Consider the following 72,089-nt stretch of genomic DNA (forward strand, 5'->3'; position numbering starts at 1 on the left):
GACCTCCATAGGATTCACAATCCATTTACAAAATATACAATTTGAAAGTTTATACAGACAAACTATAAAATCTCAGGAAAGCAAAAAAGCAAAATTGGTTCAGGTTGTTGTCCCTTTCGCCTATTGCATTTAGCAACATTCATCACCTAAACATGTTAGAATATAATTTGTCAGACTTACAGTCTGGTAGGTACAAATACCTCATACGGTTGTAGGCATTATATTGTACATGTCAACAAGTAATATAACATGCATACACTTATGAACATGTAGTCGTTGTTTCGATATTAACCCTACCTGCGAGCAAGCATATGACAATACATAGAGACAAGTCAAGACCAGTCGGAGGTTTATCATGCCATGTATTTTAGTACCCTAAATGACTAGCTGAATCCACTCCAAAGAGGATGGTGTAATAACCGAGAGAACTCCCCAAAGGGAAATTCCCAAAGATAAAAAAATATAATGATGCAACCTAACATTCTAAAGAAGTATTAAGATCTATCACCAAGGATAATTATTGGTAGGTATGTCTTTTAACTCCGATGACCGAAGACGCTGATTTATTATCACTCGATGAGCATATTTATGTACAACAATGTCATCAAAGCTTGTATCATCTGTTACCTCTCCAGATAGCCAATAAACGTAAATGAGTTAATAGGTCCTCTTTATCAAGGAGTTGTACCATTTATAACTTATGTCATAAGTGTGCATCAAGCTACCTCCTTGGGTAGGTTCCCAAGGTTTAGTGTATTCACTTAACCTATTCAACATGCTCTGGTTTATTCAAACCAATAGAGCATCTTGCCTGTGAAGATCCCCAGTTTTAAGTGTGCATGTGGTTTTTCCATAACTCGATGCATTGTCGCACCCTATGGCTTATCAGAAACCCCTTCTAGCTCATTATGAACATCAGTTGTACAAGAATACCTCATGTCTTATAGTATAGTGACAATAATACATATATCACCTTTATAACTATCTAAGATGTCACACTGGCTCCATCGAGCCATATGCTCCATTATGAGCAATCAAGTACATGCGTGCATGTCTTGTATGACTAATAGCATCGTGCAATATCATGCTTATTATGGACATTACTTCATATCGTGACAGTACATCATATGTCACCTAGATAACATGATACATTACATACATTTATGGCATTTCAACATACATCGAATATCAAGCAATAGTATTGCATAATTGCATTTGTCATACATAACATAATCAACATTTGATAATACATCATACTATGCATGTTCGCTTATGCATCTTGACGGGAACTGAGTCCCATTTTGGACCACTTTGCACTTAGCAGTATATGACATATTGAAAACATAACATAAACACGTCTTCAAACCATTCCTCGAGTTGACTTGCTTGAGTCATGGTCTTAATTGCCCTTACTCGAGCCAAAAATATCAAGGAACCCCTACTCAGGTGCCTAGGAGTCGGCACTGCTAGAAGCAGGGGTCGACTATGATGGCAAATAGTCATAAAGCATATAGGAGGGTCAACTCTTTGAGTACAAAGGGTCAATTGTCCATGTGTAGAGGGTTCAGACTACACAGAAGGGTCGACTCTCTAAATCCAAGAGTCGACTCTTCTGATGCAGAAGCACAAGAGGTTCAGCACGGGTCGACTCTTCAAAAAAAATGCTCGACTCCCTGTGAAACAGGGGTTTATAACCCTGTGAGGGTCAACTCTCTCTTTTAGAGAGTTGACTCTCAGGTTCTGTATAAAAGAGGGACGACTCTCAGTCTCAAGGCTACATGCTTACGAGGGGTTGACTCCCATTTGCATAGGTCGACCCTCAGGCTTCCTTGTGGCCTGAGTTAGCAGGGTCGACTCCTGTGACTGCAAAAACTTGAAAAGTTATGTTTCAGCCACACTTTTATGCCCCAAAACACGTTCTTTTTATGGCATTCTTCGTCTGGAAACTGTCAGTCCCAACTTATAGCATTTAAGCAAGAGAATACTACACTTTTATGAGAACTTCGGAACATTTCATGCATATAGATAACATATGTAAAACTTATGAAAAAGCATTGCATGAAATAACACAAAAAACATGCATGGGTTTCTCGCATTAATCCTACCTTAGAAACTAAGAAGGAAACAAAGAAAAATGCAGGACACAACAACAAGACGTCGTGGCTGTGTGGCGAGACCTCCAACCTCTAAACCGAGAGAAATGGGAAGTGGGAGGGTGAATCTCCTCTTGCCTGTTTCTAACTGAGAAGAGAGAAAAGAGAAAGGGAGACAATGGTCATCTGGCCACTGTTTTTCACAAAAAAGTGAGAGTGAGAGACAGAGAGGGTGTGCTCCCTTTTATAGGCAACCGAGGGAGAGGGAGGAAGGGAGAACTCAGTGAGGGAGGGGGTGTGAATGCAAGGGGGGCTTGAGTGAAGTAGGGAGGAGGTAGGAGTAGGGTGGCAACACTAGGTAGGGGGTGATGATGAGCAAAAATCGAGGGTTTCGCCCTCTGTCAGTTGGGTCAAACCCTAACTGCCCCCCCCCCCCCATGGGTCGACTCTTAGCATAGAGGGTTGATCCTCGGGCTGCAAGGCTGACATCCCACCACTCAACCAAAGGGTCAACTCTTTGTAGAGGGGTCAACTCTCTCTACAAAGGGTTGACCCTCAGGTTCCTACCAAGTTAGTTAGCCTCAGTTAGGCTGTGTTACGTGTACCGAAACCACATCCACATAAAGTTACAAGTGTGTGTATGTTTGAAGACTCGATCAAGGGTCCTGGTTCCACTAGAATCAATCTGATCCAACTTGTAACTCATCATTTAAACCCGATTATCTCTTTAAAATTTCAAAAAAATTATGGTTTTTACATATCAAATGATAGTACCTTCTTTGCAGGAGAATCAAAATCAAATGAACTCTTAATTCTACCTTGAGTTGGACTTTTATGTATTTGACAAGTGGACAATAATTCATTCTCTGATGTTGTCACTTTTAATTCATCTTCAACAAATGACACATGCTATATCTTTGTTCCATTCCCAACAATTGTCTTTATTATAAACAACATCTCACCTAATGATTAGTTTCTTAGAGACAAGATTATATAAATGATAACATTTTGTCTCACTATTATAACCAACAAAAATGCATTTCTCACTTTTTCTATCTAACTTTGACCATTTATAACCATCAACTAAGGCATAAGCAATTCATCCAAAAATACATAAATTACTTACATTGGGCCTTCTATTCTACCATGCCTCATAAGGTGTTCTATTTTGCATTGCTTTTATTGGGGATATATTGAAAAGATATGCAGATGTTGCTACCGCCTTTGCCCAAAACTCATTCAAAAGTTTTTTTTTCAACATATATCGTTTCATCTCAACAACTGTTCTATTTTTTCTCTCAGCAACTCTATTTTGCTGAGGCATTTTTCTCAAAGAAAATTGCTTGTGAATGCCATTTTTCTTTCAGAAAAGACTAAATTCATCAGATAAAAATTCATCTCCTCTATTCATACGAAGAATTTTAATCACATACCTATTTTTTTTTAATAAATACTTTAAATTTCTTAAATTTTTGAAAGACATCTAATTTCTATGCAAAAAAATATACCGAGTTCATACATATGCAATCATAAGTAAATAAAAAATATTTACTTTTATTCAATGACAATGTTTTCACTGACCTACAAATATCTGCATGAACAAGTTCAAGTGGTCTTCTCGCTCCACAGGCCTTTCCAACTGAACATGACAACTTATATTGTTTTTCATATATACAACCTTCATATACTTTGTTAGACACAAAAATAAATGGTAACCCATGTAACATATTTTTCTGACTTAACAACTTAAAGCCATTAAAATGCAAAGGTGCCACAACTTGGACTGATCATTAGCATTCACTATAAATGCACAACTATCAATATTCAAAATTTCAATAAGAAACATTTTGTTCTTAAGCATCTTAATTTTAGCAACAAGTAACCCGATTTTCTTGCTTTTAGTCTCACATATACCATCATAAAAATAAACCAGACAATCCATTTGGATTGATTGGCCTACACCTAATAAATTATGAGATAAACCAGGCACAAAGTAAACATCATGAAATAATTTCTCCTTACCCAACTTGGCTTTTACTTCCATCGTACCTTTGCCTTGTATTTTTATCTGATTATCATCTCTCAATCAACATGCAATTTCACTGATTCATCAAAGGTCCTTGAAAAATTCTCTTTTGGCTATCATATGATTGCTACAACCACTATTTTAAAACCATGTATTATTTTTGCAATAATTTGAATTAACATAATAAGAAATAAGTTAGACCCTCTTCTACAATATTTGCTTGTTGTTTAATTTTTTCAAAGCAATTTGCCTAAATATGTTCAAATTTTTATAGTGAAAGCATTGTTTTCCTTTATAGCTTTGCTTCTGATTGTCATTTACATCTTGTAATAGTTCAAACTACTCCTTCTATGACCACAAAAATTGCTTATGTAAGATCCTCCGCCATGACCTCTGAATCCATTCCTTTGTTTATGAGTAACATTACACACTTTCTCTTTGCTGGAGATTTTAATTTTGGAATAAAATTCATGCTCAAGTGCCTTGCCTTCTAACCTGGTCATATAAGTTTTATGTGCTAACAAAAAACCCATCAGAATAAGACATCAAATCTTTGGATTCTTCAATTGCAGTTACTACATGATCAAATTTAGTAATAAGACTTTTCAACACCTTTTCTATAATTTTTTGATCAGAAATAACTTCTTCAAAAGATCTTATTTGATTAATAATTACAAAAAGTTAAAAAAAGACTCCTCCTTTCATAGAAAATGTTTCAAATTCTCGATGAAGAATTTGCCATTTCACGGTAGTTACCTTCTTATCTTTTTGAAATTCCTGCTTTAGAGTTGTCCAAGCTTTTTTGGATGTTGTTGCATTGGCAATTCGTGGAAAATTTGCTTTGATAACAATTTGTTGCAATACTAGCAATGCTTTTGCATCCTTCTTGCGATTTTCCTGAGCTAATTTCTTCACTTCTGTATTCTCAACTAAATTTCATAGGTCTTGAGAGATAAAAAATGTTTTCATCTTAATGCTTCAGAATTCAAAATTTTCTCCATCGAAAATTGGCACCAAAGTTTATGAAAGATTAAGAGAGTTCATACCAATTTACATAATAGAGTATTAGATTTACCTCAACTTACTGTACCAAAGTTCAACTTGTGCTCCACGTGCACACCTCTGCTTTAGCAACAAACCTTCTTCAACACTCAACCAAGTCCAGCCAAGCTCTGATACCACAATCTGTTGGAAAAACCAACTTGAAAGCACAAGTTTTTTACACAATAAAAACAAAACAGAACAAACTTTGTTCACTTCTTTCACACATTACATTCCTAACTGATCAGATCGTGGAGCATCAACTTACATCCTTGTGGAACTCCTTGTAGTGATCACCCCCGAACAAAGATTTACATTAGCAACATCATCTCTTGTCATTTATGTTTTTTTCATGCTTTTGAAAATAAACGTTTTTATGACTCATGGTTTTAACTTTTAAGAGATTAAGTGAAGTTATGTTCACGAAAAAGATGCATATAGTCCTCGTCGTTGTCATGAATCCATATCCCAACTTCGTGGTTGGCCTTTCTTGCATAAAATTTCCTTTTAACTTTCTCTAGCAAAGTGCTTTGCCTTTATTTTTATATACAAGACTTTATTATAAATAACTTGTAGTTAGCTTGAGTTTAAAAAAATCAACCGCCCTATTTGTATATTTTTTTCAAAAGAAGTGATATCATCATTTTTAAGAGTATCTTATTCATTATTTATTAAAGTAACTAACTGGTTCTCAAATATCTTATTATTTTCCCTTTTCCCTGACGTCCATGATATTCCCCTTTCTTAAACCAGATCTAACTATTTAGTATCCTATGAAGAAAAAAAAATCCGTATCTGGCACAATACGGACATGAACCGCTAATGGAGATGAGTTTTTTTTTTTTTTATTTATACAAAGAAACCACCCTCAAGATCAGAGACCTAGGGCCCGTTTGTTTGTCACGGAAAGTAGGGCCTTTCCGTGAAAACACATCAATGGGTGTGCTTTTCCGCAAGCCCCACCGTGATCAAACAAACTGTGAACTCTTTTTCTTCGAGGAAAAGGATCCCAAAATACACGGGACCCCCCACTTTCAGCCTAAAGGGTTTCCGTGGGGGTGGCCTGATTTCGTTTCTGCGAAAAAGAAAGAGCGGGGTGCTCATGACAGGCAAACAAACCCTAGTAGTGCCGGCTCTGCCTGCTGTACTTACTATCGCTGTCCTAACAGCCTAAAACTCCTTGGGCTCAGTGGCGTAGCTAGGATTCATATGTGTGTGAGGGGCAAACAAAAGTGTAGCAAAAAAAAAATGGTGTGATAGTCGGGGGCAGCGGCCCCAATAATTTTTTTGAGATAAAATAAAAAAATAGCTACAATTATTAATAAAAATCTATTTCATATGGACAAATCAAACTATTTGCTGCTGTCAGGGCTGGGATAAAAAAATGGATAAAAATCTATTTCATATGAAATCAGGGCTGGGATAGGACTGGGCTTTTAAAAAAAAAAATTATTTTTTTACTGTTTCGGGAGGCAGTCCTATCCCATTTGAAGGCAACAGGCGTCCGTTTAAGTGGCCTCCGATGCCTCAGGAAACGATGGGGATGCATGAATGGCCGTCCTCCCTTCTTCGGTCTTCTTTCTGCTTCCTTTCCACCCTACTTCACCCTTCTCTTCGTCCCACAAAAACTTCCCCTCAATCTTCCCCGCAAGGGGTACCCCACGAAGAATCTTCAGAACCCATGTTGGTGGTTCCGATGGCAGCAATGACGTCGACACCAGGAAGCAAGTCGACCTCTCCGTCCTCCGTTTCACCCTCGGTCTGCTCCATTCTCCTCCTCTTCTTCCTATCATTCTTAGTTCAGATTGGTTTGATTGAACCACTCATTGGGTAAAGGCTTCTTGGTGCAGGAATTCCCTGGTTCGATGAGTCCTACTTGCCCAGATGGATAGGCTTTGCTTCTGCTTTCCTCCTTTTGCTGAATCATTTCCTGAGCTCCAATTCCGTCACTCCGGCCCAACTTGTAAGCGGGACTTCTTCGTGATTGGTGTTCGATAATGTGGTCGATTTTTTTTTCTCGCATTGACCGATGGTGGTGTTGGTTTTGTTTTGAAATTGGTGAATGTGGGAAGAGGTCAGAAGCTTTGGGGATCCTTTTGGCGTCGTTCTCAACCAGCCTGCCTTATCTTGGGAAGTTTCTTACGGTATGTTGGTGGTTGGTGGGTTTTCATGCTTCTCCTTCGTTTCGTTCGTTTGATATTGAAAATGAGTTGCTCCAAGTTCCTGAAATTTCATTCTTTTTCTTGTTGGTTTTGCCTATTGGATTATCTATTCAGTGGTAGGATTTTGTGTGCAAAGCATGAGGTGTTTAGAAGTTAATATTGTGAAGTAAAAAGAGGAAATGTTAGCTCCAAGGGGTTTGACTTAGTGGGAAGGGGCCTTGGCTGCTAGGCAGGTGGCCAGGTTCCATTCTCATTATAAAAGGGCAAGGGTATTGTTTCGGACCCCCCCCCATGTTTTTCACATTTTTGCTCTGATGTATATACCTCTTTGGCACTCTAGAGTGCCCCACAAGGCCTTACGGCCTAAGCACCCCGTGTATTCAGACCCTCTCTTCTTCTCTTGATGTACTTTGCTTTCAAGTATCTATAAAGAAGCTTTTTGCATCTCTCTCTCTTGTGCTTGTGCATACGCGTACTCTTGCTTCCGCTCGTGCGCGTGTGTTGTGCGTTGCTTTTGCGCTTAAAAAAGGCCTGCCTTTGGTGTGTGATTGCCCGAAGCTACGTCACGGGGGCCTTCGCTTCCCAGCTGACAAGTTGGTACCAGAGCCTTGTCGACGTTGGGAGTGACAATGGCGCCGAAGAAGATTGCCATGACTCCTTCAAGCAGTGTGGTTCCTGCTGAAGAGGACTTCATGGCTGATGATCGGGTGTCAGCCATCTCGCGCGATGTGGCGGAGCTGACTGGGTCAGTGACCAAAATGAAGAAGTTGGTTAATGGAACTTGTGTTGCTTTTAGAGATCTCAATGCAGAGATCAAGACAGCAGTAGAGGGAGTGGAAGACTCGGTGGAAAGTCTTGCCACTAAACTTAACTACTCGGTGGAGGACTTTTCTACCAGATTTAATGATTTGTTGGGTCGGTTCAACATCATGGCTGCTGAATTGGATGATGTTCGACGAAAGAATGAACAGTTAGAGCGGCAGTTGAGAACTGCCCCGGCTGGCGGTGTTGCGACATATGTGGAGAGACCACGTTACAGGCTACCTGAGCCCGCAAAGTATAAAGGCACGCGGGACTCAAAGGATCTCGAGAATTTTATTTACGAGATGGACCAATTTCTAGAAGCAGCGAGGATAGAAGAGGACGCAGATAGAATGCGCACCGCAACAATGTATTTTGCGGATGAAGCGACCCTTTGGTGGAGACGTCGCTTAGGTGATGTTCGACGGGGATTGGTTGCTATAACCTCATGGGAAGACCTCCAGAAGGAAATGCGAGACTACTTTTTACCTAAAAATCAAGAGAAAATGGCCCGCAAAAGGTTATTGGCATTGAAATAGACAGGGTTAGTACATGACTATGTCAAGGCATTTTCTTCGATAATGTTGGAAGTGGAGAGAATGGATGATGAGGATCGGTTGTTTTACTTTGGCAACGGGTTGCAAGAATGGGCAAACCAAGAACTTATCCGGCATGACCCCACAACACTAGCTGAGGCGCTTGCGGTTGCAGAGAAACTTGCCGAGCTAGATAGGAATGACCTTGCATTTCAAGGCAGACAGCAGGGAAATGAGCGCAACAGCCAAAGGGACAATCGAAGAAATGACCAAGGACAAAATGCTGGTCGGGGAAACCAACAGAATCATGGCCGTCAAGATGGCCAAAATAATAATCAGAATTGGAATAACTTTCAAGGTGGTAATTATCGTCGTCGCGACTGTCGCATCTGCCATGGGGATCATTGGCAGGATACATGTCCCAATAGAAACCGCGGTCAAGGGAATGGAGATAACCGCGCACCCCGAGTTGCGAATGCTGTTCAGGGTGAGGAAGAGGATCACCTTGCAGAAGCGCCAACAGTTGGCGCAATGCAGATGATGAATGCAGTAAAGGTCGCAACCAGTGTGGAACCGATGGTATGCAAAGAATTGATGTATTTGAAACTTTTGCTCAACGAAAGACTTACCAAGGCATTGGTAGACACGGGTGCCATGCACAATTTCATCTCACGTGAAGAAGCAGAACGATTGGGGATACAATGAGAACAAAAAGAAAGCCGCATGAAAGCGGTTAATTCAGAGGCTAAAGCCATCTATGGCGTTGCTCGGGATGTACCAGTGCGGATCCACAACTGGTCAGGAAGGATCGCGCTATCAGTCGCACCCATGGATGATTTTAAAGTCATTCTCGGGATGAAATTCTTGAGAAGCAACAAGGCAGTGCCGATGCCCCACCTCAACGTTGTCAACTTTGAGAGTGAGAGTCAGCCCTGCATGGTTACTGCGATGACAGAAAAGCCTTGTGAGCGTTTGGTGTCTGCGCTCCAGTTGAAGAGAGGCATGAAAAGTGGTGACGAGACTTTTCTTGTCACAATCCGTGCTACAGATGAGGTAGAAAAAGTCGCGGATGTCCCAGAGGCCTTAGCGCCAGTATTAAAGGAGTTCGGTGATGTTATGCCCGTCGAGATGCCGAAGAAGCTACCTCCGAGGCGCGAGGTAGATCATTAGATTGAATTAATACCGGGTGCACGACCACCCGCAATGGCTCCTTATCGCATGCCAATTCCTGAGCTGCAGGAATTACACAGACAATTGGATGATATGCTCGAAGCAGGAATCATCCAACCATCCAAAGCTCCTTTTGGAGCGCCCGTGCTCTTTCAAGCAAAGCACGATGGGTGGAAGCGGTTGTGCGTCGACTATAGGGCACTGAACAAAATGACGGTGAAGAACAAGTATCCGCTTCCTTTGATCGCAGACTTGTTTGATCAACTTGGAAAGGTGAAGGTCTTTTCTAAGTTGGATTTGAGATCGGGCTACTGGCAAGTGAGAGTTACACAAGGGGATGAGGCAAAGACTACTTGTGTAACGCGATATGGGGCGTTCGAATTCCTTGTCATGCCCTTTGGCTTGACGAACGCGCCCGCTACCTTTTCGACCCTAATGAATAAGATCTTCTACCCGCACCTCGACAAGTTTGTCGTCGTCTATTTGGATGACATAGTGGTGTATAGCGACTCGATGCATGTTCATCACCTTCAGATTGTGTTTCAGACTTTGAAGGACCACGAATTGTATGTCAAGCGAGAGAAGTGCCTATTCGGTCAAAAGGAAGTCCATTTTCTGGGGCATATTGTTGGAGGAGGCACTCTCAAAATGGACCACAAGAAGATTGAAGCTATTCAAGCATGGGAGCCACCCTCTAAGGTTCCTGAGTTGCGCTCTTTCTTGGGCCTTGCAAATTATTACCGACGCTTCATCAAGGGATACTCGCAGATTGCGGCTGCGCTCACAGATCTGTTGAAGAAAGATAGACCATGGCTATGGTCTGATGCATGCCAGAAGGCTTTTGATGGGTTAAAACATGCCTTGACAGAGGAGCCAATGCTGAAGTTGCCTGACTGTCGGCAACCCTTTGAAGTGCAGACCGATGCGTCTGACTTTGCTATTGGTGGGGTGTTGCTCCAAGAAGGACATCCCATCGCATTTGAAAGCAGGAAGCTGAACGACGCTGAACGTCGATACATAGTGCACGAGCGCGAGATGTTGGCGGTCGTGCATTGTCTCCGCACATGGAGACACTATCTATTGGGATCACAATTCGTTTTGCGCACTGACAATGTTGCGACAAGCTACTTCCAAACTCAGAAGAAGCTGAGTCCATGGCAAGCACGTTGGCAGGATTTCTTGGCAGAATTCGATATGGTCCTCGAGTACAAGCCAGGCAGGACCAATGTTGTGCTCGACGCCTTGAGTCGAAAGGCGGAACTTGCAGCTTTGCTCGCTTGGGAGGGCAGTGTGAGCCAACCGACGAGCGATCTTCTTGAACAAGTGCGAGAAGCTTCGAAAAGTGACCCAATGGCTCAACAATTGATTGTATTGGTAAAGGAAGGAAAGACGCGGAGATTCTGGCTAGAGGATGGTTTGCTCCGCGCTGCGGGCGATCGTCTATATATTCCGCGACAAGATACCTTGAGGAGGCGCTTGATGCACGAGTGCCATGATACTACTTGGGCGGGTCACCCAGGACAACAGAGGACCTTGGCATTGTTGGAACGTGCATTTTACTGGCCGCAGATGCGCGATGACGTAGATGCCTATGTGCGGACTTGCTTGATTTGCCAACAAGACAAGCCCATCAATCAGAGACCCGGTGGACTACTTGAGCCCCTACCTGTGCCGAGTCGCCCGTGGGAGTGCATAACCATGGACTTCATTGTAAGCTTGCCGAAAGCACAAGGTTGCAGTTCGATTTATGTGGTTGTGGATAGGTTCTCGAAGTATGCTATCTTCGTGCCTGCCCCGGCCACCTGCTCAGCCGTTGATACTGCAAAGTTATTCGTGCGAAACATAATTAAGCATTGGGGAATTCCAGAGAGCATCGTCAGTGATCGTGATGCACGCTTTACTGGCAAGTTTTGGCGAGAAGTGTTTCGCTTAATAGGGACGAACTTGCATTTCAGCACAAGTTTCCACCCCCAAACCGACGGACAGACAGAGAGAATAAACGGCATGCTGGAGGAATACCTGCGGTACTTTGTCAGTGCCAACCAAAGGGATTGGGTTGATTTACTTGATGCGGCTCAATTCTGCTACAACCTTCAAAAGAGCGAGTCATCCGGCCATAGTCCATTTGAAGTCGCAACTGGACAACAACCGCAGACTCCGCACTCCCTTGCTGCGCGAGGACGTGGAAAAGCACTTTATGCATACCAGTTTGTCAGGAACTGGCAAGATCAGACAGAGTTGGCGAAGGCATATCTAAACAAGGCAACCAAGCGCATGAAGAAATCGGCAGATGAGAAGCGTCGCCCAGCAGAATTTCGAGTTGGAGACAAAGTGTTGGCCAAGTTCTTTCCTGACCGCACAGCTATCTTTCGGGGCCACCACCGAGGCCTTATTCGCAAGTATGATGGCCCCTTCACCATTATCAAACGTGTGGAAAACTTGGCGTACCGGTTGGACTTGCCAGCAAACTTTCAAGTGCACCCGGTATTCCATATATGCAACCTGAAGCCATTCCACGAAGATGAAGGAGATCCTCAACGGAGCATGCCTCAACGTGCTCCGATTCCGCAGCGAGCTCCTTCAACAGTTAGTGTACCAGGCAGAGATCCAGATATCATCCTCAACCATTCCAACAACTATCTAGGGGAAGTAAAAAAGTACTTAGTGCAGTGGAAAGGATTGCCAGAATATGAAGCCACCTGGGAGAAAGCCAGCAGCATGTTTCAGCATCGACAGCTTGTAGAAGGCTACCATGAACAATTGGCGTCGAGGATGGCGCCAACTTAGGCGGGGGAGCGTGTTCCGGACCGCCATGTTTTTCACCTTTTTGCTCTGATGTATATACCTCTTTGGCACTCTAGAGTGCCCCACAAGGCCTTACGGCCTAAGTACCCCGTGTATTCGGACCCTCTCTTCCCCTCTTGATGTACTTTGCTTTCAAGTATCTATAAAGAAGCTTTTTGCATCTCTCTCTCTCTCTTGTGCTTGTGCATACGCGTACTCTTGCTTCCGCTCGTGCGCGTGTGTTGTGCGTTGCTTGTGCGCTTAAAAAGGCCTGCCTTCGGTGTGTGATTGCCCGAAGCTACGTCACGGGAGCCTTCGCTTCCCAGCCCGTGACAGGTATTATGCTCCTTGTGAAATAAAAAAAAGAAGAGTACACAAGACAACAAGCCAATACACATGCCATCATGGACAATACAAAGAGCCACTAAGGCACAAGAGAGCGTGAGAAGAGAGAACAACACACATAAAGAATAAAGATTTTATTGATAAAATGCTCACCCGATGCAGGACAAATAATGGGTTGAGGACCCATTTTAAATACACATGAGAGAGCGAAAGAGAGACTACACTAGCTGAGACGGTTTAACTAGTCGGTAGGCACTCCTAACAGCTAGTTCAACTGCCATAAAAAAAAGAAAAGAAATAAAAAACAAAAATATATTATATATAATATACATATATACATTGTATGTATATACTTATATATATGTATACATGTATATAAAAATACATATCTTAACACTCCCCTTCAAACTTATGATGTGATCACCAACAATTTGCTAATGAGAAAAAGAAAGCGCAGTAGCAACAATGCTTTGTTGAAGAAATCCACAAGTTGGAACTCTGAAGACACGTGAAAAGCTCAATAGTCCCTTTCAAGTACTCTTCACGAACATAGTGACAATCCATCTCTATATGTTTTGTACGCTCGTGAAATGTATGGTTGCTCGTTATATATATTGCACTTTTATTATCACAACACAAGTTTGATGGTTTTGAAATGTTCACTCCCATGTCTTTGAGAAGAGCTTTGAACCAAACAATCTCAACAATAGTTGTTGATATGGCTCTCTATTCGGCCTTTGTGGAAGACAAAAATACTTTTTGTTGCTTTTTGCATTACCATGAAATGAGGGAATCATCTAAGAATACACAAAACCCAGTAGTTGAGTGACAATTATTAGGGTTTCCTCTCCAATCTACATCAATATATGAAATTAAATTTAAAGAAGAAGAAGAAGATAAGAGAATCCTTTTTGTAATAGTATTCTTTATGTATCTGAGGATCCTCAATACAACACTCATATAGACAATAGTTGGTGCATGCGAAAATTGACTAGCATTATGAACTGCATGAGCAATATCCGGTTGAGTTATGGATAAATAGGTTAGAGAGACAATCAATTGTTGGTATGAAATTGAATCTTCTAGTAAAATTCTGTCTTTAGCTCTCATCTTTGCATTGATAACTTCAGGTGTGTCTACTCTTTTATCATCCGTGATTCCTGAACTTACAATAGTGTCTATTGCATATTTTATTTGAGATAGGATATATCTCCTAGGAGGGTAAGCAACTTCAATACCTAAAAAATAACTTAGAAAACCGAGGTTAGACATTTCAAAGTTTTATTTAAGAATAATTTTGATTTGTTCTATTCCTTTTCTGTCACTGTCAGTGATGATCATATCATCAACATATAATAACAAAATAACAATTTCTGAACATATAGATCTTACAAAAAGCGCAATGTCAGTATAATATGATTTAAATCCAAGATTCAATATAACTTTACTAAACCTATTATACAAAGCCTTTGAGGCTTGCTTAAGCTCATACAAGGCTTTACGAAGACAAAGAACCTTACCCTTCTTGACATTAAGACCTGAAGGAGGATCTATGTAAACCTCTTCATTTAAATCCCTATTTAAGAAAACATTCTTGGCATCTAATTGATATATGAGCTAATTCTTAATAGCGGCAATCACAATGAGAGTCCTAACAATAGTCATATGGGTCAATGGAATAAATGTTTCCTCATAATCTATACCGTATTCTTGAGAATATCCTTGGAAATTAGCCTAGCTATATATATTTCTAATGATTTATCACTTCTAGTTTTAGCTTTAAACACCCACCTACATCTTATAGTCTTTTTGTCTTTAGATAAAGATTGGATTTTCTAGGTCTTAGCTTTGTGGAAGGCTTCTAACTCTACATTCATAGCTTTTACCCATTCTTTTATGTCCTTGGCTTCACTATATGTTGATGGTTCATAATATGAGTGAATAAATACAAGGCATGCTCTATAGTTAGGTAAGAAGGACTTATAGGAGACAAACTTACTAGATGGTTTAGAGATGCACTTGGACTTCCTAAGACTAAGTTCGTCTACTTCTTGGGGTTGGCTATATTTTTCTAGGGCACATGGAGGATTCTCATCATTGTGTCGAGAGTAATGTTGAATTTCATTATTAGGTTCATTATCATCATATTCGTGAACAAGTCCAATATCAATACCATCATTCTCAACATTATTACCATTATCTAAATTTTCACGGTCATTGCCACAAGAATCAATAATTTTGTCATCATTTTTAGGCAACAAATCAAACAAGAAGGCATACTTTAGATTGTCCTTAGATTCCTTAGTTTCAAGCCCTTTTTCATTTTCAAGAAATATAACATTTCTTGAAACATAAAGTTTGTCATTTTTTACATCATAGCACCTATAACCTTTTTGGTTCTCGGCATACCGAATAAATGCACATTCTATTATCTTTGGGGGAGAGTTTGTCGTATTTTTCAATAAGAACCAAACACTTGCATTCAAACACCCTCAATCTTTTTAAATCTAGGCTAATTTAAGCAAATTTTCAATTGGAGAGATATTTTTTCAAAGTAAATAAAGGTATTCTATTTATCAAATACGCCATGGTAAGGGAGACTTTGACCAAAAAAGTTTTGGTAGCATCCTTTAAAACAAGTAGGATTCTAGTAATCTCAATGATATGGCGGTGTTTTCTTTCAGTAATTCTATTTTGTTGAGGTATTCTAGGGCAGAATTTTTGATATAGAATCCCATGGTTTTTTAAATAATTTTGAAAATCATCAAATAAAAATTCTCCCCCTAAGTCCGAACCTAAATTGGAATGAAGGACTTTGATATTGGTTTTGAAATAGATCATGAAAATCTTTAAAACATGATAAAACTTCAGATTTGAATCTAAGAAAGTAAATCCAAGTATACATACTATATGTTAAGTTGTATGTATATATATGTATTTATATTGATGTAATAGGTAATACCCATTAGGGGTATTTTTGTCTTTCCCTCATTATAATAGGCTGTGCTCATTAGGGGCACAACAATATTTTTCCTTTTTATCATAATGCTCTTTAGCTTAAAGCTAAGGGCATTATAGGGATTACTCTATAGAGTTATTGGGACCTTCCCCAACCCTCCCCAATGACTATTTCTAGCTGTTGGGGATGGTCCCAAGGCCCTATGAGTAGTGTGTGGTGTATATATAGGGGTGTAACCCCTCTTGTTTTGTAATTTTGTTTCAAGCACTCATTGGAATGCAATCCTATATTTTTATGCTCTTTTGCCCATTTGTGGCTTTGTGATTATATGCTTATATTTGACTCATAAGTGGTCCTCGTTGATTCACACCTATTGTGTTTGTGAGGCCGATAAGAGGCATGCTATTGTTCTTTTTGTATTTCATCACATGGTATCAGAGCTAGAAGTGAAGGAGCATTCATTCAAGAGTACGCGAAGGAGGAACGAGTGATCGTGAACTTCATTGCCTCAAAAAGCTCTTCATCAACACTCTCTCATATTCTCTATCTATCTCTTTTCTCTACCTCTTATCTTTTTTTCTCTTCTCTTGGTGTACAACAACAAACAACAAACAACAAACAACAAACAACAACAACTACGTCTTCATCCCAAAATAATTGGGGTCAGCGATATGAACCAACAAAGAAAATCATTCTGGGTCTTCCACATGAATCCTTCTCCTCCAATCATTTCTATCCAATGCCATGTCCTCGGTGAGGTTCAAAGCATTCATATCCTTTCCTATCACCTCCATCCATGTCTTCCTAGGCCTACCCCGACCTCTTTTAACTAATATATTTTCCCATTTCTCCATCCTTCTAACTGGAGCATCATTAGGCCTTCTCCGAATATGTCCAAACCACTGTAAACGATTCTCTCTCATCTTATTTTCAATAGGTGCAACGCCTACCTTCTTACATATCTCCTCGTTCCGAATCTTATCTTTTATTGTATTTTCACACATCCATCTCAGCATACGCATCTCAGCTACACTCATTTTTTGAATATGATGTCTCTTGGCAGCCCAACATTCCGTACCATATAGTAAAGCGGGCCTAATAGTCGTCCTATAAAACTTTTCCTTCAACCGCAATGGCATTCTACGATCGCACAACACTCCAGTTGCACTCTTCCATTTCATCCACCCAACCTTTATCCTATGATTTACATCTCCATCAATTTCTCCATACTTTTGAATGATAGATCCCAAATATTTGAAACAATCATCCACCGGTATTTCTTGCTCACCAAGCTTCACTACACTCCCATCACTACTTCGTTGCTTACTAAACCGACATTCCATGTATTCTGTCTTACTCTTACTCAACTTAAAACCTCTTGCTTCCATTGTCTGTCTCCATAATTCTAACTTAGCATTAACCCCAGCTCTAGACTCATTAATCAAAACAATATCATCAGCAAACAACATACACCGCGATACATTTTCTTGAATTGATCTCGTAAGCTCATCCATCACTATAGCAAATAGGAAAGGGCTTAAAGCAGATCCTTGAGGTAACCCAACCGTAATAGGAAAATTGGTTGTCACCCCTCCACAAGTGCGGACATTGGTTACTACTTCATATATATCTTTAATTATGCTAATGTACTTGAGAGAAACACCTTTCTTCATCATTGTACACCAGAGAACGTCCCTAGGTACTTTATCATATGCCTTCTCCAAATCAATAAAAACCATATGCAAATCTTTGTTCCTCTCTCTATTTCTCTCAATAAGTTGTCTAAGAAGATGTATAACTTCCATAGTTGATCTTTCAGGCATAAAACCGAATTGATTCTCCGATATCATAACAACCTTCCTCAACCTAGACTCAATCACCCTCTCTCAAAGTTTCATAGTATGACTCATGAGTTTTATACCACGATAGTTTATGCAATATTGTATATCACCCTTATTCTTATATAGAGGCACCAAAGTACTCTTCCTCCACTCATTAGGCATCTTATTTGTCCGCCAAATCTTGTTAAAAAAATTTGTCAACCATTCTAAACCTTTCTCTCCCAAGCATTTCCAAGCCTCGATAGGTATACCATCTGGGCCAACTGCCCTTCCTGATTTCATTTGCTTCAAAGCCTCTGCAATTTCTTTCTTTTGAATCTTGCGCATGAAGTCACGATTCATCTTATGAAAAGGAATGGAGAAGTCTCCAAGATCCTGAGCATGACTTTAATTAAATAGCTTATCAAAATAATCTTTCCATCTCTTCTTAATCTCCTCATCTTTGACTAAAACCCTTTGCGTTTCATCTTTGATACATCTAACCATACCCAGATCCCTCGGTTTCCTATCTCTCATCTTTGCAAGCCTATAAATATCCTTCTCGCCCTCTTTGGTATCCAACTTGTCATAAACCTCCTTATATACCTTATCCCTCGTGTTCCGAACTACTTTTTTAGCTTCCTTCTTTGCTATCATATACTTCTCCAAATTCTCATTATTACGACTCTTAGATTTTTATAACACTCTTTTAACCTTAATAGCTAATTTGACATCCTCGTTCCACCACGATGTATCCTTACCTAGCGGTGCACCGCCTTTAGACTCACCCAATACCTCCTTAGCCACCTTTCTCATGCCCCCCACTATCTTATTCCACATTGATTCTGAATCCTTCTCGAGACACCAATCAACTTCCTTAACTACCCGTTCTACAAACATTCCTTGTTTAGCTCCTTTCAGTGCCCACCACTTAATTCTAGGATCTATCCTATGTCTATCCCTTTTGCGGCATTGTCTAATTTTAAGATCTAAAATTAAGACTCTATGTTGTGTAGCTACACTTTTTCCCGGTATAACCTTACAATCGATGCAACAACCCCTATCTCTCTTTCTAAGTAGAAAAAAATCTATCCGACTCGTATTAACCCCACTTTTAAATGTTACTAAGTGAGACTCCCTCTTCCTAAACCAAGTGTTTGCTAAGATCATATCATAAGACAAACCAAAATCTAAAATCCTTTTTCCACTTTCGTTTCTTTCTCCTATACCATAGCCTCCATAGATACTCTCAAATCCATCCCTACTAATGCATACATGTCCATTAAGGTCACCGCCGATGAAAAGCCTTTCTCCATAAGATATCCCTTGTTCTACTCCATCTAAATCTTTCCAAAATTGACGCTTAATGGAATCATCTGAACCTACTTGAGGTGCATAAACACTAATAATATTAACAATATTTGTACCTAATACTAATTTAATAAGTAAAATCCTATCACCCTTCCTACGGACCTCAACTACATTATCTATAAACTCACGACTCATAACAATCCCTACTCCATTCCTATTCCTATTTATTCCTGTATACCAAATCTTATATCCCCAAGGTTCTATCAGTTTTGCTTTCTCACCTACCCATTTGGTCTCTTGTAGACATAAAATATCAATCTTTCTCCTACACATAACATCTACTAACTCTACCAACTTACCAGTTAAAGACCCTATGTTCCAAGTGGCTAACCTAAATTTATGGTCTTGAACTAACTTCTTTACCCCCACCCGTTCAACAAAGTGAGAGAACCCTTCCTTATTTGACACCACACCCGAGCGTCGGTGTGACGCGTCGCTTCCCGGCGACGACCTAGCAACCCTTGCCCATTTATCACTGCCTCCGGGCCTATAGAGTACAGTGGGTCGCTCAGTAGGGAACGCCCCAACGAAATTCTCATATTGGTTCATATTCATAGGGTATAGCAAAGTTTTTATGCTGGCTGTCACAGGCCTACCGCAACCCTCCTCCTTTATCCGGGCTTGGGACCAACAGTGTATAACTAAACAGCTATACATAGGCGGAGTTCCTATAGGGTTTGGGTTTGGTGATAAATAAGAAGACCCGATTAAGACCCAGATCTGAACCTGAAGGTCCGATTAATACATGGACACTGTTTTAGTTTGTGAAATTTTATACCAGACCCTGGCCCGACCCGAGTTTCGATGAAGACCCACAAATTTTCAATAAAAATGATAAAAAATATGGTTTTACCGGGTATGGTCCGAGTTTGGTTTATGTAGTTCTTATCGGGTCCGGGTATGGTTTTTCTTATAGTGGACCCGATTAGACTGGGGTCTGGACCTAATACCATACCTGAAAATCAGGTTCAAGTTTGGTTCCACCTGGGTCCAAACCAAACCCGACCCATTGACACCCCTAATAAAATGCTCACCAGAAGCATGCCAAATAATCAGTTGTGTTAAAATATATTGTTTGTATATATATACATTTCATATATACATATGTATATATGTATATTTATATATGTATTTCCCATAGATTGTAATATATGTGTTTATATGTATTTTTAATTTTCTTTTATTTGTAATAGGTACTGCTCATTAGGGACAGTTTTGTCCTTTTTTTTGTAGCCGTTGGACTAGGCCAACGGCTACTTGTGCTAGCCTTTCTCTCTTCCCTTGTGTATATATATGTGGGTTACTTCCCGCATTTTCTTTATGCTTTTCTTAAGCAATTTATAAATAAATAATATTTATTTTTGTATTTGTTAGCCCTTCAGTGGCTTGTGCTTGTAAATCACTAGTGCTCTTTGTATTTTCCCTTGATGCCCATTGTGTATTGCCTATTGTGGCTTTGTATTTGTGCACATCTTGCATTGTCTTGCGTTGTGCACATATCTTTTGTATTTCATTGCATGGTACCAGAGCCTTATGCTCTTGAGATCTTATTGTATTTGTTCTTTCTCTTCTACTCTTGTTTGTGGTTCGAAGTTTGTGGTCCGTGATTGCCAAAGAGACTATCTTTGAGCAAAGGCTATCTTGATTAGTGGTGTTTTTTACTTGCATCTAGCTTCTATTATGGTCGAGAAAGAATCTCTGATGGTGATCTCCTTCAAGCTCAATGATTCAAACTACCTTATATGGGTCGATGACATGAAAAATCACCTTAAAGGGAAGAAACTTTAGCAGTATGTCCAAAGAACTACAATTCATACTCACAAAGAAAGATGGTGACCAAATCAAGGCTCTTGACAACAATGAACGTGAATAGGCTCTTAAAGAATACCAAAACAAGATGGAAGATTGGGAAATCGAAAATGCCCAAATCTTGTCTTGGTTCATAAATAGCATGGACCTCAAGATTGCTTTCCACATAGTTAAATTAAAAAAGGTGTGTGATGCTTGAGTGTTTTTCAATGGAATGTTTGTGCAAAAGGATTTGGCTCACCAATACTTCTTCCAAGACAAAATAAATACCACAAGACAAAGAGACAAGAGTGTCAGAAATTTCTATGAGATCCTCTCTCTTATGGGATGAGTTGGCTTTGCTCGAACCAAAATGAGAAGGTTCGACTATTAAGATGAGACAAAAACAATTTGAAAAAGAGTATCTAGTATTTACTTTTCTCTTTGGGCCAAGGCTCAAATTTGGGCAAGTTAGATCCTCCATTCTTCATAGGACCATTGCTCTTACTCTTGATGAAGCCCTTGCCAAAGTATGTCAAGAAGAAACATGGCTTAACATGTTCAAGGGAAGAGGCGAAGTTTTTGCCGTGTCTAGGCCCTTCAATAATATGAGAACATATATACCTCCTTACTTTAGAAAAAATAACCATAGTGGAGGAAGAAAAATCATGTCATTTTTGTAATGCACATCAAGTCGAAGTGTCCAAAACTCAAAAAGGTGGCTACTGTTGAAGAATCTTCTAAGGAGGACGAGACAAGAAAGGTGGAGACCTTAAAGACTTGTCTATCTCTCAACTTGCGGAGGCTCTTAAGTAATTTTTCAAGTCATGTTCAACATTCACCTTCGGAGCCGTAGTGTCAACCTCTTCTCCACCTAATATATATTCTTGGTTTCTTGATTCCGGTGCCTCTTTTCATATGACTCCTAATGAGTCTCTCTTATTCGAATGCACTACTAATACATGCAAATCTTGTTTCTACTGCGGATGGTACTTCTTTGAAAATAAAAAATATTGGAACTTTAAAGAGTATTTCAAATGGATTTTATATTCCAAAAGTTAAGAGTTATTCCTAAACTTGAACTTATTTTCCGTTTCTCAACTTTTCGATCATGGGTATGATGCCTCATTCTCATCTAAAAATGTTGGGTGCATGATCGTTAGTCAGAGAAACTGATTGGGGAATACTTTAGGAGGGGAGATCTCTACTACATAGATTTTCTTCACCTATAAAGGATCTTTTTTATAATTTTGTAAAGAAAAAAAAATTGTATTATGACATAAAAAATTAGGCCATCCAAATAACTCAAAATTATTTTATTTTTCATTTTTGAAGGTGTCTTGTAATGAAAAAGAATTTATTTGTAAGGGTCGTATACTTGACAAAATGAAATCTATTCCTTTTGACTCTAGATCTTTTGTTTCTACAAAGCCCTTTGAATTAGTGCATTCAGATATATGAGGACCCACTCCTGGTATAGCGAATGAAGTTTTTTCATATTATATTGTCTTTATTGATGATTATGCTTGATATACATGGATCTACTTCCTTAGGCTTAAATCCAATGTTTTTTTCTTGTTTTAAAGAATTTCATAATTTTGTGAAAAACAAATTTAATATAAACATTATCATGTTACGTTCCGATTCGGGAGGAAAATATTTATTTGAGGAGCTAGAATTACTCATTAAAGGTCTTGTCCAAAAACTTCACAACAAAATGGTTTGGCCGAAAAAAAACATCAACATATTATTGAAACAACTAGAACTTATTTCAAAAAATGTTCCCAAATTTTTTTGGGCCAAATGTGCTCTTATTGCAATGTATCTTATAAATAGGATGCCATCAAATTCTTTGCAAAATATACCTCTTATCGAAAAACTTTTTAAAATCACTCAGGATTTAACTAGATTGAGGATTTTTGGTTATAAATGTTTTGTTCTCTTTGATAAGAATGACAAACTTTTACCAAAGCCATTGAATGTATTTTCTTGGGATATGCCGAAAATTAAAAGGGGTATAGATGTTATAACTTAAAATATGACAAACTCTATGTTCAAGAAATGCTACTTTTCTTGAAAATGAAAATGGTTTTGACCCAAGTAAAGCTTGAGGAAGAAACCAACTATTCTTTTTTATTTGATTTATTGTCTAGAAATGAAAGAGTTCATGATGAATGTGAAATTGGGCATGATAATAATGAAATTGAACATGTTGATGAAGATGTTAAGCATGTAGATAATGATAGTGATGCTTTTATTAATGATAATGCTAACGAATCTACTCATGATATTCAATGTTACACTTGAAGAACGGGTGAGAACATTCCATGTGCACTTGATAGGTATCTGCAATCACAAACCATAGAAGAACCTAGAGTTAGGAGATCCGATTGCATGGCTAAGGACATTCCCGAATGGATTGATGTGCCATGACATTAGAACTAGATGCTCTAGAAAAAGTTGAAACTTGAAAAATACAACCTTTACCTATAGGAAAAAAACTATAGGATATAGATAGATGTTTAAGGTTACAACCAATAGGAATGGATCTTTAGAAAGATACAATGCTAATGCTAGACTTGTAGCCAAGGGTTGTTCTCAAGAATACTTGAAAGATTATGCGGAAACATTTGCACCAGTAACCCACGTGACTAGTATTAGGACCTCTATTGCTCTAGCATCCATTAGAAAGTGACCAATCTACTAACTAAATGTTAAGAATGCCTTTTTAAAGATGTATAAGAAACAATAAAAAGTCTTTTTATCATCAATGGAAGCGGGGTATCGTGCTATGACAACTACAATTATGGAGATTATTTGGTTGAAAAGTCTTCTGAAGGATATGGGCGCTATCATTTTCGTATCTTTGAAGATGTGTTGCGACAACAAAAGTGTTATTTACATTGCTAGCAACCACATCTTCCATGAATGAACAAATCATATAGAGATGGGCTGTCACTATGTTTAAGAAGAGTACTTGAGAGGCACAATCTAGTTATCCTATGTTACTTTTGAATATCAACTTGCTGATTTCTTCACTAAGGCCTTGTCCTCTCTGCGTTTTATGTTTGACCTTGACAAACTTTCGGTTATCACACTGTATGTTTGAGGGGGAGTGTTAAAAAAATATCTATATATATTTATATACATGTCATATATATATATATTTCTCATAGATTGTAATATAGGTGTTTATATGTATTTTTTAATTTTTGTTTATTTGTAATAGGTACTTCCCATTAGGGGTAGTTTGGTCTTTTTTATTTTCCTTTTATTTATTGTAATAGGCACTGTCCATTCGGAGCAGTTTTGTCCCTTTTTTGTAGCAGTTAGGACTAGCCCAATGACTAGTTGTGCTAGCCTTTCTCTCTTCCCATGTGTATATATATGTGGGTTACTTCCTACATTTTCTTTATACTTTTCTTAAGCATTTTATCAATAAATATTATTTATTTTTTATGTGTTTCTTAGCCCTTTAGTGGCTTGTGCTTATGAATCACTAGTGCTCTCTGTATTTATCCTTGGTGGCCATTGTGTATTGCCTATTGTGGCTTTGTATTTGTGCACATCTTACATTGTCTTGTGTTGTGCAGATATCTTTTGTATTTCATTACATTGAGGACCCATTTAAATACACACATGAGAGAAGGGAGACTACACTTGCATTATCGTGTGTTGTGCAGATATCTTTTGTATTTCATTACATTGAGGACCCATTTAAATACACACATGAGAGAACAAAAGGGAGACTACACTAGCGGTTGGAAGTGTCTAATGGCTATTGGACTGGATGTTAGGCACTCCTAAAGGCATAAAACAAAACAAAAAGTTTATTATAAATAAATAAATAAATAAATAAATAAATAAATATATATATATATATATAAGTCATAGTCACCTGTATTGTTAAAGGTAATTTCTCGGCGAGGGTATTTCTCGGAGAGATTTTGAAAAGTTGATAAATCTCGGAAATATCTTGGCAATATATAAAAAATTAAATAAAAATTCTAAAAAATAAGTAAAAATACACAAAATAAAAAAATGAAAGAATCAGTCCCTTCTTCCCTTCCTTCCTTTTGTTCTTTTCCTCCCTCCCTTCCTTTCCTTTCCTTCTTCGACTCCCTTCTTTCCTTTCCTTTCCTTCCTTCATTCCCTTCCTTTCTTCTCTTCCTTCTCTTCCTTCTTTCCTTTCCTTCTTCCCCTCTCTTCCTTCCTTTCTTCTTTTCCTTTCCTTCCTTCCTTTCTTCTTTTCCTTTCCTTCCTTCCTTTTCTTCTTTTCCTTTCCTTCCTTCCCTTTCCGTAGAGATATTTATTGTGATAATATCACAATATTATTGCGAGAAATTTAATTTGCTGATATATTGAAAATATCGCGATATATTTTTGATATTATCGGCTACCTTGAAATAGCCAATAATATCGCAATATTTTAATATATCGGTGATATGGTGACACTGATAAAAATACATATTTTAACACCTTGCTCATGCCTATGCAAGGCTACTCCCTAGGGGCAAGGGGTGCGCCAAGGATTTACACCATCGGAAAAGCGACCTTAAGTATGGCAGTCATAGCAACGCGACTAGGTCTCTGATCCTAGGGGTGGTTTCCCTGTTCCTCATGAAAAAATGGGGAAATGTTGCATGCTAGGGATGTCCCAACAACTCTGCGTAGCACTAAACGGCTGCGTTCTTTGTTTTGGTTTCTCTGAATTGAACAAGCTTGAGAAAAATGCAATAAGAAAATGTTTAATAACAACTGCCAAAAAATTAGGATAATAGAGAGTATTAGGTGAACCATAAATGGCCATTCAGGCATTGGATTTTACCATGATGTAAAAATTTGCAGCTTTACCTTGCCTCATGTGTACATTCTGTTCCCAATGAGAATATAGCAGAGGTTTTGACAAGTTCCAAGTGGAAAACTTCCACATTATTTAGCAATTCTCCCCATCATCTTCAATTTCATGGAAACCTAATTTTTCTTGTGTTTATTCACCTCTTTTGAACATTGCTTCTCCATTTGGCTTCGTGATGCATTCTTAAAGTGCTTCTGTATGCTTTATGATGATAGATGTGTAAGGGTGGAAGCATTGTGTAACACAACATATTGTTGACAGCATCCCACTTCTGTGAATCATACTTTACCTATTACAGGCCACTAAAGAATATCTGTAGGATCTCAGTCATGTATAATTTACATGTCCTGTGTATATTGCACACATGTTTCTCTATTTTGTAATAAGCTATACATGTTTTACTATTTCATCATATCGTGTTATCTACCATTTGCTACAGACTGGTCAATTTATTTTCTTAAGAATGTTTGTGCGTGAGGGTAAATTTATAATTTTGATCCCACAAGAAACTAATACTAGAGAAACACAATGTTGGGTAAAAAAGTTCTGGTTGCACATGAGAAAGCTAATGTTTTTGGGTGGGCGTCGGCACATGCATGTGTGATATTCCTGGTTTATTTCTCCATATTTGTTTTATAAGATATTCTGGGAATTTTTTATTTGATGTTTTGGAATATTTTATTAGAAAATAAAAAGACAAAAGTTGAAACAGTGTACCTGATCATTTTATGCAATGAATTTTTCATGTCTGACTGATCCTTTTCCATACATTGTTATAATGTTGTGATCCAGGATAGTCTTTAATGCTACATGTGACAAAACAGATGTTTATTTTGGGCTTTCTCTTTGCCTGGAATTCCTCAATAATTGTTGTAACATATACAACTCCATTTGTCTGCAATCATTTTTGTATATACCAAGGAATAGTTCCTTCTGGTTTCAATCATGCTATGTATTTCTGATTTTGCATTCACCACTAATTACATATCTTCTGATCCATTAATTTCTCTCTTAATGCAAGTTTACTGGTGCATTTTCATAGTGATGATAAAAAGATATTCAGTTACTTCACTACCAAATCACGTTAAAAAGCAGATGTACTGAAACAAACTTTGGATTTATCTAGCATGGAATGGTTAAATTTCTTCATTCATCTAAAAGCACGTGATCAGGGCCTATCACAAAGGTGAATATTTGTTGCTTCATGCCAAGGTTAAAGGCTGTTGAGCTACAAAAGTTTCTCTGCTGTGTGTATTTTCTCCCTTTGGAAGAACGACCAAGTGTAATTATTAGTGATAACCCTATTAATCTTTGTGGCTTATGTCCGGACAAGGGCTAGGCACATCTTCCAGTTATTTATTTCAGATCACCTTACAATTGGCTGCTTTTTTTTAATTGTCCATTTTGAAGATAAGCCATTATTTAGGGGCTACTTGTGAATATGATTTAGGAAGTTACATGAGTTCCATATGGACTTTTGGAAAGTGATTTTTTTTTCATCGAAAAAAATCCGAATGCTGTTCAAAGTTGCTTAATAAGAAAGATGCTGCTTGGTTCATGAATAGATGGATGTTATGTGATCCTCACTTAACATCATCTTGAAGCTCTTAGTGACTGTAGTCTAGTCCTTGATTAATTGACCTACCAAATTCCAGACAGGCATGGCCAGCACCACTTCCCTTCCAACAAATTTAGTTGTTTCATGGGGTCCAAATGGCCTGTATCTACCCAAACCTGGCATCTGTACTGAAGGTGCCTAAAAGTTTGGCCTGATCGGCCCTGGTTTTTCTTTGATCCCAGCAGGACATAACTAGGATTGATTTGGGCCATCAGGCGAGTCTGGTAAAAGCCTCTACTGGGCTGAGCTCAGGCCTAACAATTCAGAGTTGGGCCAGCAAATTTGGTTAGGTTGAGCTGGGGCTCTGTCCATGAAGCATAAGGGCTATGCGAGCTTCCATTTGTATGCATAATTGAAAGTTGTGTCCGCAAACTGTACCTAAGAGAGACCTGCCATTTAAAGTTTGATTAAATGCACAATAAAATGGAAGCTAAGAAATATGATGATGGGGAAAGATCCAATTTTCTTGGATAAATAAAATGAAAAAAAATTGTGATAGGCTTGTAGTAATAGTAAAGAGTGTGTTCCACGGTGAAGCCCTTTTGAGTCTGCGAATCCCATCCTTCTCTGGCTTATAGCATTGCATAAGATTTGTTAAAGTTAATGTCTTCACAATTTCTTGACATATACCTGAATTATAAATAAATTGAAGGCTCCTCCAGAACCATATATATTTTAACTTGAAGAGTTAAGCCTTTGCTTTTACAGAGAATGGCCCAATGCCAAATAAGAATAGTCTGATCAAGCTCTGGAGGCTTCTTTCTATTGAACCTCTGAAAAAGCCGTTACTAGAGTTATTGTGATTAATGATCTACTAGCCTCTTGGAGATTATTCTTCCCAGAGCAGTTAGCATTGGGTGGAAATTGACTGCCTTTGGTTTTTCACCTTGTGCTCTTATTTTTCCTTATTTTATATGAGAAGGGATTTCCTAATTGATTCCTCAATGAACAGAGCCATTTATATTCCATAGAAAAAAAGGATAAAAGGGAAAAACAATTGGTCCATATGCATGTTATCTGATGAACATGGAAATGTTATTTTATGGCATTAAATTCTAATATAGAATTTCTTCAGGGTACACAAGTTTTGAATTGCTCAACCTTGCCAGAAGGAAACAGGCAAATTTTTGCCATGTCTGAAAATCTTTCAGAGACTCAGAGAGAGGATTTTGCTTGGGGATCATATATTCTTCTTCGGAACACCAATTCTATGTCCGTGGTACTCTTCAACATCATCTGAAATTCAATTATATCAGATAGCTTGAGAAATACAACACTTATTAACGTAATTCTCTTCCACTAGCTCATATTTGTGCAGGATTCATTGTGTGTGCGCGGTTACTGGAATGTGGCTGCTGATTTGTCAAAAGATCGTCTGATGCAGTTGTTTAAGATGAAGATTGAACAGATCGGGCTTTTGGAGTTAAAGGACACACTTTATTTTCCTCAGACAATAGGTATGGAACACTTCCAGCGACTATGGCTTTGGAAGTGACTATACCAACTAATTATCATACTCTCCATCTCCACCTTGGAACAATTTATGGATGCTTAAAACTTGTCCTATGTGTTTTTTGTAACCAGTTGTAGCTGTGCAAATGAAATAACATATGTTTTCTGACTGTCTTGATTATTTGCTTTTTGCAGATTCTGAAGTTTGGAATGCATTGTTACCCAAAGGAACCATGTCCTTTCTTGTACAGCCAATGTTGGTTTCCTCCGAGCTCAACACTGATAAAGTTGACAACAGTCAAGGTTTAATATTATTGGCATCTTGTATCAGTTATGCATTTGGAGACAAAGATAGAGCATGGATAAAAGCAATTTCAAATAAATTTAGAAATTAGTGATTGATTACATTTTCATTACATTGTCAAAAATACCAGGGTTGATGGACAAAAAAGGAAAGGGAAAATATTATGACGAGCAATATAAAAAAAAAATGTTCCTGTTGATTCCATCTTAGATGGTTGCAGTGTTCGAAGTTCAATATCATCAACAAGCAGGTGAGAGTCAGTTTTGCTCCCGTCCGCATGCTTGGAAACTTCCCGGGCCATCCGTAGGGCAAGGATGAATGTTTCTTTTGCTTAATGAAGATTTCTTTTTGGAATGCTAGGGGCCTGAATTCCAGGGACAGGCAACTCTATCTCGGAAACTGGAGGAAAGACATGAACCCGGATATTCTCGCAGTGGTTGAATCGAAAGTGGAGAGGGTTGATACTTCCCTGACCAACTCCATTTGGAGGGGCTGCCCATATGCATTTAAGCCTTCTGTGGGTGCCTCAGGAGGTATTATCGTGTGTTGGAAAAAATGATTGGGTTGGGCTTATCAAGGTGGCTGAGAGTTCTTACCAATGGGGGCTCCGCTTGTCTGTCCGGAGCAGTTAGTGCACGTCACCTTGTGTTGGGATGTTGCAAGTTTGAACCCCAAATGGCATGGTTGTATAACTGGTAGGGGTCTGCCTAACCCAACATTGAAATCAACATATTTATACTTTAAAGATAAAAAAATGCTTAAAAGAAATCATTGGTTTAATAATGAAAAACATCTCAGGATAATAATTTCGGATAAAAGATTGGAGCTCCCTGTGCGACTGAGGTTTGGCAAAACCCCTAATGTTCCATGAAAAAATCTTCACCATACTTTGTACTTACCACCAGCACCTCCACAAGGTCGAAGAGTGATGTTACTTAGCCTAGCAGACTGCCCTGACAAACCTTTCTTATGACATTCCACCTTAAGCTTAGAATCAAGTAATGCCTATCCAATCAGAGGATTGAAAGTGTTGTCCACTTTGTCAACTCAATCCTTCATGGTACCACCTTGAGCAAACTCAGAAGCTTTAATCCCTGCAACATCAAGACCAACCCCATCAGATGGTGGGCTTGCACTTCGCGCCAACCTTTAAAATGAGCTCAATCTCACCATAATCATTAATAATAAACTCTTTGTCCTCCACATCATCAACACCCATTGGCTCTCTTTGTAAATTCTGCTGATCATTCTGGACATTTACTGCTTCCCCAACATCATAAGATAAAATCTCAAAATGGTTGGAAGCAATAATAGGATTCTCTAAAGAACTTGGAGGATCCTTCTTGGAAGACTGGCCACCAACGTCAGCCTCTATAGAAGCGACCTGCAATTGTTATTCACCTATGTCAGCCTCTAATGTCGAGTCCTGAAGAATATCAAAGCGGTTCAAAGACTCTTTCACAAGGGCTTTAGGGACCCAATCTTCTGAATTTTCTTTTTTTGGCCTAGTTGTCATCCATCACCTGAGGCTTTCTTGAAAATATGGTTAGATTTACCAGGGCATTGCTCAAGTCCCATGAGATCGGGATTGACAAACCCCACAAATTTTGCGGAAGTCTCATACTCAAATTTCAAATCTCCTTGAAATAATTCACCTAAGACAATAGACGCAGAATCTAGCAAATTACAATTTACAGGTACTTCAATTAAGATTCTAGCAAAATGAAGAGTACCTTAACACTCGTGCGTTCATCGACCTCAACAAGCTTACCACCCAACCCTTCAGCTAGCATAGCAAACATTTCCTAACCCCACATAGCTGGAGGAATGCCACAAATACGAGTCCAAATAGAAAGGGATCTCAACCCATAGAACTTAGGATTCCCCAAACCATCCCATTGTTTCATTAGCAAGGTTCATCCTACCAGCATCCAAGGCCCCATGTTGAAGCACCGACAACATGTCCTTGTTCTCGAAGCAAATGAGAAATTCGCTTTCAGGGAGAGCAGAGAAAGATGGTTTATCATTCAGTTTCTATCTCTTGAACAACTCAGCAACTTAAAATTCTCGTTCCATAGGAAGAGTATCCCATTTACACACCAAAGAAAATTCATATGATTTCATATGATTAATGTATATAATCCTTGAGGAATACGAAAAACCAAAGAGGATTTTTTATTCAGATCAATCCAATTGCATTCTACAATCTGGGTCCAAGAACGACCAGACTTAGGTAAGGTAGAAACGTTGTTTGGGATACCCTTTCCAATATCAGATTTAGGTGATTCAAGAGGACGAATAAGAACAACCTTCCTAGAACCATCCATCATCTTGGATGGAGGAGGCATGACAGGAAAAATTCACAACAAAAGTATGAGAAGAACTGGATTCTTGATGCATCGAACCATCTGTAATCTTGGATGGATCATGCACAGGCAGCAACTCGCCATTAATCAACTTGGATGGGTTGTGAATCGAATCCACGTTCTGCTGATTTATAGGTACGAAATTGTTAACATCAGAAGAAACAGATAAGACTACATGATTCGCACCATCCATCTAATCCAACAAGAGAATCGAGTTACTTATCTTAGCAAGAGCGTCAGTAAGCTTGGTCAGATCTTGCTTGGAAGGCATACAGACATCAAGAGAGGAGCTCTCCTGCTCGCCCGCAACAATAACTTTCATCTTGGTTATCGTCTGTAGCGAGGAGGAAGAACCCACCAAGGAGATAACCCCCTGATCAGTAACAGTCCCAGATTGAGAAGCACGTAACGATGATAAGAGCCTGGCGTAAAGCGGAGATGGAGAGATGAATTGCTCGATCAATCGCAGGGCTCCTACGGCTGAGGGTATCGCCCTTCATCTTGGGCGAAACCAAAGCCGACGATAGGATCTTAACATCACCCGTCACCTTGGACCGAACCAAGAAGCTAACAGAAGAAGTCTGCACGTGAGAAGGAGATGCAGAAGGAGGAAGAAGATCTTGGATGGTGTCAGATGGAGGCCTGGACGTCATCCAAGGACGGAGCGACACCCAGCACAGCAGCTGGTGCCGAGAAGCAGCAGGACTGCGGCTGACAGCAAAGGTGGAAACATAGGGATGTACGAGGAACAACCTAGGGCGAAACCCTAGCAGAGCGTGCTTTCTCCAAGTTTTCGTTTAAAGCTGATTCATCTAACTGGATTTTTTTTTAAGTTCAAGTTTGGGGTTTGAAAACCTTATATGAAATCTGACTACTATATCTGATTAGATCTTGAATGGGGTTATAGATTTTGACAACGATATTTACATTGATTGGATATTCATAGTAGACAATTCATAGGATTTGACCTATTGGCAAAAGGCTTTTTTCATGGGTTTTGAATCGTGGTTGTTCTATGTCAGGTGACAAACCATGGTCACCACTAGCTAGGAAAAGAAGCGCTTATAGGCATTCTGAAGAATGTCAACAAATATGAAAAGATTACTTTTATAACCAATTTTTTTATTTTGATGTTGAATGATTTTGCATTTTTTTTACTGAAACAATAACCAACTTTAAGAAGATGTCCTCACACACTCTCTCTCTTTAAAATTTTAGATGGTTGGTCTGGAAAATAGATAAGGTGATATGCCAAATCACCATTCATCAGTGATATCTCATAGTCACCATTTGTCATGCAAATCAAGCGGGCTGATGAGGAAATCACCATTATGCCATGGTGGACTCTACCGTTTTCCATAGTGAACGAAGATGATGAACGTTATGGATGGTGATCAGGGGCGAAGCCACGTTGTGCGGAGGCTGGGCACAAGCCCACCCTGACCCGGAGTGCGGGTGGGCAGTGCCCCGGGTCAAGGTAGGCACCGCTCGTGCTCGATGGCCCCGACCCTTTGGGCTCCCCCGATACCCTACCCCCCCTCTCTCTCTCCTGCCCTCCCTTGCCCTTCGTCCCTCCCCGAGACCTCACAGGCCCCAACCCTTCTTCTACCAGGGTTTCTACTCCCACCCAACAGGTCCCCCTCCCCACCCCTTCTTATGGGTTTTTCGTCCCTCGGTGCCTACAAAGGAAGAAGCTTATTGCCATTAAGTCAGGTTTCAGTGTCTGTCAAGCTCGCCAACATCTGTTCTCGTCTTTGTTGAGGACTTGGTCCTAAATGTGTTCAATGCCAACATGGTTGTTGCCCATTGAATTTTTTTGGGCTGTCGGATTTGTTGAATATAACCTGATTTTCAGTCCTAGAAATATTTGCAGAATCAGTTATTATAATAAATTGAAAAATTTTAGAAACTTAAGAAAACCATAAATAATGCAATGAAAATTTTACCCTCATGATCTTCTTTGTAGTTGTGCTGATGGTTCTTTTCCTTTTCATAGATCCGATTGTGATATTATTTTGTAAAATGTAGGTTTTGTTGGTTTTGATAGCTCGTATAGAGAATGAAGGTTGGTCATTATTTATTGATTGCTTGAATTAGACGTGTAGAGATGTACTTGTTTCACTTTTTCATTTTTTTAGTTTTAGTCGGTTGGGGTTACCATAATCTTTCATTTCTCATTTTTCATTGAGTTAGTTCATATCTAAGATCAAAGAATGAACACTATCTCATTTGTGCCTTTATGGAGGCTTTGCTTGTTGATTCTCTTCTTTTGAGATTTGGCTGATAAAGTATCAGGCTCACATTGAGTGGATTGTGCATTTAGATGATGAAGAATATACATTTGCAAAAAATTAAAAGTTTTTATCTTTGCCTTGTGTGTAATTGGCACAGAGCAAATAGGACTTTTGTTGTCACTGGAGTGTTCTGATTTTGATCCTATATGTTATAATCCTAATTTGTTTACAAATTGAATGTTATCTTCTTTGCCTGATACATCAAAATAACAATTTTTTATTTTGATTTTTCAAATTTCTTGAGTATTTGATTATACTTTCTAGGTATTTTTTAGTTGTTTCAATCAACATCAAACACAGTTCTATGAATGCATGCTTAATTTTAATTAGAATTTTAGGTTTTTTTTTTCAATTAAGATATTTATGAATGATATTTGTTAGGATTTGTGATTTTGATATGGTTCTTTTAAAAGAGCATAAATGTTTAGTTAAGATTTTATATATTTTTTTGGTTACTATTAGGCATGAATTCATGAATAATGAATGCTTGATTTTGATTAGAATATTAGCATTTTTTTTATCAAAAAGAATTTTGTTAGGATTTAGGGTTTTTGATTTACATTGTTTAAATGACATGAATGTCTAATTAGGGATTTAAACAATGTTATAAGTATCGATGCATATTGGTCTTGTATCGGCAAAAAATGGATACTCTTCACCCATGAATAAACTATCTTATAATAAATAGAAAATACTAATTTATTATTATTATTTATATTGACATGTAATATTTTTATATTATTTTTTGGCCGATATAGAATGATTCACTTGAGTATAGTGTCGGCCTATACAACTAAATCAGTGGCCCAACAATTCAGGCCTAAAGGGTTTTCTATTTTTTTCTTTTCAATTAGCAGTTATCACCATTTTATACTTGATTTTTAGTAGGATGTTAAGATATTTTGTTTATGTAATTTGCTTTAGTCTTTCATATAGCTATACTTTTATGGCATCCAATTATTTTTCCAATGTAGACATTTGATTTTATAAAATAACTATTTATATTTTTTAAAACATATTATTTGTATAGTTTATTAGTAATTAATTTTTTTTCTATGGGTTTGTGCCCATCCTAGTTTAGATTTCTGGCTCCGCTCCATTGGTGATGATACCAAATCACCATTAACTGGATTATCCACTCATTGTTTATCATATGTAAGCTCCAAGCGAGGATCTAGTACTTTAGAGCAGATCCAGTGAACGGGCACAAATACTTTACAAAGTATTCGGGCCACAGAAAACAAAGAAGATCGCTGCGCATTTAGCAATTTTCTGGGGAGGGTGGTGTATGTTCCCCCCCCCCCCGATGATTCACTGAATCCCACGTCTGTGTTCGGGGCTTTGAATGAGCACCACATATACAAGCACATGGGGCTCGTATTCCCGTGTATGTTGACATAACTTTGCATCGGACTCTGGTGTTGTTGCAAAGACTTAAGTACCCTTTCTTGCTATTCTTCTCATAAAGTGATGGTTTGAGAAAATGACAAAAATGCCCTTCATTCAAAAAAGAAAAAACAAACAGTTCAAAAAAAGGACAAACATGTCCTCCATCCAGAAAGTCGAGGATGATGTTGACTCTTCAAAGTCTTCTTTTTCTTTCTCCGTTCAAAAAAAGGACAAACATGTCCTCCATCTAGAAAGCGAGGATGATGTTGACTCTTCAAAGTCTTCTTCTTCTTTCTCCGTAAAACACTGTAAAACCCTCTCTCTCTCTCTCTAGAGAAGAAATCAAGAGAGGCAAAGAGTTCTCCCTGAAGAAGGCCATGAACATCAACTCTCTCACTCTCTCTCCCTTCTCTCTCTACTTCTGTGCACATCCAACAAACGATCCTATATTTCTCCATCAAACACCGACTGACCTGCACACTGACTGTAGCATCGTTCAACTTGAAGAGTTGATATGTATAGGAGAATACAAAGATGTTTCTCAGATTCATTGGAACCTGTTATTTCTTTTTCAATGTGCAGTTGGCTCTTATCATTTTCAGTTATTTTTTAGATTGTACTTTTAATTCTAGTGTATTTTAAATCCATTGATTTATATGTAATCAAAGCTCATTTCAATCTGAATTTTTTACTGCAACTTCATGCATATGTCTTCATGCTCTCCACCAAAAATCAGATCATTTTGACTTTATTTGACCCACTTTAAAAATCGAGGTTCAGAACCTGTTATTTTGCACCGTCAGGATTTTAGCAGAATCCGGACCAACTTGCGGGAGTGATTTCTCCCTAACCAAGGATGATCTTTCCAATTTGTAAAAAAGGTTGTTTTCTAAATTGAATCTAGTTTGTCCATACCAAATTTCATTGATTTCTATGGTGTTTTCATACCAGTTTTGGGTCAAAAATCACAACCCTGTCACCCTGTGTCATTTTAACGGCTCAGATTTTGATCCATTTTGTCAGAATTTTATTTCCCTAATGAGAGATCATTTTTCAATTTCGTAAAACGGGTTCTCTTTTCTTATGTGTCTAGTTCATTTCTGTAAATTTTCAGAATTTTTCATAATCAATTGCTATTTTGTTTTGATTTAATACCAGAGCCCTGTATCCAGATTTTGTAAATGTTCTGATTTTGGCCCCCATATCATGACTGTTGTAGCCCTCCAACAAATCTCTATTTGATTGACAATATTCTTCAGCAAATCGTTATTATAATTTTTTTGGGTCTCTAATGTGTCTCTACTACGATTTGTAGTGTTTTCGGGTCTCCAATGACCCCTACAATGATTTATATTGTTGTTCGGTCTTTTAACAACGATTTGTAGTATTTTCGGGTCTCCAACGACCCCTACAATAATTTATAGTGTTGTTCGGTCTTTTAACTACGATTTATAGTATTTTCGGGTCTCCAACGACCCCTACAACGATTTATAGTATTTTCGGGTCTCCAACGACCCCTACAACGATTTATAGTGTTATCCGGTCTTTTAACTACAATTTATAATGTTTTTGGGTCTCTAACGAGACCCACAGCGATTTATAGTGTTGTTGAACCTCGCTATAGCGATTTGTAGTGTTTTCCGCTAAACACTATAGCAATTTGTGATACAAATCGCTGTATATCGCTACCCAAATTAGGACCAACTTGTCAGGGCCATATCTCCCTAACCAAAGATCGGATTTCAAATCCGTAAAAAATGGTGTCTTTGTTATGAAGTCTAGTTTATTCTTGTAAATTTTTAGCAATTTTTATAGTCATTTGATACCCCATTTTGATAAAAAATCAGACCTCTATCAGTTTGCCTTATTTGAATGACACCGTTTTTAGTTCATTTTGTAAGAGTCATATCTCCCTTACGGAACATCATTTTTCAAATCCATAAAAAAAGTTTCTTTCTATATGTGTCTAGTTTAAATCTGAAAATTTTCATAACTTTTTATGCTCATTTGATACTTCAAACCTGTTAAAAACCGATACTGGTTACAAAATTTTAAATTCTGTAACATGTTCATTTCCTGTTTGAAAACATTGACTTCTCGAAGTCGCCATTTTCAAACCAAAATCGATTTTTCAATTTTGTAAATTGGGTTGGTTTCTTGATTAAGTTAAGCAACTTCTCCAAATTTGGGAGAAATCGGGTCTGTTTAGCCTTTGGAACATCCAGTTTACTGAAACCTGTATGTTAAAATCCAATTTTCTGTTTCTGAAATTAATGCTCTGATGTTTTGATTATAACTCTAGTTTCAGAAATGATTTTGATATTTTGTAAAAAAGGAGTGCTTCCTTGCTGAGCTGTGAATCCATGAATTCATTTTAAGCTAAACTTCGGTTGTTTAAGACTCCCATCTATCTAAAAATGATCTTTCAAATGCTTTCACAAAATCATGCATCATATATGTTTATTTTGTTTAATTTTCTTTATCTCTGAGGTATGAAAGGCTAATTTTGGATGTATTCTTCAATTTTTCAATAATTGAGAAAAAATCCATAAAGGCCTACACTTATTTCTAACAAGTTTGCTCATTTTGCAGGATTTTCTATTTTTGTTATTTCTTTTTCAATTGTTGTATCAATTCAAATATTGTAATAAATCAATTAATGAGAAGTTTACTTTATGCTTAGATTAGAATGAATGAGCATGTAGTTTAATTTTTCAATTTTCATAATCAATATGTTGTATTTTTATTTTTATTTTCAATAACACTATAGTGAAACACGAATGGCACAAGCACCATTCTAATAAAAGGTGATTAAATCCTAAGTTGGCGATACCAAATTTTGGGTCAAACACCACAACCCTGTCATTACAACAGGGTGACAAGTTGATCTTCCGCAAATCGCTATAGCGATTTATAGTGTTTTTGAATCTCACTATAGCGATTTGTAGTGTCTTCTGCAAATCGCTATAGCGATTTATAGTGTTATTCAGTAAGCAAATCGTTGTAAATCGCTACCCGAATTAGGACCAACTTGTTAAAATTTATAACTGTTTATACATATTTGATATTTTAAATTTGTTAAAATTCAGGACTGGTTATAGATTAATCTTATTTAACCATGATTAAACAAAATAGTTCCAGTTTTTTATATATTTAAAATATCAAATAAATATATAAAGTTATAAAAATTTCCAGATATAAACTAAACAAATAAAGCAAAAAAACGCTTTTTACAGATTTGAAAAATGATCTTCTGTTGGGGAGATATGACTCTTGCAAAATGAACTAAAAACATTAGTAACTCAAACGATATAGAGTGTGATAGGGTCTTGGTTTTTGACCAAAAATAGGTATGAAATGACCATAAAAATTGCTGAAAATTTACAAGAATAAACTAGACTCAATAAGAAAGACTTCGCTTTTTACGGATTTGAAATCCGATCTCCGGTTAGGGAGATACGCCCCCGACAAGTTGGTCTTGATTCAAATAACGATTTACGCGTGATGGCTATAGCGATTAACACTACAAAACGCTATATGATCTTTCAAATGCTTTCACATGCTTTCACAAACTTTCACATGAATTCATTTTAAGCTAAACTTCGGTTGTTTAAGACTCCCATCTATCTAAAAATGATCTTTCAAATGTTTTCACAAAATCATGCATCATATATGTTTATTTTGTTTAATTTTCTTTATCCCTGTCACACTCTATATCGTTTGAGTTACTCAGGTTTTTTGTTCATTTTGCAAGAGTCATATTTCCCCAACGGGAGATCATTTTTCAAATCTGTAAAAAGGGTTTTCTTTCTTTACTTGGCTAGTTTATATTTGGAAATTTTTATAACTTTATAAACTCATTTGATATTTCAAATCTGTTAAAAACCGGAACTGGTTACAGAATTTCAGGTTCTGTAACAGGTTCTTTTCCTGAAATTGAACGGTAACTTTCAGAAGTCATCATCTTCAAACCAGAAAAAAATAGAAAAATCGTGAGAAAGGGTGTTACAAAAACCTTTAGCAAGAAACAACCGAAGGAAACATGGGCACCATGATTAAACAAAACACTTTATTGCGCCGGGAGAAGCCCCCAAACCTTCCTCATGTAAGGGCAAAATCTCTGAATCAGGATCCACAACTCATCAAGTTGAACCATGCTACAGTCAGTGTGCAGGTCAGTCGATGCTTGATGGAGCAATGTAGGATTGTCTGCTAGATGTGCATAGAAGTAGAAAGAGAAGGGAGAGAGAGAGGGTTGATGTTCATGGCCTTCTCCAGGAGGGATTCCTTTCTCGGATAATCCTGCAGTGCATCAAGTTGAATTATGCTACCCATGCTGGGAAGAACCCCCATACCCCCCTCCTGTAAGGGAAAAAACTCCGAATCAGGCTCCACATCTCATCAAATTGAATGATGCTACCCATGCTGGGAAGAACCCCCAAACCCCCCTCTTATAAGGGCAAAAACTATGCTACCCACACTGGGAGGAACCCCCAAACCCCCCTCCTGTAAGGGCAAATACTCTGAATCAGGTTCCACGACTAATCAAGTTGAATGATGCTACCTACGTTGAGAGGAGCCCTCAGACCCCCTTCTGTAAGGGTAAAAACTCTGAATCAGGCTCCACAACTCTTCAAGTTGAATGATGCTACCCACGTTGAGAGGAGCCCCCAGACCTCTCTCTTGTAAGGATAAAAACTCTGAATCAGGATCCACAACTCATTTAGTTGAATGATGCTACCCACGCTGAGAGGAGCCCCCAAACCCTCCTCCTGTAAGGGTAAAAACTCTGAATCAGGCTCCACAACAGTCAATATGCAGGTCAGTCGATGTTTGATGGAGCAATGTAGGATCTTCTGCTGGATGTGCACAAAAGCAGAAAGAGAAGAGAGAGAGAGGGTTGATGTTCATGGCCGTGCAGAGACTGGGTCTTAAATAATCATCTTTGGGACACTTAAGTCTTTACAACCACTCCTTTACTAGAATCTCCATTTTTTTTTACACCAATGGAGGAGAGGGTACTTAAGTCTTTGCAATCGCATCAAACTCCAACGCTAATTAATGCTGACAAACATGGGGATACGAGACACACATGCTTACATACGTGGTGCTCTTTGGGCTCCCCGAACATGAAATGTAGCTAACTGCCCTGTTCGGGGGGGGGGGGGGGGAGAACATATAACTTGCTTCGAATTTTCTGTGTTCCGTATTTTACGGAGAAAATAGTTTGAATTAATTAAGTTCTTCCCCCTTCATCCTTTGGTCATAATTACAGTACACGATTTTTGCATATTTTTCCCTCCTCTTCTGAGCTTCTCTACAGTACCCAGAGTAGAACTTGCTTATACCCATCCCTTTAGTGCTTTTCTCTTCTTTACCTCTGGGTGCTGAAGAGGGAAGCCATACATGGGATACAGATGCACCATATCAAACCGTCGAGATCAACCTTCTGCTCTCCTCGTCTTCTCCTTCCTCGACCTCCTCCTTCTCTGCCGGCGGCTTTCGTCTTGCTGCCGGCTTAGGCCTCTTCATCATCGGCAAGGTGAGCACGGAATCTGGCAATAACTTGAGTATAATCCCCATGCCAATCAGAAGCAGCCCGGTTGCATGCTGCTCGGTGAGCGGCTTGGTGAAGATGAGATAAGAGAGAAGGAGGGTCACTGCCTTCCTAGCTGTCGTGATCTGTCAAATAGGCCAAACAGAAGGTTTGTCAAAAATGTAATATGCACCCACTTATCCAGAAATTAAACTGGGATAACTTGGAAATTTACGGTATCCCAACCAACCCCAGTTTTATTCACTGACAAACAGATGCACTCTCTATGAGGATACGTTGGAAAATTGCATTACGACAATTAGTTAAGCTCGCAACAATTCTGCATTTTAGTTTGGTGAACGATACAAGTTTCTACTTTTTCCACATTTTCTGGATAAAAGGATTCATAGATCTCAATGCTCACTATGAGAAAAAAAAAGTAGCTAAGAAAGAAAAAAAAATCTTGATTGGGTTTTGGAAAGATACCCACCATGGCTGTAGTAGCAGCACCAAAAATGGCGACGAGGGATAAGACCGAGACTTGGCCGACGAAGGTGGCCATGGCTTCCAACACGAGCACGCCATATACGCGTGGTTGCTGCAATCAGGAACCACAGAAAACATGAAAACCAAGAATGAGGGCACATGCATTATATATATATATATATATATATATATATATATATATATATATATATATATATATAGAGAGAGAGAGAGAGAGAGAGAGAGAGAGAGAGACTCATATCAGAGGAAGTAGGAAAAGTAGGGTAACCGCGCAATAGAAGCAAACATTTATATACTGTTTTACGACTACAAGCCATGCAAAGATGTTCAACGTTGTTAACGAAGGTGGTTTCTCTTTATCTTGGACACATCACGCAAAAGAAAGAGAAGGTCAACGTCTAGAGAAAATTTTAAACTATTGCTTGAGAGATTGCCAGCTGATGAGTACTGCTAAAGAATATCCTTGACCTTGGAAGTGGCACCGAAGTCTTAAAATTTAATGATAAAATAAAATCGGTTATAGTCAATAATCGCCTAACAATTTAAGGTACTTGTATATAACGTTTTTGAATTATGCGTACAAATATTGGTAAACAAAGTAACTGATCAAGGGCAATCACATGACAGCATTTTGAGAGGGAGGATCATGTGCAATGTGATTGTACACTTTTTGTGTGCTGCTGTATCTGATCACCTTTAATCAGGCCCAAAAGCAGATAGTGGATGATCAAGTGCAGCAGCACAATTAAAGTGTGCAATCACATTGCACCTGATCTCAATTACAACCTATCAGCTGTGGGGGTGATCAGGTGTAACAACACACTTAAAATGTGCAATCACATTGCACCTAGTCTCAATTCACATTTTGAGGAATATAGGATCAAGTAATATTGAAAATCACCATTTTCAGTATATATCCGTCACCCATCCTAGTGGATTAAGGGCCGGACGCCAAATCCTCCATTCAGAAGAATTTTGACGGATCGGACATCTGGTACAAAACAATTGGTGATTTTCAATATCATTTGATCTAAAACTATGGTGGGTTTGCGTTTTGTATTTATGTTGCTGTGGGCCCCATGGAATGCTATCATGTGATTGGCTGGAGTACATAAGGGATCAGCTAATAGATCTATGGATCCCTCTGCATCCGAGATGGATGACGCCGGCAGTCTTTGGCACAACTGTGTGTGTGAGAGAGAGAGAACCTGCCCGCACGAATTCCATGCTTGGAACAACTCTCCTGTTAGGACCATCGGAGCCAACAAGAAGGGAAAGCCAACCACTGTTGAACAGAAGAGCATTTCCATCTGTGATAATACCAGCCATGATTCACATTTCCTCTCAATCACGTAGAAGGAAAAAAAGGAAAAGTTAACAAAAGTTCATAATGGAATTACAGAAAGGATCATACTTGTGACGTCTCCGGATTGACAGTGAAGATGGCTTCCTGCAAATTCCCCAAGAAAGAGTCCATGACCAGAGAACCACAAACCATTATAACACCAATCATACTAAAGTTCGGTGAAGTATTTGCATCTGCTAGTGTGAAAAATATCAGGCCAACAACAAGCAGCACAGCCGATACATATTCATGAAAAGAGTACTTCCTTCTCAATCCTGGCATAAACGCTCCCATTAGCATCACAGGCAGCACCTATTTTCATTGCAGAGAAAAAGTTAATTAAAAGAAAAAAAGAAAAAGTATTGGGTCATAATCCAATAACATGACTACCAGTTTAATTATAAACAGAAACATTATTAACTAGATTTAGTGAGGATTCATCACCTTGGTCGACTTAAACATTAACACAGCAGGGTACTTGAGATAAGTAAGGGATCCTCTAGCTAATACAATCGATCCCATGAGAACTGCAGAAAGCTTTACATAGGTCTTCCATGGATTTACCATTTGTTTTATGCGGAACCCTTGGAGGTATATCAGGAACACATAAACAAAACCTTGCATCGATGTGAAGTACCATCCGAAGCTGCAAACGGGATCAGAGATATGAGATAATCCACGTCAAATAAAAAAAAACATCCGCAGGTTCAGTATGATAGATCGATGCTCTAACCTGAGGTGTAAACGATGGTATACATATTCCTGGAAGAAGGTAGAAGAAGAATCAGTAGGGCAGCAGAGTATACCATACCACTAAAGGAAAACAACATCAAAATCTCGTTTCATGCAATTCAACAAAGAAGTGGAGAAGCAGAGGGAGTGGAAAACACGAGGGGTCTCTCCATTACCTCACAGATTCCGTCGACGAGGTAGCCGAAGAAGATGCCGGAGGTGCAGAAGATGAGCTGCTGCCACTTGGGCCTCGTCGTGAGCGAGACGCAAAAGAGAGACTTAACTTGCTCCGTGTTCTTCATCTTGACTCTTCTCTCGGATCTTCCCTTCTAGAATCTCCTAATGTGAAGGAAAAAAATTAGATGGTGGGAGACGGAGAGGAAGACAAAGCGCTCTGAAGCATTCTACAGAGGGGAAGTGGTAAAAAGAGGAGGATGATGAGGAATTTAGTGTCAAGGAGAAGCTAGCTGGAACTTAAAAGAAAATATGGAGAGAGAGAACTTAGGCTTAGTACACTTTACAAGGTACTCAGCTCACATGCATCCTAGGGTCTACCATCCCAAACATGGTGTTCAACTCCTTAAGAAAGACCAACGCTTGGGTAAATTGAGATAAGGTACAATGTGATTGTATACTTTTAAGTATGCTGCTGCACCAAATCATCGAACATGAATCCCATCATTTAAAATATGATGAGTTTCATTATACATCCAATCCTAGCCATCCAATTCCTAGCCATCCAGTTAGAATTGAATGTATTTCAAATGATGCCATGTACTATTGGGCCCCATGGCTTACAAGTTGTGTTAGGGATGGCAGTGTACCGGAAAGAGGGACAAGGTATCCACTCTCGTCTCGTTTCAAAATCCTACCCTTCATCCCTGCACTCGTTTTGATTTTAACCTCCATCCCCATTTCATGTCTTCTATCCCTAGTCTAAAGGGGCGACGCGAAGTGGAGCCCCATTTCCCCTTAATCCACTGGCATCTTTAAAGAAGAATTGGGGACGGGGCAGGACGGAGATTGAGGACGGTGATGGAGTAGAGTGGGATGTAGCATACATCCCAAGTCTAAATAAGGCATGGCGGAGCGGGGCTCCATTTCCCGATGCACTACCATCCGTACGTTGTGTCTCAAAACTGATGAGTGATAGGGTGTAGCAGTACATTAAAAGTGTGCAATCACATTGCACCTGACCTCCTGTCCCATTGGGTCCAAATGCAGATGAGGGGCAATCACACCCCCCACATTGCTACACGTGGTTGCCATGCATCAACGGCATGTCAGCTATGGCACTCCAACAGATCAGTTGCGTGGCATCCTAAGTATGCAATGTGCTTGCACCTAATTTGCCGGCATTGGTTCTCGCGCTAGATGATCACCATCCAAGGATGAGACATGTGGCATCTTGCCACTGGGTAGAGAACTTTGCTAAGTACTGAATCTATTATGTAATGCGGGTGACTTCAATTCCATATATTACGTTACTCTGAAAGAAAAATAACTTTTAGTAAATTTTATGCAAAGGACCCGAAGTCAAGTCCAAATTACAGGGGTAATGGGTCAAAGGAGGTAATTTATTGTTAAAGGAAGAACCCGAAGTCTAAGGCCTTGTTTATAGGCATGGATTTTGGATCTGCGGTTCTCGGAGACCGAGTTTAATTGGGTGAGTTTCCTTTTTGGTGTAATTGGGTTAATTAGCAGATATGGCCTGCAAATTCTCCATGGTTCAGATCAGGCTGTACCTAAACTGAGTGGAATCTGTTCCTGTCAACCGATCCAACCCACACGGATCTAGGGATATATGCTAGTGGGTCAGACCTTTATCTGATTATGACAAGGCGATTTGGGCAGATACGGTTCATAAGGACAGGTTTTGTTGTCTTCAGACTTTCGACCTTCAGTGCATGCCAAGCAAGGTGGTTGTGGACAGACGGCACTCAGGGTTTACCTTGCAGAGGTGTGGGCCTATTAAGTGGCCCGATTCTCAGTGAGGGTTTCTTGTCATTTAAAGAAAAAAGTTGTGTTTGGAAAATGGGTCACATCGGTTAAATAAATAGTTTGAGAACCGGGTCCAAACCCTGTCGTTTTATGTACTTCACAGGAAGCCCAATACACTTGACCCGTTTCCTGTGGATCCACTGTTAGAAAGGGTCAATTCATATCCAGATATGGAGTCCTACCATGTTTTCTGAGTAGGACCTGGATCCGGAATCAAGCCGCATCAACTCAAAAAAAAAAAACATAATTTTGCCCACAAATCTTGTTAAATTGAATCTATTGCAACTATAATAAAGAAAAAAAAACTATAAAAACAAGAAGAAAAGAAAAAAACTAAAATAAAGAAAAACTATAAAAGCTGGAAGAAACAAAAAAGAACATAAGTTTGTGATTGCATTGAGTTAAATTGATTTGTTGCAATTGATGAAAACTTGAGTTTCAGTGAGTTTATTATGGCAAAGTTACGATAAATTTAAAACGAAAAATGACCGTATTGTATGGCAAATATGATATGTTTTTCAAAATGCCCCACAATTTTAAAAAATCTATCCCATTTCCAAATTCGCAAATTGACAATTTTTTTAGAATGTTTTTACCTTTCACACGAGCGAACCTTCTGAGGTTCACTCAATAAATCGGTACACTCTCCAGGTATCGCAAACTCTGACTAAAATGTAGATTTGCATAATTTTTTTGTGTACCTCAAGAAGTTCACATAACCAAATTTGAGAACCTCCTGTAACTGAAACCTACATAATTTTGCAAATACCACACTAGATTCATATATATAGTATGATATTTGCGAGATACCATGCAAACATCCCTAGACAAACTGATCCTCTAGGAGTTCATAAATGTGTGATGATATACACATATAATATGTTATGAATTTCAATGAAGTTTGCACTCCAAAATGACCATCACAAATAATATATGACTTTCATGAATCATGCCGGTAAATATCCTTGGACAAATTGAATTTATGGTTGTAAAAATTGCAATGACTTTTGCATTTGTCATTGCAAATGTGCTCTATATATGTGAAACTACTGACTGATTTGTGGATTTATTGAAACATTGTAAATATTGGGGATGAATACATTGTGAATTTTATTCTTGTTTGTGAATTGGTGTACGAGCATTAAATAGGATCCATCGATTGTTTAAAAACTAATTGTTCGCACCCAGGGCTATTTTCGTATAAACTAGTATTTTTTGTAGTCACCAAATGGTGGTCCTCAACGTGCTTCATCCCAGCAAAAAATTTTGCCATCTATTTCCTGCAATTCATCGTCAGCACTTCATCGTCAAGTTTTTCAGAATCATTGACGGTGAGTTTTTTTGGGAAGGACAACTTTAATGGTTGAACCAATTATTATTTTTTAAACAATGACTTGAATCAATTATTTTTTTGAAACAATGGGATGAGTTAGTTATTTTGTGAAAGAATTGCATAGTTTTCAAGTTAATTTTACATGTTAAATATCCTATTTCATTTTCTTTGTTTAAATTATTTATGTGTGTTCGTTTGTCTAACTAATGATTCTAAATCATTTATTTTTATAACAATTCGTATGCCTCTATCCTCCAATTTGGTTGTTTATTTATTGCATATCTTGTATTATAAATATGATTAAGAAACACTATTTTTTTTTGTTTTCTTAACGATTTAAGTTTTTGTATTGTCAATAGACAAATTTTTTTTGCAATGCTTTTTCAATAGCCTATGTCATATCTCTATTGCTCGCCTGTTTATCTATATTTCCTATTTTGTTATTATAAAAAATTCTAAATTTATTTATTACAATATAGTGATTAAGAATATTGTCTCAAAGGGGGCTACACTAACATTGTTTGCTAGTGTTGAAACACAACAGAAAAAACCAAAGAAAATTTACACATTGGGTGATAATTCCTACTTTGAAGTATGGAGTAAGCTTGACATGGGTAAAAAGAGAGCCTGCTCCTGTGGTCAAAAGCCTAGGTGTCAGATATTTATCACAAAAAATGCAACTTCAGAAGGTTGAAACCCAAAAATATATGCTCAACTTCACAACTAACACTTTCAACATGACCCAAATCTAAGGTTGAATATGCACAAAATGTTGACAAGTTTATGGTCACACTCATGTCTCCCATCTCAGAATTATCTAAGGAGACTCAATGGTCAAAAAGTTTGAGTCCTTGGCTTACTCTGAGGTTGTTTCTAACCTTAATCACCGACTAGAAGAAGCTGAAAATATGGTTGCTTGTAGTGGCAATGGCGAGATAAAGAGGGAGAGTATAGAGAATAGAGGGGAAGAATCCTGTATAAGGGTAGAGGATATACTTCAGCAAGTGGATAATAGAGAAGTCAGAGATACTGAGGTGAAAATCGATATCAAAGGTCCTCAGGAAGTGGAGGAGAGTGAGGGTCCTTTGGATGGATCATATGCTCATCCAAAGGTTGAAGCGATGATGGAGAGTGCATGGGAGGATACTTAGGGGGATGTTGAGGTTGGGCTGAAGAGTGCACAAGACGATCCTAAGAGAGATCATTTGAAGAGATCAAACAAGGATCCGAAAGAGTCAGAGGTTGATGTCCCAGTAGATCAACCCTTGGAAGAGAAAGTGCATATTTTGTAGAAGAGGTCACAGTGGAGAATAAAATTTGGTGCTCATGGATAGGTACTTTGTTCATTTGTTATTTTATAAATACATGTTTGTAATCATTATAAATTTTACAATCAAACATTAATTAAATTGTCATATATGTGTGTATGAAGCATGTTTTTAGGACAACTAGTTTCATTTTTGTATTTCATTATTTAAAATACTATATATGTGTATGTGAAGCATGTTTGCAAGATAACTATGTTGAGTATTGCAATTCATTAATTAATTATGGTTGCAGGACCCACAATGATATGATTCAAAAGATCCAATAAGCCACATGCATCGGTTCTACTAGTTTCAAGTACACGAGTAGTTCCTAATACTAACGAAGTAAGCGAAAGATTGACTTAATTTGATATATTTTTTAAAATTGTTGGAGATCACTCTATGAAACATCTATCATAGCCGCATAGAGGTTGTTGTGCAGTTCTAGAATTCTCTACCAACACATTCCAATTCAGAGATATTGAGATGACCATCACGTTGAAGGACATGACACGACGAATCACAAGATTTAAATGCCATGAAGAGCCAGTGGGTGTATATCAAAGAAAATATTTCAAGCACATTTATGGTGTTTATCTACAAGCAAATGGGGATTGTTCGAAGGTGAAAGTCTCAAGTTATCATGGTCGAGGAAGCACTATGATCCAGCAAGGCAAGGAGAATAAAAGCGAAGCTACTATGTGTTGGAGGGAATGGCGATCATAAGGTGGACAAGGTAATGGAAACATTATTGTTGTACTTCTTTTGTACATGTGTATTCATTGACACTGGTAAAAATTCAATCCACAACTCACATATTCAACTATTGCAAGAACTGGATCTAGTCAATGAATACACATACGAAACAACCTTACTTGCACACCTATATGCATGATTGAGTAACGTAAGACATGAAAGAAGAAACATTTTCAGCATGTTGGTATTATTGAAAGTATTTATTCCTTTATTATATCTAAACTTTTGATTTATACTCAAACATTATTTAATATTGTTGATGCATTATACTATATATTAATCCATATTAATCCTCGCATGTTTGGATATGAGATAACATATCCATTAAAATGCCTCTGAGATGTCACTATCTCACAGAATTTCCATGTGTTGCAATATGAAATCGATCATGCAACGAAGAGGAGAAGAATGATCGAAGGGCATTGGGTCCTCACACGAAAAGGGCCCATTGTGTTGCATCATTGCACGAGATCACCAGAGCACATGTAAGTATTCTTGAGATGATTTCTTAGATGTCTGTAAATAATGCAATATAAGGTTAACCATGATTAAAACTTTGGTTTGTAGGTAATGTGGTGCCCCTATAAAGATGTAGAGGAGGAGAAAGAAAATCAAGATATGGTTGTGTAAACAAAGGATATTATGAGAAGGGATATTTGGTCTCACAATTGAATAAAATCAAGCATCAAATGGCCAACTGAGTGGTCTAACCGATTGAGTTTTTTCAGCAATCACCCTATCGCCCTAACACAGTTAGCATAACCATCTCAGTCACAATGAAAAATTATCTCATGATGTTCATATTCAAACATGAAGATTGGCGTGAAGGCGACGAAGACATCGTCTTGTCATCCATGGTACCTGCCTGCAAAGATGAGAATGTAGTTGTTGACAACTTGTAGTTTGCAAGAAGTCCCTCCATAAAGATGGACAAATGCAGAGTTGACTCTTGCCCTGGCTAAAAACTGCATGTTGAAAGAGCTGCTTCAAGCAAATGAGTCCATTATCTGAACTCAAGCTGACCTTATCTCTAATATGGATAAAGTCATCGAGGAGCTACGAGCACGCTTGATGCATCCACAACAATGACTTCTATTTTTTATTGTTTTGTAAATCATTAATGAAGTAAACCATATTTTATAAATAATTATAAATGAAGTTGTAATTGATTTTATGTTTAATAACTTAACAATAATAAGTTTACATTTGAATACCTTTGTTACTTTGGTTGTAATTGAATTTCTATTTTTATGAATGTTACAACTTGAATGTATATTTATAAATTTCAATACTTATAAGAATGTTACAACTTGAAGTTATAACTGAATTGTGTATTTATTGAATGTTACAACATATAAATTTGAATATTACTGGTGAATTTTTGAACATGTAAATTTGAATGTTATAACATATAAATTTGAATGATACAGGTGAATTGTGTATCTGTTGAATGTTATAACATATAATTTTGGATGTTACAAGTGAATTTTTAAATAACATGTAAATTTGAATGTTACAAGTGAATTATGTATCTGTTAAATGTTACAACAAATAAATTTGATTGTTATAGGTGAATTCCTGAACATATAAATTTGAATGTTATAGGTGAATTGTGTATATGTTGAATGTTATATATTTGCAAACTGGTGACCTATTTATGGGGTTGGAAAACTCTATAACCAAATTTTGTAAAAAAATGACTATTATTTATGAATGCACAATACTATTTATGAAAGATAAGGACATTTAGGACTACTACAATAATAAAATGCAAAAAATATATGCATATTTATAAAATTGATGACCTATTTGTGAGGATGGAGAACTTCACAACCAAGTTTTGTTAACAATGACCAACATTTGTGAATGTACACCATGTTTTGTGGAAGATAAGGACATTTGGGACTTTCACAACAATAAACTGCAGAAATGATGTGCATATTTGCAAAACTCGTTACCTATTTGCGAATTTTGGTTTTGCAAATATACACCAATATTTGTAAATTGCTATCTAAATATATAAATTTATTCCTAAATATGTGAATTTCTTACTTATTACAGAACATCCAACCTGTGAAGTTAAACATCCAAAAATTATAAATACAATATAAAAAATTTAAAGAAAATCTAAATTTTAAAAGCATAAAGAATATCTAAGATTGAAAGAACATCCAATTGAAACTGAAAAACAACCAAAATGTATAAAACATCATTAAATCTGTCAAATTTACATCCAATGCTTCACAATGTAATCAATTTAGACTCCCTTGAATGCACCACAACTAAACTTTCTAAATCTCGCCATCTGTCACCTCCTCATTCGATGTCAACTCCTTCTTCAACTTTTGTTTGGCCTTTGGACTTTTTGTTTTTGGTTGTGGTCATTTTTTGTTCTCTACCTCCTCCTCAGCCATCTTCTGAGCACCCTCTGAAGTTATTTTTTCCTTATGTATTTATAGAATTTGATTATACGGTCCCTATAGTTTGTTACTTTATTTTGAAAAAGGGTTATTAGCAAACGACTAGCTATAACTTACATCTCAAAAATATAACAAAACAATACATAAGTATGTACTTGCATGAATTTAAATAATTATGTATTTTTGTTAAAATACTGCATGTACCATAGAATAAATATACTGTAATCATACATGTAACAATCATATACCAAATAAAGAATATTTATTAACAAACATATGAAAATTAGTTAATCATTTTCTTGTTGAAGAATGCCCTCCATGAAATAGGCCATCTAATCAGTATAACAGTTGTATCCAAGCCACTTTTTTAAAAAAAATGCACACAATATTAAACCTACCGAGTACGAGAAAAAAATAAAAGCATTATTGAATAAGTAATGTTATTATACTAGACGTATGATGTTCATATCTGCATTAGTTATGGATCTTGGGGAATTATATAGCCTCAACTCTCTCGCATCCATTTTTATTTTTCAAATGACCCGGTGTTGGATGCCCCTATTGATAGGAATTAAGATCTGCAACATAAATTGAGTTTAAGGCTATTGTGCTTGTGAAAATTTAAGTTTTGTATATGTGAATGTAAGTATGCAAAATTGTCTAATAGATACCTTGTTAGATTCAAAGAAAGGATATGACAATTCACTGGTCTCTAAGAAGGAACAAGACCCATCTTTTAACACTTTAGTTTCAACCATTTATTGTGAATAATTAATGTTTACCAATTAGTTTTTATTACTCAATAAAATAATAATAGAAATATTGCTTTTGAGACTCACTAAAAATATAGGAAAAGGTAAATGGTTTTTGGCAGTTCTGCTACTATTGTCATGTCCTGGTTGTGAGACTTTTTGAGTATTTGTATGAATCTTGCTAGATGCTATATAGTCAAAATATATAATACATTCATGTTATATTCAAATGAGCCTATATACAAACGTAATAAAAAAACAAACAAATAAACTTGCAAACCTAACACTTACGTCACTTGCCAACATAATATCTTCAAAAAATTCATGCTTTTTCAACTCTTCTGTCAGTTGCGCATATTTTTCTATTATATTAACATGTTCTCATTACCGACAGAAATTTATTATAAATGCATACATGTCAGTACCATTGGTTGCATATACACATGACTCATGACATTCATTATACCTTAGGCACCACAAATGGGTTCTCGTTTGGGAGTAGAGGTGAGGGTTTAGTTCCTTTTATAGTATAATATTTTCCTTTATGTGCATATATTGTGAACTACCTAGGATATACATAGAAGACATAAAATATTAGAACAATTCATTAAAATACTAAATAAATACAAATAAGTAATTCATTAAACAACTCTTGACAAATACACATTTTGCAAAACATAAGTACTCAAACATATTGTTATTTGTGCTTTCATCTGTTGTGGTCAACCTCACCACATATACTGCACTTGTACAACACAACAACCTCGTGTTATATTCTCTATTTCTTCACCTTAGGGCACCCTGCTCTACGACCCACTTTTGGTAGATAGACATGAATAAGAGTAGATGGCATATTGTGTAGAACATTATCTGTGCGAAAGGAATATATATGCATTATATGCAAGTTAATACAGTTTAACTATTAAGAACTTGTTGCAGTAATCTTTTAATAGTTTACCCTCATACTAAATGCATATGATCACGTGTTCACACAAAATCTCACAAACCTACCACTCTTCACAAGTGCATAATTGCTTCTCAAGATCAACATTATAACTGTGAGATTGGTTGTGGGCTTCGTACTTGTAATACTCAAAAAAATTTAATTTATGCAGTAAATTAGCATTGGTTGTTTATCAGTAATATTCTGGTATCTATTAAAGTTATTTGATCTCAAATAATTAATATTATATGGATAAAACTGATTATCAAAAGAACTACTAAATTATTTAAGGATCTAGATTTCATATTTTTAATTAGATTCATTCTAAATTATAATTGAGTATAGATCAAATATAATTTGAAGTAAGGGCAAGAGAGTAACTTATGAATATTTTTGACATACAGTGGCATTCACATCAAAAATTTAAGAAAACATAAGAGATTTCATTGAAATCTTAGTTCGTACGAGTCCTGAGCATGACCGATAACTCCAAGTGCAAAATCATAGTTTTTTTTGCATATCTATTGAATTTCTAAAATATATAATCTAAAACACATGATATAAATGTTAAATATTATGTTTTTACTTAGAATTGGTATAGAACCCTATTAGGCTTTCACAAGTCTGACCCATTTTATCGGAAGATGATTGCAGATGAATAAATACGATATAGCTACGGAGCGAATGCAGGATGCTGCTATGTTGTCGACAAGCCCATCATTTTTCTTTTTCGGACACTGAATTTAGGTACATGACATTGTATTGATTTTGTAATAATTTAAATGATACACCCTCCTTTGGAATGAAAGTATTTTAATTGTGTCATATTATTCTCTTTTGAATTCAGTATAATCATTTTGAGTGTAATGTAACCCGTCTGAGGTTTTGAACCCTTGTTTGAAAATGATCTTGTTGATGATCTTAAATATTTTCAAAAAATTTAAATTTTCATGGGTTGAAAATCTCATAGCATTACAGGTGGCATCAAAGCAGTTTAAAAATATTATCTCATGGCACATTCAACAACCAACATCGATCTATAAGTATTTCTTTACATAGGTTATTATTGTTCAAATATATGTGATTACATAGGATATTGAGATACTAAGATTTTTCTTGGGTATATGTCAACTATTGAAACCAATATCGCCAAGACATCTAGAGTATCAGCGGATTATTACTCTAAGAAGCTTAAATTTTCCAAATCATCTGAAGGAATTGATGATGCACAATTCAGACAATGTAAGAAATATCCAAAATTCGCCAAATATAAAAAAGGATGACCCATGATCCTTAAAATGGGATATATACCCTTCAAAGGACTAGGGATAGAAAACCAAAGAACTTTGATTCCTCTTACAATCACGAAAACAAATTCTAGGGAAGGATTGGGATATGATAAAAAGAGAAACAGAAAAAAAAAAAAATCTAGAAAGAAAAGTCAGACCTCCTCAATTCATTCAAAAAAAAAAATCTTGCCTCACCAACAACTAAACTCAAAAGGCAACAATACTCATGATAAACGTCTATATTCCCGTAATACTGGTGCTTGTCTCTACTATGGTAAATGCCCATTTTGCCCAAAAATATCACAAGGAGACGACAGTTTGACATAAGTGGCATATTAGAGAATCTTAGCTTCAAAAACTTTCTTGGGGTACTAGAAGCTCTATTATGGCGTAGGCACACTGAAATTGTGAAAGATCTTTCCTAAATAGTTCTTAGAAGAAAACAGTCACGCCATTTTTTGTCAAATTATGGTTAGCTTCTTTTGTAATTACCAGTGAAGTAGGATTTTTTTAGCATATATTAATACAATATATAGTTATGATTAATGTTTCTTCTATACTCTTTATGGTTAAAAAATACGGAACCACTTGATCAATTGAAAACATAATGCTCAAACTCATCCTCAATTGGATGATGTCATAACATACAGGAAAATTGACCAAAAAATGCAGCTATCATGATTGAAAACCATAACTTGGATTTTTAGAGAGCAATAAGATTTCACATAGACATTCGGTAGAGGCAGTTCACAAAGATTCAATTGAAAAGAAACTTCAAGAAAGTGGAGAAGAAAATGGCTAAGTAAAGACTTGGAATTACATGTTTGATATACTGCTTGGATTTATATGTTTTGAATTAAGAAATATGATCAATTTGATTTATCAAATAGGCATACACATGCTTCGAGGTTCAATTTACAAATAGATGAAGGACATGAAATATAATATTAAGATATGATTACTGATATGACTGAAAAACATCACAATAGAAATATGTGAGTTCTTTTGGATATATGATCCATTAAATATTCGAGCCCAGACTGGTGGCTCATGACCTTATGTATGGACATCTGAATTTATAAGTATTTATGAATTTTATGATATAATGCATATTGAGTATATACATGCTTGTGCCTGAATTGGCGGCCAGTGACCCAGTGAATGGTCAACTTGATTATGCATGTATGACAATAGAATCCACTTAATAAATTCAAATCAGTTGAGTAACAATTTTTAAGAGGATGATCTTGTGAGGTTTTATATATCCGAAATCAGATAGCCTGGTCAGGATGAGTTTATGAAGATGTATAGCTCTACGATCAAGCAGTTCTGAGAGACCTTGTACGAGTGTACATGTCCAATACTAGTAGTCTAGCTAGGACAATTCTCTGAAGGTGTACTAATCCAATATCAGGTAAGTCTGATAAAGACGAGCCTGTGAGAAGGTATGTTTTTAAGACCAGGTAATCTGACAAAAAACTTATTCTAAGACATGGTAAATCTTTGAAAGAGGGAAACAACTTTAAATTATTAGGATGGATTGTGATGGAGATAGCCAGTTATGAATCTATGTATTAGTTGCACTCTATTTGTTATAGCTGGATTACAAGTTGAATTCAGATCAATTATAGATCACGATACAATTGGAAGGAATATAGGGATATATCAAGCTAGAGGTTTTAAGTTGAGTAAGAGTAAGACTGAATATATGGAATGTCGGTTTAGTAAGCAACGAAGTAGTGATGGGAGTGTAGTGAAGCTTGGTGAGCAAGATATATCGGTGAATGATTATTTCAAATATTTGGGATCCATCATTCAAAAGTATGGAGAAATTGATGGAGATGTAAATCATAGGATAAAGGTTGGGTGGATGAAATGGAAAAGTGCTACTGGAGTGCTGTGCGATCGTAGAATGCCATTGCGGTTGAAGGGAAAGTTTTATAGGACGACTATTAGACCCGCTTTACTATATGGTACAGAATGTTGGGCTGCCAAGAGACATCATATTCAAAAAATGAGTGTAGCTGAGATGCGGATGCTTAGATGGATGTGTGGAAATACAATAAAAGATAAGATTCGGAACGAAGAGATACGTAAGAAGGTAGGTGTTGCACCCATTGAAAATAAGATGCGAGAGAATTGTTTACGGTGGTTTGGACATATTCGGCGAAGGCCTAATGATGCTCCAGTTAGAAGGTTGGAGAAATGGGAAAATATATTAGTTAAAAGAGGTCGGGGTAGGCTTAGGAAGACTTGGATGGAGATGATAGGAAAGGATATGAATGCTTTGAACCTCACCGAGGACATGGCGTTGGATAGAAATGATTGGAGGAAAAGGATTCATGTGGAAGACCCAAAATGAATTTCTTTTTTGGTTCATATCGCTGACCCCAATTGTTTTGGGATGAAGGCGTAGTTGTTGTTGTTGTTGTTGTATCAAGTGAATGCCATATCACGCCTACAAATGAATATGTTGGCATATCAGGTAAATAACATATCATGCTTATAAAAAAATATGTTGACTTATCAGATGAATGACATATCATGCCTACAAACAAATATGTTGACTTATCAAGTGAATGACATATCGTACCTATAAACAATTATGTTGACTTATTAGTTAATGACACATCACACCTACTTGTCTACCTTGTTATGGAATGTGTATTGTTTATCTGATTTATACCATGAATATCTAATTAAATATGTTAAGGGCCAGGTGAATGACACACCATACATACTTAGTTTTGTTGTAGATGATTACATTATATGATTGAAATATATCACATGAGTGAACCATGAGTGATGTGTATTGTGAGTATGAATCCATTATATGAGAAAAGTACCTCAATTTTTTTTTGAATTTAACTAAGATCAAAATTTTGTGAATGAAATTCTTTTAAGAGGGGTAGGATATAATACCATAAATTTTTGAGATTATAAATAAAATATCATGACATAATTTATGCAATAAATTATCATTGGTTGTTTATCAGTAATATTTTGGTATCTATTAAAGTTATTTGATCTTAAATAATTAATATGGGAAAAATCGATTATCAAAAGAACAACTAGATTATTTAAGGATCTAGATATCATATTTTTAATTAGATTCATTCTAAATTAAAATTGAGTATGGATCAAACCTAATTTGAAGTAATATCAAAATAGTAACTTATGAATATTTTTAACATTCAATGGCATTCACATCAAAATTTTAAGAAAACAAAAGAGTTTTCATCAAAATTCGAGTTCGTACGAGTCTTGACATGCCTGGCAATTTCAAGGGCAAAATCATAATTTTTTTGCATATCTATTGAGTTTCTAAAATATATAATCTAAAACACTGTGATGTAAATATTGTGCTTTTACTTGGAATTGGTATGAAACCTTATTAGGCTTTCACAAGTCTGACCCATTTTATGAGCAGATGATTGCTTGTGAAGAAATATGATATAGCTATGGAGTGGATGCGAGATGCTACGATGTTGTCGATAAGCCAATCATTTTTCTTTCTCGGGCACTGAATTCAAAAATATGATATTGTATTGGTTTTGTAATAATTTAAATGATACATCTTTCTTTAGAATGAAAGTATTTTCTTTATGTTATATTATTCTCTTTTGAATTCAGTATAATCATTTTGAGTGTAACGTAACCCGCCCGAGGTTTTGAAATCCTGTTTGAAAATGTTTTTGTTGATGATCTTGAATATTTAAAAAATAAATAAATTTTCACATAAATTTTTAAGGGTTGAAAATCCTGAGATGTTACAGTACCGACATCGGTGATAATGCACTACTTGCACACATAGTTTTTGTGTCTTTATCTTAAGTGTCTCTACCTTCTCTTTTACCTCAGGCACCACAACACCTGATATTTTTTGGCTGATAATATTTTTTTTCTCAAAAAAAACATTAGCATGAGATAAAGCCTTTCAATAAGTGAAATTAGACATGTCACGTATCACTAGAACCCACAAATTGATGTTCTTTGCTATATTAGACGTTAAACACCCATATCTTTTTGATGAAAAGTGATTGTTAATTTAATATTTTGTATCCACATCGGTGACAATATAATGGTATGTGACTTGATCTTGCTCTTAGACTTTTTCAAGAAAATAGTTGCATTGTTGTCTCGCGGTTGCTTTGGTTTCACTCAACAAAAGTGCACTGAGTGGTGAACCAATTTTTTTAGAAAAGTTATTCGCCAAGTGCTTCATGCAATATCCAACATGACATGCAGGCCATGTATGAGGGACAACATACTTTAGTCCTTCATGTCTATCTAAGAAACTCTAACTACTCTTTATATTTGTCGAAGACAGTGAACCCTTCTTTCACATGCTCTAAAACCTATGCCCATAAATCCTTTAACTCCTTATCTATAACTGCAAATGCTACCAAAAATATATCACCACAAGGAATAATATTATGGTCCAACAATAATATACCTATGTATCTGTCTTTTATGAATGTGTCATCCACCATAAGAACTGGAGGACATCCTTTTAAAAACTCATTGATGCATGGAACAAAAGATAAAAACATATACTTAAATTGATCTTGTCTGTCAGTCTCAAAGTACCCTAGTGATCCTCGATTAGCCTTCGTCAAAAGATTCAAATATATGAGATGCAACCTGAAGGACTCTTCGAATGAACCATATAGTAACTCCCTTGTCCATTCCCATCTACATCGTGCCTATTTGTAAGTAACCTCCATGTTTTTCTCGCAACTGATGTCATTCGTAATTTATATTGAGTCATCTTAGGATTATCGTGCATGTGTTTATGAATAACATATGAAATCCACTTGAAAGACACAATTTTTACTATAAGGTTGACCAATAATCTACAATATATATACTCGCTTTCATACTTTTTACTTGAAAGAATGTTGTTTTGCGCACTTTTGTGGAATTGGTCTTTTAGGAAAAATCAACCATAGTTTGCGAGTTTTTTCTCGTGTATATGACAGTGACTCTGTTATTATAGTTCTTCACAAATTTTGCTTTATAGTTATTCATAATCACATGATCTTTGAAAAACTTGCAATAATGCTAAAGATCATTAAACGTTTTGCCAAAAGCATTTTCTCAATCATTTGAGACTATTGTTAGCTACTAAAAATGTTTTAATCATTAAGTTTTTTGTTACACAACTTATCATACAACTGAGATGCATATTCTTCAATGATTTGCAATTTCTCTTAATTATATAAGAATTCATTGAACGAGAACATATTCCACCATGTCTCATTAGTGTAAAAACATAAAATAATTCAACTTCTCAACAAATACTCATATAACTTATACAACATACCAAAGGTTCAACATTTCAATTGTCATTCATGCATCATTTTTAACCGACATTATTTGTTACATGTCATTAGTGTCTTTGTCTTCTCTTATTATTTTTGAAGCTCAACCGACATAGTATAGTCATCATCATCAATATCATCCAATTCTCTACCGTTAACGTGGTCACTGGTACTACTAATTGATTGTTTGATTGCACAAATGGCATGTTTGAAAAAAAAGAAAAACTCTCATAGGAAATGAAAGATTTGCCCATAAGAGTTTTTATATGATAAGTTATCCAAAAGGAATTTTTTTGCTTGTTTGTGTAGTATGAAAAAAACAGAGTGGAAAATGTGGAAAACATGTGATAGAGGAGAAGGTGGGTGGTGGTGAGATGGATGTGGTAGGGATGGTGGGATGGTGGTGCTGGTGAGATAATGAGTGGTGGTGGTTGTGGTGAGATGTGGTAAGATAGGTAGTGGGGAGTGTAAAAATAAATTTTCTCTTGGTAGGAAATATTCCTCTATCCCCCCCCCACATGGAGGAATGTTTTCTATCAAAAAGTGTACTTTTTAGAAAAAACTCTCAATAAAAAAGTCTCTCTCATTTGAAAGGTTTAGAAAATCTATACGGGTTTTCCTTGTTGCATCACTTTTCCTACATCTTTTTGTCTTCCAAACGTTGTCTTCCAAACGTACCCAAAATAAATAAAAAATTGTCATATTTATTGTTTCCTTTATTTTCATGCATGTAAATATTTCTACATTTCCAACATTCAAGATTAACCATAAAATTAACACTTTTATCATCACCACCTACATATCAAGAATAAATTACAATGTCCAACAACTTGTAATTACATTTATCATCTTCCCTAGAAGGCTGGATGTCATCCAAATAATTATCATGAATATCACTAACACTGGTTTGCCTATGTGGTTTCACATTCTTTGCATTATTTTTTTATCTTGTACAACATCAATTGTTCGTATCTCTAATTGGTTCGGGCAACTACATATCTTTCGTGTGCTTGAGCTCAATATTTAGGACATTAATATCGTTCACTGTCTCAAATAATTGGATGTTTGCCAATGAACTAAGCTCAATAAATAATGTCTGTGATAGATGCACATTATCCACATGATTCACATCATTTCATTCATCAATTGTTTTTTGTGCATCACTTCCAACTGCTTCTTGTTTAACTTCATAAGCAACAACTTTTTGTTTAGCTTTGTGAACAACTAAGTAAATATCATTATTAAATAACATTGATTATACATTATCATCATCGACAAAGACGTCTATTCATATAGTTGGCCATCAAATTTTGGAGAACTATACTAGATAAACATTGACTCTTTCACATATCTGATTTTATGAGACATCAAAGGGATAAATTTCTTATAACTACTATTTCTGGAGACCATTATAGATCTCCAAGTAGGGTGATCAGTGTTACGATAGTATACCTTAACCCTTTCAGAAGTCATTATTAATTGTCTACACCAACCATACAATATATCATCATCTAGTGAGAATAACATGATAGAAAAAACCATCCATATACCATTCATGCATTCAATTATTCAACCTATTCAATGTTATATACCATTCATACATTGTTACATTTAATTAATTGTCGACAACAATCACTCTAAAAACCAACTACTCACAATAACCTTTTAACCCCTATTCAATGTTTGTGCACAATCAACCTTAGCCCCATTACACCAATACAAAATTGTCAAATATTAAATAAATGACATGCTATCAAACATAAATCATCTACAATATATCTATATATATAACCATAAACAGTAAATCTGGTGTAAAATATTAAATAAAACACAGAAAAACATATAAGAAACATCCACAATAACAACCAAACATAAATACTACAAGGCTATTAAATGTTCATATCTACAAAAAATGTTTATAATTAAATAAAATAATATGTATATATATATTGTTTGTATGAAAACCTTTCGACCTAACTGCGAAAGTCGATGAGAAGGATACTACAATCTCATTGGAATGAAAAAAATCATGAAAATTGCCGCCGCAAGGAAAGAGGGAAAACAGATAGGGTTCTTTACAAAAAATAAAACAATTGAACAAAAACAAATTTATATATAATTCAACAAGCATGTGAATGTACACAAATTTGCATGTAAAAAATTTGTGCATGTCAACAAGTATTTGCATATCTCATTAAAGGAGATTCATAAGTATGCTTCGTGGACTTTTGCGACACTAAGATTTAAATGTCTACACACATTTGTGGAACTCCTACAGATAATTTACTCAAAGGAGATTCACATGGCACCTCGTCGTACTATATATGCAAATGTAATACCTTATTTGAAAACATCAACAAGCGTGTCAAATTTCGAGGACATTCGCAACACTAAGATGTAAATGTCTACACACATTTGCAGATATCTTAGAGGATCATTTACATAAAGTAAATTCACATGTCATCTTGCGAATGTCGTACTATATATGAGAATATAGTACCTTATTTGCGAACATATGCAAGAGTGCGAATGTATAGGACATCCGTGACACTAATATGTAAATGTTCCCACATATTTGCAGACCTCCTTGAGGATCAATTACTTTGAGGAGATTTGGATGGTGTCCTGCGAATGTTGTATTGCATATGCTAATTTCTTATGGTATTTGCGACATACGTAGGTTTCAGTTACAAGAGGTTCAAAAAATTGGCTATGCGTACTTTGTGAGGTCTGCATAAACATCATGTGATTGTACTTTTTAGTGAGAGGTTTTGAGGTCGGGACAATGTACTGAGAGATTGCACGAACCTCAAGAGGTCAGTTCTTGCAAAGCGTAAAAATCAGGAATGGAGGCAGGGATGGAGGATAAAATCAAAACCCATGCGGGGATGGAAGGTAGGATTTTGAGACGGGGTGAGGGTGGAAACCTTGTCCCCCGTCCCTGCCCCGGTCCACTGCCATCTCTAGCTGCGCACTTTGTGGCTTATCAGTCATGTCTCAAAACCTAAAAGCCACTTATGTTGGTGACTTGGCTTAAGTCTAGTTTTTTCAATGTAGGGCTGGTAAACGAGCAGAGAGCATCCAGGCTTGCTTGTTTATCATATCAAGCCCAGTCGATGTTGAGCTCATGAAGAGTCCAACCTAAACGAACTGATCACGAATTAGCTCATGCATAAAACAATATATTCTTTTAGACTTGAAAATAATAGAATTTAGACCCTAAAACTATTGAGTTAAGCTTGAACTGGTTCATTTAAAAAAGTAAATAATTGTTTTAAACTTGTAAGCAAAAAGATTTGAACTCTAGACATATTACGTACTTTCAAGGCAAACACTTCAACCATCTACCTTTATGATATAAAATATAATTATTATTGACTAAGGGCATACACAAGTCTAGCTGAGCCGAGCCTAACTGAATATTAGCTGTTTGTGTTCGGCTTGCCCAGCTATTCACGAGTTCAAACGTGCTCTTTGCTTGCCAAACATAAGCTGAGTCACAAGTGGCTCATCTCGTTTCTCATCACGTTAAATCATGCACTGGGCCCCACTGACTGCTACAATGGATGGCGGAGATAACGGTAATCGACGGTGGTTATGACTGACTACAACTTTTTCCGCAGGCAGATCACGTGATAAGCCTTATCACAACAATCAGCAGAACCGGGGTGATGGTTCCACCTAGGGGTGTTAACGGATCGGGTTTACCCGGATCCGACCCATACCAAACCCTGTAGGGTTCGCGTATGGTGATAAATAAAAAGACCTGATTAAGACCCGGATTTAGATCCGAAGAACAGATTCGGGCCTGACACGAGTCCCGATTAAGATCAATAAATTTTCAATGTAAAAATGATAAAATATATTATTTTATTGGGTATGGCTCAGGTCTAGTTCATGTATTTCTTATCGGGTCTGGGTATGGTTTTTCTTATGGTGAATTCGATTAGACTTAGGTCCAGACCCAATACCATACCCGAAAATTAGGGTCAGGTCTGGTTCCACCTGAGTCCGAACCAAACAACAGAAGCTTTGGATGGTTTTTGGGTGCCCTTCATTTTGATGACAAATGAAATCCAAGGTACCTTGGACCCGATCAGCGATGAGGATATACTGATTAGGAATGACAGTGGATCGAGGAAAAACAGGGATCCATCTGAACCCGCTTCGTTTGGAGTGGGGATGGATGACATGAGACTGAAAATAGACCAAGAATGGAGATAAAAATAAAAGCTTGTGTAGGGGATGGAGGTGGGGATGAACCCTATTAGTAAAATGATTAAAATATCTTTAGTTATTTAATAAAATTACATATACTTTTTATATATATTTTTAATGCTAAATTTTAAACTCTAAAGCCTAAAATGACCTTTTCAGCTTCTTCAGTTCTTCTTTTACTTTTTATCATCGCCGCAGTCGATCCTTTTGGCTTCCTCTCAAGTAGGGATGACAAGGTCTCCACCCCCGCCCTGCCTCAAGATTTTATCCTCCATCTCGGGCGGGGAATGGATTTCATCCTCCATCCCCGCCTTCATCCCCGTTTCATGTCCTCCATCCCCGGTTCAAACGGGGATGAGGCGGGGCGGGGCGGGGAAAAGTGCACGTCCATCCCCGCCTTCACCCCCGGACGGGGATGGATTTTAACCTTCGTCCCCGCCTCCATCCCTGTTTCATACCCTTCATCCCCTGTCCAAACGGGGCGAGGCGGGGCGGGGCCCCACTTTCCCCCGGTCCACTGCCATCCCTACTCTCAAGGCTTCTTATGCCGCTCTGCATGACAATTATACCCTCTCAGCGGCTCGGTATCTCCTTCTCCTCCTTCTAACGAATACAACATAAGGTAAATTAGATGAGATATGAGAACGGGAATGAGAACAGAGACAGGACAGAGGCGAGAATGGTAAATTTAAGACGGGCAGGGGGTGGAGATTCAAAGTCCCCTCCCGAGTCACAAGGATGAAGGTTACTATTGTATTTGTGGCATAGGTCATATTGCTGCATATATAGTGCAACGGTATTGTCATATAATGATCAAGATAGGAGACTATGGAAACATGAACCGCTATCTTTGTAAAACAGAGCCATTATAAGTATTTTTTAAATTATCAAAGGCCATATTATGATTTTAAATTATATTAAGGCTTAGTTTACACTATAGGCCAGTAAAAAGGTTATTTTTTTTTCAACAGAGAAAGCTGGGGTTAGGCAGACCCCTACCAGTTATACAACTATACCATAGGGATTCGAACTTGCAACTTCCCAACACAAGGTGGCGTGCACTATCTGCTCCTGCCACAGAACTGGAGCCCCCTTTAGTAAAAAGGTTAAATTCTATATATGAACAGTATAAACATATCTTTCAAACAATCTTTATATATATATATATATATATATATATATATATGTATATATATATATAGAGAGAGAGAGAGAGAGAGGTGCTTAATGATACGTACTTAATGGGGTTTTCAGTGATATATATACTTGATTTTATAGGGGTCAGCTCTTAAAGTGTTAGATTAACACATGGTTGGGTTTTTATAGGGTTTGAAAAATCAACGGTTCAAAATCTTTGTAAATTTTTTTAGGCTCCAAATATCATTTTTTTCATCAAAACACATGATTCGGGTGAGGATTCTTTGTAAATCGACCAATCCCAACACATTTATGGGGCAAAAACTGCTAAAAACATCAGAAGAGCAGAAAAAACCATTAAGCAGGTATCATTAACCACCTACACTCTACTCTCTCTCTCTCTCTCTATATATATATATATATATATCATGATTTAAATGTGATATGCTTAAAAATTCTTGTAATCTCCATAAAAACTTGATATTTTCAAAATATTGCTTGTCTTCAAATATCATGATTCTTATCATAATATCATCACTGGTGTTAAGACATTCCTATTTTATTTTTTAAAATCTCGTTTATGTTTTGTATTTTCATGATTTTTTAGGTTTTATAAAAGCTGATATTTTCTAAAGAATTTCCTAAATGAACATAAACTTTTAATTTACTCCATGATTTTTCCTTGCCAAGCCAATCCCCACAACCAGATCTGCCAGCATTGCTTTGAACTATTACTTGGAAAGGTCGGTTGTCCAAATGAATGATTAGGCGAATGTATTGATGCTGTGCAATCTAAACAAGACATCAGAGCCTAGTTTCAGTGAGGGTTTTAAACACCTGATGCCTCCCTCCCATGAGTGCATAACGTTTTTTATATTACTATTTACATGGAGAAACCACCCTCAGAATCAGAGACCTTGTCGCGCTGGTTATGCGCCTATCGGCCACCGTCCCGTAGCGTAAAACTCCATTGGCTTAATGAACTTTTCAGCACAACCACAAAAGGGGACCTGGTGACTAGTTGAAACTAACTAGTTCCAAGGCTGTCAAGCTTTCGTTGTCAAATATTAGCACAACATCAGTAATTTTTTTTCTTTTTCTAAATATTGGCTACCCTAGAGTATATGATACTCTCTCCAGTAGAAGCCACTCATTCCTTCACATTGACTCTTTTCTATAGATCAATACCATTTGTTTAGTTAAAACATGTTTCAGATCATCCAATGTATTGTATAAGCTGATTTTCTAAGGACTCCAAAATTCGACAGTGTACAATGCATCAAATTTTTACGATTAAGAAAATCATAGTTTTATATCAAAACCAGTCGTTAAAATTGCATTTCCTAATCAATAAACTATGGTGAATGCACTCGTGTGGTCAAACTGGATAAAGCTCGCAAAATTAGTTGATGCAGGTAGAGAATACCGTACTCTCTAGAATGTAGCCAATATTTCGGCTTCTTCCTCATCGTCTTCAAACCATCATATGGTAATCAATAAAATACACTTGTAGCATCATGATTAGGGATGGCAATGGATGGGAAAAAACAGAGACCTGCCCCGCCCCGCCTCGCCTCGTTCCCCGAGAAAAATGGGGTCCCACCTCACACCCTTCGAACCCGGGATGAAGGACATGAAACGGGGATGGAGGTTAAAATCAAAACCTGTGAAGGGATGAAGGCAGGGATGGAGGGCAAAATTTTGAGACGGGGCGGGGGTGGAGAACTCTGCCCCGGTCTACTGCCATCTCTAATCATGGTAAACATCATGATTCCCATCTCTCCCAAACATCTTGTTGTAGACAGTCATTATTTCTGTATCGTTTCAACTTTTTAAGCTACATTTCGGCCAATAGCAACTTAAGCAGTCTCCTCCAGCTTTCAGTTCCATGCCCAAAGGTGCAATGTCATTGCACACTTTTAATGTGATGCGGGACCTAATCACCCTCCATCTTTAGTAGCTCTTAACAGCAGATGGAGAGTGATCAGGTGCAACAGCACACTAAAAGTGTGCAATCACATTGCACTTGATCTTCCCTTGTCCAACCCTCCTCCCTCCACCTTTTTCTCTCTTTTTTCAATATTCTATTGAGGGCCTGGTGAAGACCAATGTTGTCAGTATCGGCCCTGAATCATTTTGTCAACGGTTCAAATGAATCAGCCGATACTGATTCTCAAGTGAATCGTTTTAAATTGGTTAAAATAATATTTTTTTATCATTTTTACATTGAAAACTTTTGGGTCTTAATCGGGAACAGGTCTGGTATAAAATTTCACAAACTATACCCAGGTCCATGTATTAATCCAACCTTCGGGCCCAAATCCCAATCTTAATCGGGTCTTCTTATTTATCACCATACCCGGATCCTATAGGGTTTGGTCCGGGTAAACCCGACCCGTTGACAGGTAGTGACTATTTTCCAATTGTTTTGATATGGCTCTTATCCTTGTGAGCTCAATACATTTACGTTTACCATGAATACTTTGTTGATGTAGTGTAGGGTTGCCATTGGAAGAATTTATGTTACTATAAAATAAATACAAAGACCAGGGAAGTTGATCAGTAAATTGGCTTAGCTTCCCCTTATGGTCCATAAAATTGGTCCGGTAGGCCCGGCCTATTATAGCTAATGCTCAATCTAGACAAATGCTCAATCTAGACGAGGATTGGGTCTGATTCTCAGTTCTTTGGTTAGCCAGTAGACACTCTTTGGCGAGACAAATGGGCTCCACAGTCCTATACTGCTAAACCAAACCCATTTTTCAATAATAGGATATCTTACCTAACATCCTCTGGGTCCTACGTACTCGATCCATTCCAAATATTCTATGAAACTTTATAAAGCAAACTTTCACTCATGAAATTCTAATAAATAATAATAGGTATTAGATTCAGAAAAATAATAATGATAGGTTGGTGCACCTTTTAATCTCTTTTGGCAGGTTCTTTAGTTAATCTAAAGAATCTTTGTTTGGTAGGAGGTGCTCTCATCCTTTTAATACTAATTTGGTTTTTCCATTGGGGCTCATCTTATGCGTTAAACCAGTCTGTGGATATATGATTAATTTAACATATTCTTTCAATGTACCACCACATGGCCAGCAGCTTGGTGTTGTGAGGGTGCTAAGTTGAAGGCACCGGATCAAATCCCACTGGTACATGAGTGTGTGTCCGTAGCTTTCAGTTTCAGAGGTGGGCCATGTAAGGCAAGGTGGTCATGGGGCCTCACCTGGGGTTTTTTCCTTGCTTCGGCAATGTTCTTCATCATAAAAAAAGACATTATTCCAATGTATGTATATTGTGCCAAAGTATATCAACTAATTTAATAATGATGATAACCTTGTTTTTATCAATTAACCTTTACCTACAAGTAGGGGTGTCAACGGGGGCGGGTTTACCTGAACCCGACTCCAACCAAAACCTATAGGGTTTGGGTATGGTGATAAATAAGAGGACCCAATTAAGACCTGGGTCTGGACCACAAGGTCCGATTAATACATGGACCTGGGTATAGTTTGTGAAATTTTATACCAGACCCAGACCCAACTCGAGTTCTGATTAAGACCCGCAATTTTTCAATGTAAAAATGCTAAAAAAAAATTTAGGGTTTTACCGGGTCTTGTTCATGTAGTTTTTATCGGGTCTGGCTATGGTTTTTCTTATAGTGGACCCGATTAGACTCATTTCTGGACCCGATACCATACCTGAAAATTGGGTTCAAGTCTGGTTCTACCTGGGTTCGAAACCAAACCCGACCAGTTGACACCCCTACCTACAAGGCATGGATCCATTAATTGCGTTTTATGTTTATCATCCAGGAATGAAAATTGTAAATGCCAAAATAATACATTCAATTTTGCAGAAAATAATGGTTTGGATTTTGCCAATATAACCATTTTAAAAAATCAGATCAGAAGACATGAAATCACTTAAACAAGATATTACACTCTTAAATGGTTTTAACCTTTCACCTGTACAATTTAATTAGCACCAAAACCAAATTTGTTGCTTGAGGTAAAAAAAAATTTGTACGTGAACCTTCCCAAAGTTCAAAAAGACTAGTGAATGATTTGGCCACCTTTAATTTGAAGGCAAAAAGTGAGGTATCCTGATGGGTGCCATTACCAATGCCACTGTTGGAACACCTCCCTGAATTCAGTAAAGGCAATTGCAATTTTCCGGGCTCTTTTTGGCCGCCTGTCGCCCATAACTAATAGCTGGGTCCGGGTTCGGGTTTAGTTGGTTAACGAGAATAGAATCTCAAACCCGAACCTGCATAATTTTAAAATTTTATTATATATATATATATATATATATATATATATATATAATACTTGGGTCAGGTCGGGTTGCATTCTCAGGCAAGATCATGACCCACCATAAGAGAAATCATAACCAGATCTTATAAGGATTACATGAACAATCCAGAATCATACCGGGTAAAATAAAAAAAATATATATCCTTTTTACATTGATAGAGGATCTTTGTCGAAACTTGGGTCAGTTCCGAGTCTTGTATGCAATTTTACAAACTATACCCGGCTCTATATATTAGTCGGACCCAAATTCTAATCGGACCTTCTTATGTATCACCAAACCCTGACTTTATAGGGTTTGGTTCAAATGAAAATAAATAAAATTGTCATAACGATATCTAATATATATGAGCGTTATCCCAAGTGAGATCAGATTGGCTACTATAACGGCAATAATAAAACGTCCAAATAGAAGAAGCGAGTTACTAATACTCAAACTAAACCTGCGAAGTACCAACGGGGGCTCCGCTGGGTTGGTAGGAGCTGCCAGTGCACGTCTCCTTCTCGTGGGATCTTGCAGGTTCAAAACCCAGTAGTACAGTTTGCCTTTCAAAACAAAAAGAAAAAGAAACTGTGAAGTAGTATCCTATTGGCGTAGAGAAACCCAACCCAAGTTATGTAACCATACAGCGAATATGACGTTATTCAGAAAATAACGCCAGCTGGAAACGGGAATGTCTGCTTGCGCTGAGGAATTCACATTATTAGAGAAGAATTATGTCAGGAGTACTCGACTTGTGGATCGCATCAATCATGCAAATCTGATGGTCTAGATTTATCAGACAATGGGGGCCCGCATATATTTCACTTTGTCCGTTTTTGTGGTCACTTGCCCATCAATTCACCAAGCGTCATCGACCAAAGTTCTGTCCTTCTTTGATAACCACGTATTAGTCAGTCATCAACAGAAGAAAAGGGAGAAAATCTTGAAAATAATATCATGGAGGGGTGGAAAACTTCTTGAGAAAGCGACGAAACCAAACCTTTGTAAATTAGGAATTAGAACTACAATCAATCAGACAGCACAAAAAGATGCAAGTGCACGTGTGATTGTTGGAACATGGTACTGAAACCCATCAGGAGGAGGAGGACCATCTTTTTGAAAGGTTACTCCCTTTTTTATTACGATTTATGTTCTCTTTGATACATTCGCTAGAGAACTAAAAAGGATCATCATCTAAACAATCAAAATTGTTTCTTCCATTCCTGTTTCTCAACAGATGTCCTTTTGGGGGCACATTCAAGTAAACATGACTTTGGCTTTGGATACCTCTCGAAACCAAGTACAGAATTTATTCATGATACAAGGAAACAAAATTGTACCTCACAAGATGAATCCTCCCCCAACTATGTACACCCTTTTGACGATTGAGGCACCACCATGCTTTTATCTGCTGCTCTAAGCAGCAGTAAGCACTCCAATAACCAGGACAGTACATGAGGGACTCAGCAAGAGATTCTGCCCAAGCTGGAAGACTCGCCGCTGCAGTCAGGCAACCAATCATGTTGAGCAGACAAGGCTGACTCCTGATATTACCTGAGCTCAATCCATGAGATCAATCAACAGATCATCCACCAAGGACCGTAAAATCGCAGCCTCCATTTCTGTTCCCATCTCTTCTTCATACATCCTAAATTTCCCCCAATCTTTATTTATTTCCATTTCCTTCACACAGAACTCCCGGCTCTCATCCACTTCGTTTCCCTTTACCAGCCATTCCTTTATTCGACTGATAGCGATCCTCACTAACTCATCTTCCTTAAGTTCGGTACAAAAGCTCAATTCTTCTCTGAAGACATCAATAACCAGTGATTCAAAGGATCCCCTCTTTCTCTTTGTTGATGCATCCAAATACGCATTCATTATCTCCCTTATGTAATCGTCCAAGTTCTCTGATTCATCATTTAAGCAGTCTCCACCATTACCATCATGGTACTCAGTGAAACTCTCGGCATCTTCATCTGAAAATTCAAATTCTGCTGATGCAAACCGTTTCTCAAGATCAAGGGGATCAAGTTTGGCAAGCCTTTCATATCGGCTGATCTTCTTTAGTAGCTGCTGCTTAGTCCCTGATCAAGGATTATTATTGCCCATCAGCACTTGCCCACACAAATATCATAAAAAATAACCAAATGTAATTGTTAAAAGTGGAGATAGCTTTAATGGCCACACAGTTTCAGAATCTAAAGACATATGTCAATGGTTGATCTAAAATAGATGGATGCAATATCTAACACAAAGACATTGGGTGAATGTCAAGAAGTTGCATTTCTGTAATGTATTAGAGGCTTAATAATTCAAAATCCAGATCAAGATGACAGTTATGCCACTGATAACACCATTGGTTTTAACTGTGCTGAAATATCAGGATGCTGTAACCGACACGTAAATATAAGAACATTGGTGTTTCTATCGCCATGTTTCATGATGGTTTAACTAGAAGACATTGAATCATTGGGATGATGGTCATGGATGCTGGATGAGCCCAAAATGTGTTTGAAGTGATGGCACAGAGAACAGACTGATCATACGGAAGCCACTAGTTTTATGTGAATGCATGTCTTGCATAAAAAAGGATCTTTTTTCTTTTTTTGTTATTTTGTCAGGCCAAGAATTTGAACACAAGATCCCATAGTTAACACTCTAATGAACAGAAGATTGCACTCATTGCCATCTCTTAAATTATGGAAAATATAAAAGAGAAAGGAGCATGTTAAAATTTAGGACATACTCTCTATGTTAGCAAGGCTCTCCTCGAAAGATGTTGCAACTTCATCTTCATCTTCAAATGGGAAGTCAAGAACATAAACAGGGCTGAACTGTTCCTTCTCTTCATATCCTTCAATGTCGCAGCACACAGTGCACCCATCATCTACACGTTCCAGCTGTTGACTGTTTGCCTGTTGGTTCAAACGATTGCATTGGGTTAACACATTGTGCAGTGGAAACAAATAAATCCAATGAGAGAGGTAAAAACTAAATTGGTAAACTGATA

The 72,089-nt window shown here is 37.3% G+C and overlaps 3 protein-coding genes across 5 annotated transcripts in view; 1 reads left to right on the top strand and 2 right to left on the bottom strand.

Annotated features, from left to right (window-relative positions):
• Positions 1–6,695: 6,695 nt before the first annotated feature.
• On the top strand, positions 6,696–29,237 carry LOC149817644 (protein COFACTOR ASSEMBLY OF COMPLEX C SUBUNIT B CCB2, chloroplastic-like). The gene is made up of 6 exons (XM_089985717.1): positions 6,696–6,919; positions 7,011–7,123; positions 7,233–7,304; positions 28,448–28,591; positions 28,676–28,829; positions 29,020–29,237. Exons 1-6 carry the CDS (start codon positions 6,712–6,714, stop codon positions 29,217–29,219), a joined length of 891 nt encoding a protein of 296 aa, XP_089841843.1. The 5' UTR covers positions 6,696–6,711; the 3' UTR covers positions 29,220–29,237.
• A 2,634-nt stretch (positions 29,238–31,871) lies between these two features.
• Positions 31,872–43,599, bottom strand: LOC149817645 (UDP-galactose/UDP-glucose transporter 4-like). The gene is made up of 8 exons (XM_089985479.1): positions 43,474–43,599; positions 43,299–43,327; positions 43,010–43,211; positions 42,635–42,877; positions 42,429–42,530; positions 41,204–41,311; positions 40,624–40,859; positions 31,872–32,205 (listed from the first exon to the last, which is right to left on the bottom strand). The coding sequence occupies exons 1-8, from the start codon at positions 43,597–43,599 to the stop codon at positions 31,872–31,874; spliced, it is 1,380 nt and encodes a 459-aa protein (XP_089841605.1).
• A 26,590-nt stretch (positions 43,600–70,189) lies between these two features.
• Positions 70,190–72,089, bottom strand: part of LOC149817646 (uncharacterized) — a 6,781-nt gene continuing 4,881 nt past the window's right edge. For all 3 annotated transcript variants that reach the window (XM_089984337.1, XM_089984339.1, XM_089984338.1), the window contains 2 exons: positions 71,826–71,994; positions 70,190–71,163 (listed from right to left, as the gene is read on the bottom strand). In XM_089984337.1, the coding sequence (XP_089840463.1) occupies positions 70,637–71,163; positions 71,826–71,994 (696 nt within the window). In that variant the 3' untranslated portion in view covers positions 70,190–70,636. The remainder of the gene's footprint in view (positions 71,164–71,825; positions 71,995–72,089) is intronic.

The sequence above is a fragment of the Nuphar pumila genome, chromosome 13, assembly GCF_984573655.1.
Source record: "Nuphar pumila chromosome 13, dmNupPumi1.hap1.1, whole genome shotgun sequence".
NCBI classification, from domain to species: domain Eukaryota; kingdom Viridiplantae; phylum Streptophyta; class Magnoliopsida; order Nymphaeales; family Nymphaeaceae; genus Nuphar; species Nuphar pumila.

Coding starts and splice junctions, on each gene's coding strand:
- LOC149817644 (XM_089985717.1), top strand. CDS start 6,712: ATGGCCGTCCTCCCTTCTTCGGTCTTCTTTCTGCTTCCTTTCCACCCT. Junction 6,920..7,010: donor CGTCCTCCGTTTCACCCTCG/GTCTGCTCCATT, acceptor TTCTTGGTGCAG/GAATTCCCTGGTTCGATGAG. Junction 7,305..28,447: donor ATCTTGGGAAGTTTCTTACG/GTATGTTGGTGG, acceptor GAATTTCTTCAG/GGTACACAAGTTTTGAATTG.
- LOC149817645 (XM_089985479.1), bottom strand. CDS start 43,599: ATGAAGAACACGGAGCAAGTTAAGTCTCTCTTTTGCGTCTCGCTCACG. Junction 42,531..42,634: donor TCAATCCGGAGACGTCACAA/GTATGATCCTTT, acceptor GTATTATCACAG/ATGGAAATGCTCTTCTGTTC. Junction 40,860..41,203: donor GTGCTGCTACTACAGCCATG/GTGGGTATCTTT, acceptor CCTATTTGACAG/ATCACGACAGCTAGGAAGGC.